Below are 72089 nucleotides of genomic sequence, written 5' to 3'. Positions count from 1 at the left end.
TAATAATTCATACTAATAAATCCTTCAGATTTTTGAAATTGTTTTTCATTAAGCAGCACAGTAATTATTTTTGATGATTATAAATAGAATTACCCCATTGTATACATGAAGAAACTGAGATTCATGAAGCTTAATGACTTGTCCAAGGTCAGATAGCTGGATGGAATAAAAAAGAATTCAAATACAGGGTTTCAGGTTTATTTTATTTTATTTCATTTCATTTCATTTCATTTGAGGATGTAGGAGACATAAGCATCTGTGTATATGGGGTATAGTAGTTAGGGAGAGATTGAAGCAATAAACACCTAGTAGAGAAAGATTAAAGATAAAGTTATCCAGAATATCAGATAATCTGGGGTGGGGGTGGGGGGTGTTTGCCAAATAAGCTGTTACAGGAAGTTTCCTTCCTCAACTTAAACTAGCTTTAAAATTGTTTCAGTTCAAGACCTTCTTCTACTCATGGAGCAACCTTAATTTTTGCCTTCTCAACAATTTCCTTGTTGAAACTATCCTAGAGAATTGTTCTTTACTCTTTCCATTAATTCCCCAAGACTACAAATTTTTGGAATTTTGATGGAAAAGCAGAACGTGATCATAGAATATTTTGCCATAGAAAATATGTATCTAGTACCTATAAACAAACCTACAATGGGCTCAATAAATATAGCAAACACTATGAGGATATAACATACTCTCTTTTTGAGGAGCTTACAATCTTGTTTGGACAATATGACCATATCCCATTAAATCATTAAGATTAAAAGGGCACATCATGTTACGCTTATTTCCCACTTTTCATCCCACACGCTGGTCAAGAAATTTGCCTTATTGATCAACTAGGTGGTACAGAGGATAAAGCACCAGCTCTGGATTCAGGAGGAACTGAGTTCAAATTAGGCCTCAGATGCTTGACACTTACTAGCTGTATGACCTTGGGCAAGTCACTTAACCCTCATTGACCCACAAAAAAAAAAAAAAAGAAGAAAGAAATTTGCCTTATCCTTCCTCAAGCACACTATTTTTATTTTTGCTTCCATCTATTTATGTTTACTTTTGTCATCAGAATATTTGCTTCTTCCCTCTGCCTATCTATATCCTCAGATCCCATAACTATCTTTGTTCATCTCTTTCTCTGTTTTCAACTCCATGTCTACTGTGGATTACACAATGCAAGATGTAATTTTTCACCATTTTTGGACAGCTTGATTCATATGTGGTAGGAAGATTTCCCAAGATAAAGATTAAAAGAGCAATATCTATTTCTTTGATATCTTCTATTGCATTTAGCACAAAGATCAGCAAAAAGAAAATGGATCTATATAGGTTGAAGGGAAAGGATCAATCTGCATGCTACATTAAGAAAACATTTTGTCTGGCATCTGTTCACTCACGATATAACTTGACATATAGATGAGTAGGTCTGTATGCTTCAAAAGTGATTGATGTTTATCAGGAAAGTTTACTGGTGAATAGGGAAAGATTAGAATTCTCTATTGCCTAACTAACCTTATACTATAATTCTTAAAACATTTTAGTTTCTCTATATTATTTTCAACTCTTCAGAGTAGTGTTCCATGACACAGGCCAATTTTTACTACCAGTAAAATATTGGCATTACAAAGATGATCCTTTGTTTTAGGGAAAAGTTGGGGTCACGAAAAGAAAACTTAAACTTTCTAAATATAATATAATATAATATAATATAATATAATATAATATAATATAATATAATATAATATAATATAATATAATATAATATAATATAATATAATATATTCATTATCTTTTCTCATGCAGTCTCTCTCTCCATATTATATACCTATGTATGATTACATATATTCATATGTATATCCATGTGTATATATATATATATATATTTCTTATTAATTGTTTTCTTCTTTTTTTTTTAGTGAGGCCTTTGGGGTTATTTGACTTGCCCAGGGTCACACAGCTAGTAAGTGTTAAGTGTCTGAGGCCGGATTTGAACTCACATACTCCTGACTCCAGGGCTGATGCTCTATCCACTGCACCACCTATCTGTCCCTCTTATTAATTTTGAATCATGGAAATACCACTGGATGAAAGAGAGAGACAGTTCTAGAGATACACAGAGACAGAGAGATTCCTCACCTACTTGAGGTATATGTATGTGAGTGGTTATACCAACGTCTTTTGTGTTATAATAGATCTCATTCAGGAGGCTAAACAAACTACTAAAAATGAATATTACTCAGAGGGCAATGGAGAGATGCATAATATCATATTGAAGATGGAATTATCATCTGGTAGGATCAAATGATAGACACTCTTGGTATCCTTTTGATATCAAGAAAAATCCAAGAAGCCTCCAGCACGTTGGCTAGATAACTGCACATGTATTTATAGGTCAACATGTATGAGTTATTCAGAATGACCAGGGAGGAATATAATCTTCATCTTTGGAATATATGTGCAGACTGATGAGATCAAAAATAATTGGAGTTTAGGATTATACTATTATTAAGAAAATGAGGGATATGTTCCATTATTTGAAAAGGATTTTTTTAAAGTCACAGTGCTAGCAAAGTGGGGATATTCATAGTACCTACCTCACAGGGTTGTAATAAGCATTTAACAAAAAAACAAAAAAAAGATAAGAACCATATAAAACTTAAAGTACTATATAAATGCCAACTAGAATCATCATCATCAATTTTATTATGAGTTGATGATTAAAGCAGCTGTGCATAAATATTCAAAAATTATTATTGATATGAGAACAAGCATCATCAGGCATCAATATGCCTTAATTTCCTTTATGCCCAGAAGAGGAATCATAGGACATCACTGAGATTATCAAGTCCAAAAATCCTCCCCACATTTAAAAATGAGTTTACTTATTCACAGTTAAGGAAATTGATGCTCCAAAAGGCTAAATGATTTGTCATGAGTTACATGGTAGTAAACGGTAATCAGGATTTCATCCTATGTCCAGCAGTCTTTGAAACATACTGCCTAGTGTAAAATGTACTACGTGCTATGAAGCCAAGTTCAGAACTTTGGACAGCACAATGGAGAACATGGGAAAATAGGACCAATTTGGAGCAGAAGCAAAGAGAATAAGATGATGTCTTCTTGTACATAGTTGGATTCATGTCAATGACCTCTAGAAAATGGATCTTCCTCCCACATGTTCACATATAACTGGAACTGGGTCCTTGTCCCAGAATCATTTCTCATCCTACCTTCTATGCTATACAGATTGTTTTGTCAGAGGAGTACCCTATTAGTAAACAGACTGGAGCTTGCTAACATCCTTCTTTTTAAAAATCAACTCTGGCTGAAATCTAACAAAACAGTACTGGATGGAAAAAGGAGGATGCTTTCTGAAGCCAGATGGTTTATCTAATAGGAATGTTTTCTGATTAGAGAAACAGCAGTAGGCTCATGATCCCAGCAGGTGCCAAACTGGTCCCGCAGTTTACACGGATTTGCAACTGAAAGAGGCATGAACCAAAGGGAATCTACTCGGCTGTGTGCTATAGTCTATTCTAAGAGAGGAAGGAGGAGGGGAAAAACATAAAAAAAGGAAAAGGTCCTACAATATCAACTTAGGATTCTCATTGCATTTAACCAATATGGGGCAATTATCCTCTCCCTTGTAGCAAAGTCAGCCCATTAGATCCAGCATCTGCTCTGCTGATGAGATTAATTCAATTTCACAAATAGCCACAAAGTAATATGTATGAATTTCCATGTAAATATGGCTATGTACAACATTTATTTTTAGTAAATTATTGAGTAATATTTTTTATTACTGGGTGTTCTTATTTATAAATTTATTCGCTTTCTTATGAGTGTTCTTACTTATATATTCTAACTCTCTGTTTCAAGAGGCAATTACTTGGAGTACTGGTAATTAGGGAGGCAGAACAATGTTGGTTAAACAGTAAGGGAATTATTTGTTGCTATAGGAAACATATTCCAGTTAGAGATGCATTATCTAGGAGAGACTTAATCCTGTACCTCTCATTTGGGCAGTTCAAAATCTGCTGATTAGAAATTACATTTTTGGAAGGGCAGAAATTTCTAATATTCATCCACATGTGACAGCTTCTCTGTATCTCCTCAGCAAATAGTCACTCACTGAGGGCCAGGAATTTCATAGAAAAATTTTAGGTTAATCTTACTGTCTTATCAAGTACTAGCCCTGTCCCACCTCCACATTCCTGTATTAAAATACATTCCATTTTAGATCAACTTCATGTGCAGCTGATTGTCTTCTTAGCAATAAGAATATGAATGAGTCTCATCATAATTAAGGTGGTACTGCTCAAGATACTCTCCTGCCAGAAATTTATGATCTCTCTTTTTTCTTTTTCTCTATACATATTCACTCAACCAAAGTCAAAACAAAAACCAACCCACACAGTACTCTGATACTTATATCATCATATGTAACTTAGAGAATCTATATGAGACTCAATTTCCGTATCTGGAAATTTAGTGGTTCCAATGAACTGAACAATGAAAGACATTCTGTTTTTCTTAAATCTTTGAATCCATGAACCTTAAACTATACTTCTCATTAAGACTTGGGGGAAATTCCCTCTATTTTGAGTAAGTTCCCAGGTAGCCATTCCTCTCTCATCTTACTTCTTGAGTATCCATATTTTTCCAACACATCCTTCTTTGCAAAGACTACTTTTCAGCTCCTTTTAGTTGTTAACTTCTTTCTTTCAAATTAAATCTTCTTAAGTGTAAGGTCTGAATTTTTGTTCTTATATTTGCATTATTGGTGATTTGAACAGTAAGCACAAAGTAAGCACTTGATAAATGCTTCTTGACTTAACTACGCAAATATTGCTGTTGAAAATTATTATTATAATGAAAACAGTAATCTGTTTTCATTTAATTTCCAGTTTAGTGTGGTATGGCTATGAGAGAAGACATAAGAGAGAAAGAAGAATGGCTAGGACTTGAAATGCATAGTTAGAGTGATATTAAAAAGATAATTTAGGTGCAGCTAGGTGACACAGTGGATAGAGCTTTAGCCCTGGAATCAGGAAGACCTGAGTACAAATCTGGTCTTGGACACTTACTGGCTGTGTGGCTCTGGGCTAGCCACTTAATCCTCATTGCCTCCAATAAGTTATAACTGATATCATAGATCATAATTGGGTGGGAGAAAAATTTGGAGAAATAGATATATATTGAGAAAAATTAAAGTCTAAATTCAATAAAACTTCTATAAAATGAGATAGTAAAGGTACAAGAGGGAAGCAGAAATTTGAATTGAATAGTAAGTGAATAAAACTGTTCAGGTCATTTTGAGGGGGTTGGGCTTGTGAATAAGAAGAGCGAATTTTAATTTTAAAAGTGGAAGAATTTGGAGAAATTTGAGAGATCTTAAAGATAAATTGAAGGATATCAATTTGAGGAGTTTCCAGAAAGGAACAAAAGATTAAGCTAGAGTTCCTTAAATAATAATTGGAAGAAAAGGTAAAAGAAACAGCAATATAAATAAGGAAAAGATAAATAAAACAAATTGACCTAAAAAACCAATATTTGAAAGAAATGAGCTCAGTTAAAAAATGAGTTAAAATTCGCGTTGACTCTAAAGTTGTTGAGGATAAAGGAAAGAAGGTGCATGTGGCTGTCAAATGGATGAGAGCCAATAAAAGGCTATGTACCTTTGAACAAGGTGCTTAGGAAATGAAGTATTAACACTTACTAGTAGTTCAAAAAACAAGGACGAATATCCTTAATTCTGTAGAGAAGAAGATAAATTTTGCAATGACTTGAATTCATTATATATTTGTGCTTGCATTGCAAAGAGCTGGTAAATAACTACTACCTATCTTCCAAGTATAGGCTATTGAGAGAAATTATTATTTTCTATTATATAAATAAGCTATTGTTAATTAGGATATGGCCTTTTATTTCTTTATTCATGGACCAGTTCCTTTAGGTCAGTCAGACAATCTCTGAAGAGCATGGGCGATAGAAAAGAGTACCCTAATCTTCAGGGTACATGCTTCTAAATCTTGGACATAACTCCATCAAACTAGAAGACTTTACTTCTGTTTGAAGGAAAAACAGGATCTAATCTAGGTGAATTCCTGCCCCCAAAGAATTAAGCCCATGTCCCTATATCCATCCATTGAAGTGTAGCGTGACCTACCTCATGAAGGAGAACTCCAACCAGAGTGGTCTGTGTAGATATGGATTCATTTGTCCAGATTGCTGGAGGCAGCTGAATCTCATGATCAAGCCATGTTCTCAGGAGGGGGAGCTGAAGACTTTTATCCAACTCCCTCATTAATTGTTCACTAGTCAGAGTTGATATTTTACCTGCCAGGAGTACCCCCTTTCCCAAAAGTAGATTAAGGCTTCCAGTATCCCCATTAGGTGTCTTTGGTTACTGAGAGAAACCACTGGACATCAATTTATTGATTATTACCTAACCTATTTAATAATTTAATTATTAAATACCCAGATACTCTATCTCTTGGTCTTTTCATTCAGATCACTAGTATCCTTTCTGGAAGAGAAGCTAAAGGGACTGAAGGTACACCTCTAGAAACTCCAAGTTATCAGAGGTACTAAAGCATCCATTTAAACATTGATTGTAGGCATTTTATGAAATTAAATTTATTGGTAGATCAGAGGGAAATGCTTATACTTGTCAGAATATTTGAGAATAGAATAATACCACAAAGATGAGGCAAGGGAAGGAAAAAACCTCATAGGTACATTTAGAGAACTAGAAAAAAATGTCAACCTTCATAAAAAGGAGGGAACTGAAAGTTCTTAGCGGGATCTAATTGTTTGTCTTCTAAGGAATGACAAAGCATAAACAATTGAAACAATCAAGAGATAATAAAATAAAAGTGAAAGGAATACAGGACATATAGTGGTAAGTAGTGGGACACTCCCAACCCAGAAAACCATATTTTCAAACTAATAACAAAAATAAAGCCTCCTGTCTTTCCAGGGCATATACTTAAGTCATAACAAATACCTCCTTCAAATTTGTTTAAAAAACAGCATTTAATTATTACCCATTTTGATGTTTCACTTGGCCATAGATGATAACTGTCAAACAAAACTAGGAAGTAATGTGCAAGATTAGGAAATACTGGGCAATAAAGACTATGAGAACAGATTGTGATTGCCTCACTGTTGTGAATTTTTGAAGGGAAGGAGAGGGCAGAAGTCGGATTTGGAAATAAAAAAGTTAACTATGAAGGTGGTGATAGAGAATGGGATTTATATTTCTTGATGATGGCTTAAAATATAAGAATGGCAGATGTTGGTCAAGGATAAACTATAGCTAACAAAATAACAATATTTGCCGGTCTAAATTTAATTTCTGCCAAATTGATTTCTAATTTTCCCAGTAGTTTTTGTTAAATACCGAATTCGTACCACAGCAGCAGAATACTGGAAACAAGAAGTAAGGGACAGTAAGGGGATGATGGAGAGGAAGAGCAAAATGAAAATTGTTTGGTTTAAGATGAGTGGAGGGAGAAACAGAAAATGTTTTATATCCTATAGACTACATAAGCATAAACAGAAAATAGATTATAAATCAAGTAAACCAGCATTAGTTAAGCATATATAGTGTGTAAGCACTGTGATAAATGCATGGTGTATTTTAGAAGGGGGTGGGTTGTCCCTGATTTCTAGGAACCCAGAATCTAAAGACTTTGGAACATATATCAAAGCCCAGAGGTTTGTCATAGTCGGATGATGTACTTCAATTATAGGAAGTACCAAAATCCTAGAAAAGGACAATTTTGTTCCCATTTCTGAAGGGGGAATATAACAGATTCTACAAACTATAAAATAATGAGAAAATTATTGGGTAGAAAAAGTTTTCATAAAAAAAAGCCAACAAGAATCCATAAAAATGGGCAAGACCTGACTATCCTAGTCTTTTTGTGACAGTGTTACTAAGCAGATAAGTAATGTGAATACTGTAAATAAAGGTAACATAGAAATTAGCAAAACATGTGGTCAAGTGGCTCATATCATTATAGAAAGAGCTGGACTGGATGATAATAAATTTAACTGAATTCAGAAATGATTGAAGTGTGTTCAATATCTCTTTGGCAAGATATCCATTGGAAGGACCTTATGTCATTCTCTCTCTCTCTCTCTTTCTCTCTCTCTCTCTCTCTCTCTCTCTCTCTCTCTCTCTCTCTCTCTCTCTCTCTCTAATTAACAGGTTGGAAAAAGATATGAGTGCGATGCTAATCAGATTTGTAGATGGCTGGGACAACTAGCCAACACTGTGAATGATAGAAGCCAAAAAAAGAATCTGTGCAAGTTATAAAGCATTGAACTGAATGTAATAAGATAATCTTCAATGAGGATAAATGTCAATTCTTTCACTTAGGTTCAGAGCATCAGCCTCACCAAGTACAGGATGGTGGCAGTATGCTTAAGTAGCAGATACAGATCTGGTAGTTTCAGGAATGCATGTATGCATGTATTTGTTTTCTTCTCAAGCAATTGGAATGACCATTAAAAAAGCCCCATAAGAAGAAAAGACAGGATTATTCCTGAGCTTCAGCAACTCTTGTAAGGGTTTCTTTACCCCTTGTAAGGCTTGTAACACAGATGTGCTGGTGGTCATAGTCCCTCTTTGATGTCAATAGTCCTTGCCTAGCTTCTTGGATTTGTGTAATTTAAGATGCTAAATGTGGATTCTAATCTGTTCCCCCAGTTTGGGGGAAACTGACTAAAAATCACTGATAAAATGAGTTTAGGTTTTTAAGGGTTTATTGGAAAATAGAAAGAAAAATATTGAGAACAGAATTCTAACAGCCTGGCATTCCTATCTTTCATCAAATTTCCTGTGAAGTCCTCTGCCACCACCACCATCAAGTCAGGAAGCCAAAAAACCCCAGCGCTCTCTGCACAGGCTACCTTTCCTCCTTCCTGTCTCCTCCCAGACCATAGGAAGCTCCTCAAGTTGATTGGCTGGTAGCCTTGATAGACAGCACCCATGAGCAAACGTCATTTTCTGATGCCAAGGAAAAGCCACAATGCCTCTGAGGCATTTTCCTCATGGTGGAGCTTTCCCACAGCAAGTCTCCAGTAGGTGGCGTCATTCCAATCATTACAGATTTGTTAATTACATCCTGAAATACTTAGCCCATAGTCGTCATTCCATCAATGCCTAACATGCGGGAAGCATGCAATAAACTGATGTTGAAGTTTGTCATTAGATGTCTGTCAGAGATAATACCAAATATATTCTATGTCACATGGTACTGAAAAATAAGCCATTTTCTAGGCTTTCTTATACAAAGGTGCATTCATGTACAGTAAGCATAAACAAAATCTAACTGAACTAACACTGATTAGTTTTGTACTGCTCACTCATCTTTATACAGAAAATAATTAACAACCAAATTAAATATTAAAATAAAGCAATCATCACCACTGTCTAGAACATTCCCTGCATTGTCAACAGCATAATAAGACGTGCCTTTTGAAAAGTTCTGGTTCTAATAATCTCCTCATTCCCACTTTGATGCAAGTTTCAGTGAAGTTTACTGTCAGAGTACAAATTCCCAAAGGCAAAGGGAACCAAAGCAAGCATTTTGCTTTCAGACAATTGTTTCTAGCACATTCAAATTGCTGAATCCCTGGGTATTTGTTGCCATGTTAATGTTTGAAATCTTTTACAAAATTATTTTTTAAAAGGTAATTAAACCCATTAGGTACATTAGTTATTCCATATAGTTTCTGTCCTTTTGCTTCCTTGTCAACCACAAGTTGGTAATGGAAGGCTAGCATATAATAAAGCAATCATGAATCTATCTATATCTATCATCTATCTATCTATCTATCTATCTATCTATCTATCTATCTATCTATCTATCTATCTATCTATCATCTATCAATCTATCATCTATCTATATATCTATCATCCATCTATCTGTGTGTATATAATACCATAATATAGTACTATAAAATAATTGTATATTACAGGCAAATATGCATTTTAAAATTGCATCTGTATCTTAGCTTACAGGGTTTTAAACTGTTTTGTCATAGATACATTTGAGAGTCTGGTAAAGCCTATGAACTCTTTTGCATAATATTTTTTAATATTTAAAATAAAATATATTGGACTATAGAGGATTCCAATCATATTGCAGTAGAACCATCACTTAAAAAAAATAAGTTCATGAATCCTAGGTTAAGAACCCATGCTTTAGCATGGTGAATTGTGTAGAGCACTGTACTTGAGTAAGGAAGACCTGGATTCTTGTTCTACCTCTGACCATAATTTATCTCTGGGAACTACATCAATTTATTTTAATTACTTGGATCTCAGAATAATAGGAACCACATTATAGGACTTTTTGAGGATAAAATTGCATCTATGTATGTATGCATGTATGTGTGTATGTATGTGTGTATGAATATTTAACTTTGAAAACCTTAAAGAACCAAATAATTTTTGCATCATTGATTGTGCCATTGTTATTGTTGATCTCAGAGTTCTAAGGCAAGTGTCTAATAATTTAAATAACAGAACAGTGACAGACCTGTGGTGATGGAAATATTCATGCTTAGAGGCCCTAAACTCATGTAAGCACTGGTCTAGACCAAAATGAAGCAAAATAAAAAAGAAAACAAAAAGGCACCATAAGTGTTATAAACATGAAAACACATGAGAGTACAAAAATATCACAACATGAAAAATATAGTGACAGGGAGGTAGGGAAGTAGATAGAAAATAGAATAGTAGATAGACAGATAGACAGATGGATGGATGGATAGATAGATAAATGATAAGCTAGATCTTTATAATTCTACATACACATCCACAGATATACCATATATACATATATGTATGTATATAAATGGAGTGTAGCCACAATAAATATCACCCATTCATTCGTCTTTGTGAGTATATGATATGCGACTCCTGTGACAGCTTAAGAATTATTCCTTAAGTAGCTACATCAACTGTTGGGCTTGGTTTGATTCCATAAATATTATGACTCCAACAGGACAATCTCATCACCTAAAATCTCAGCATCTTAGAGATTAAATGATCTCTGATATTCAATATCTCCTCAGCCCCCTTAGTTGCCTCTCTCCTCTGATTGGAGGGAGGGAGGGAGGGAGAGAGAGAGAGAGAGAGAGAAAGAGAGAGAGAGGGAGAGAGAGAAAGAGAATAAAAATTAATCAATTCGCTATATGGTTACATATACAGGAGAATAAACCATGAATTTTCTTGGCTGAATCTGAATGTGATAGAATCTGAGAAATCATAGAATGGTTAATGGCTAGAAAACATTTAAATCTGTATTGTATATCATTTGTCCATAAGAAGATATCATAACTATGCCCATTAGTGTCCCAAGGATCCTTAAGATTGGATCTATGAACTTTTTAATATATATATATTTTGATAACTATATACTTCAATAGAATGTGTCCCCTTTGTAACCCTATGAATTTTTTAATCATTTAAAAACATTATTCAGAGAAAGAGTCCATGAGTTTCATCAGACAGACAAAGAATTCCTAGATATATAAAAGTTTAAAAATCTTGGTTATACCAAGTTGAGTTTCACATTATTTAAAGAAATCTGATTGTCACCATAACAGCACCCCTATGCTCTCCCCTCTCTCCCGACCCCAAAAGTAAATAATTAAATAAACAAACAAATACATAAATAGATGGATGGATAGATCAATCAATAAATAAAAGTTCTGTTGGAAAAATATCTCCTCAACAGGATATGGATACAACGGAATATATAGTCATTTTAAACAATTTTTTTTTTTGGTGAGGAAATTGGGGTTAAGTGACTTGCCTAAGGTCACACAGCTAGTAATTGTTAAGTGTCTGAGGCCTGATTTGAACTCAGGTCCTCCTGAATCCAAGGCCAGTGCTCTATCCACTGTGCCACTTAGCTGCCCCTTAAACAACATATTTTTTTTAAAAAATATACATCAATGAATCTGTCCAATAAAATTAATTTTTCTGCTTGATCTAAAATTGACTTCTTAGGAATCTCAAAGCCCTGCTGCTCTTTTTTGAGCACTAGTGTCCTAAACTGAAGCTTCATGGAATTGTAAAATTAAGACACTTTTGTTTTTAATTTGAAAATTGCATTGGTTGCTTTTGGAATAAAGTTAAACCAAAGGAAGAAACATTTCCTTCCCTCAAGGAGGTTATAACATATGCAGGATATATGTGTATAAAAATATATTAAAATCCATAAATTCAAGGAATTTAGAGGAATGCAATAGTAAGGGATAATTAATATTATATTTGGGTACTAGTCAGCATATTCTTATATATCAAAATATTGGAAAGGTACTCTTGTGTTCCCAAAGACCAACAGAACAACATCAAACATTGAGCCTATAACTGGCTGTCCTCTGAGTACAATGCTAGTTTAACTTGTAGAAGTTCACCATCATGTTGGCTAAAGGACAATCATTTTTGTTGCAACAGCAATGCTGAAAGTTTGCCCAAAACATAGAGGGGCTGCCATCTATGTTGGCAGAGTGTTTGCTCAGGTGCACTAAACTACACATGCTTTAACTATATGAGCACTGAAGAATAAATATTATAATATTTAATGTCAAGGGAGATATACATTAAAAATACATAATCTTCTCCCCTATGTTCCCTTCCTCTGATTGGCCAGTTCCTCCAAGAACTTCAAATTGAAGGACAGTGACCAGGCAAGAGTTTCACTCCTTCATTCTATTCTGGGTTCTGCTCCTGACTCCATATTTCTTTCTCGACTACATCCATCATGAGTTTCCCCACTCCTTTCTTTCGTCTCCCTTTTCAGGTTTCTTTTATGTATTACCTGTCATCATTAAAATGTAAGCTCCTCAAAAGTAGGGACTGTCTTTCTTTTTTGCTTAAATTGTATTACCAGTGCTTAGCATATGTTTGGCACACTGTGACCACCTACAGAAAAATGGATATTGAGTTGTTTGTAACTCATGGAAAATTCTCAGATGAAGTGCTAATGGAAGAGGAATTCCCAGTAGATGGTAAGTTCCTCCAGATGTTGTTTTTATAATCATGTTGGTAGGAAGCTCTAAAGATTACCTACAAGAGACCATGGAAAAGCCTCACACAAGATGAGAAAGCACAGATAGGTTGCCATGATGATGGAGAGAATACCTACCAATATTAAATCCCACCTATATTTTATTGTATTTTTTTGGTGGGGCAATATTGGTTAAGTGACTTGCCCAGGGTCACACAGCTAGTTAGTGTCAAGTGTCTGAGGCTGAATTTGAACTCAGGTCCTCCTGAATCCAAGGCCAGTACTTTATCCATTGGGCCACCTAGCTGCCCCCTAAATCCCACATTTATTGAAGTCATGATAAAGCTTTTTATTTTTTTATTTTTAGAAAGGCAGAATGACAAACAATGGAATGGAGGCAAAATATAATGGGATGAGCCTTTGATTTGGAGTCAGAATGGTTGGGTTCACATCCTGACTGTATTTGTGACCTTGGCCAAAATCATCTTTTCAACTCAGTTTTTTTCAACATTATAATGACAGGATTGGTCTGGTTGGTCTTTAAAATGTTATCAAGCTCTAAAATCTAAAACAATGGCATCAGAATCAGAACTAGATACAGGTAAACAGAAAGACTAGATTTGAATTGTGTCTTTGATATTTCTTATCTTTGTGAAATTGGAAGATTATTTAACTTCTCTCTGGCTTAGCTATCAGTCAGACAATAGGTAGAGGGTAGTTAGAGTAAATGATATCTCAATTCCCTTTCTGCTACAACAAACGAACAGTGTTCTATATGGGGAGAAATTATTATTAATAATCAATGATTTGGGGAGATTCAGATTTCCCCCCTTTTTTGCCTGGCAGTGGGGGTTAAGTGACTTGCTCAGGGTCACACAGCCAGTAAGTGTCAAGTTTCTGAGGCCAGATTTGAACTCAGGTCCTCCTGCATCCAGGGCAGATGCTTTATCCACTGTGCCACCTATCTGCCCCTCCCCCTTTTCTTAATCCTCATTTTAAGATCTCAGTCTCTGAAGGTTCACCTTACCTTCTACTCTATCTGGACCCCATTCAGGTCGCGTAGCCTTGTTCTGCTCAGCCTTGGATGGGATATAAATTCTTTGAATAGACTTCCCAAGGTTGGGCGAGAACTTTGAAGTGGATGCCATAATCAAAGTTCAGGTCCAGCCCCTCATTGTAATATTCATTCTTTCGTTAATTGTTAACTAATCAGAGTTGACTGACATCCTTTTGGACATTCCTCTTTCAAAGAGGCATACAAGTCATGAACCCACTACCGTGATTGTCTTTGCTCTAAAAGAGATCACCAAATGACCATCGTTTTATTAAAAAACAAAAAAACAAAAAAACAAAAAAACAACTTGTATTAATAAATTATCCAGACATTATGTCTCTTGAAACTTTTTAATTGCCACATTTTTCTAATAAGAAGAGTTCCTTATCAATATACAAAAGGGAAGGGAAAAGGTATTCAATTGGTATTATGAACAAAACATTAATCAAAGCAGTTTTGTACTGTTATGTTCAAGTTAGTCTTATACTGTATTGATTGCTGATAAACTCAGATTAGATTAACCTTTGCTGAGTTAGAGAGTGAATTATGTGATAGTATTAATATGGTGAAGTTATGGGTTTAAGTAGGATCAAAACGAGTTTATGGATGAGGCTTGACTATTACTATCTGGAAATTCTCCATTACTCCATCTTACTATTGCATTATAGGGCCCAAAGAATTAATGGGTTGTATCTATGTTTTTCTATGTCTCTTGTGTGGTTTATAATTGGGTTCTGCTATTCTTGGAAGAAAGGAAATAGACTCAATCCAAGAAGTGATCTGAGAATTAATATGTCCTGCAAATGTGGCCACAGGACCCTCTCTATGATTTTTTTTTCATCTGGGGAGGCTGTATGATATAATTAATAGACCCCTTGACATATCAGGATAATCTGTACTGAAAAACCTTCAGATGCCTACTAGCTACAATCTGTGCAAGCATTTAACCTCTCTTGGCCTCAATGCCCTCTTCTATAAAATGACAGTGCTAGAAAAAAATAATTATGTCATAGGTCCTTTCCATCTCTAAATCTATGACACTATGAGGTTAATCAATGTTTTATCACTCAGGAAAATTTTCCAGTGTCATTGAAATCTTAACAGACAATTTAATAGAGTCACTTTCTCCAATTCGTTTTTAACTCAGGAACAGCCAATCTAGGAACAGTTATTCATTAACATTTCCCTCTGAGATTTCTTTCCACCTGTTCTGTGCATATCCTTTCTGTACCTAGTTAACTACATGCCTTTACCACTATCAGAATAGGAGGCTCTAGAGGATACGGACTGTTACCCCCAAATTTCTTTGTATCTCCAGCATTTATCACAATATCTGTAACATTAATGTGAATCCAACAGGAATAGATTTTTTGTTTGTTTGTTTGTTTTCTTTTGTTTGCTTTTTGTTTGCTAGGTTCCCCGCCCCCCCCCCCCTCGGTAAAATAAACTATAGCTAGTTCTATTTCTCTTTCTCAGATTGGAATATGCAAAGTTTCTAATTAGTATTTTGGTAGTTTCTGTATCATCTATTTTTGAAGGCATTCCTCTATTTCTTTTGTGTTCTGGTATTTGTAAGCCCATAACTGTGAATAGTAGATTTGGATAATTATTTTATGTGTTCTAGTTTTCTTGTGATGTCACAGTTTCTTTGATATTTTGGTGTGTAACAATTGGAATGGTGCGACCTGCTGGAGACTTACTGTAGGAAAGCTCCAACACGAGGAGAGGGCCTCTGAGGGCAGGACCACGCATCATGTCTTTGGTGTCAGGAAGTGACATTTGCTTCTGGGAGGAAGAAGGGGGAGGCTGGCGCTCTGACTCACTCTCTTCCCTGAGGACTCTGGTGGAGAAGGGAGCTACAAATGCACTCTCCCTTTAATAGATAGAGGAATCTAGGCCTTTCCGTCTCTCTTTACAAAATTCTTATTCTCCTTAATAAGGATTAACAAATGCTTAAAAGTCTAACTCTTGTTAAAGCTTATAATTTATTGGTGACCACTCATTAGATATTTTAGATAGCATAGCTAGAATTTTAGGTAATCTGCCCTCTTAGTTCTAAGTCAGATCAAAAGCATTTTAATTTTGTTAATATTTTAAAGAATTAGCTTTTAGTTTTTTTATAAATAAATTAAGTTCATATTTATTTTCAAACAACTTCCCACAAATTTTCAGTATCAACTTCTTGTACTTACTTTGAATTTCTTTATTTAATGGCTTTCTTAATTTTCTAAATCAAATTGCAGTTTTTATTCCTTTCCATTTTTATTCTCTTAATGTATATTCCAGGGATAGATAGACAGTAGATTGAGAGATGGGTGAATAAATGTAGATAGGCACATATGAACATATTATGCATAATTATATATATATGTTACATAAGTATATGTGCATACACATATACATGCAAGTTATATATTATGTAGCATATGAATATCATATATGATATTTATATTATCTGTGTATGTGTGTATATATTTCCCATGATGCTACTTGAGATGAATCCTAGAAATTTTGTTATACTTTTTCATCATTATCATTTTCTTCCAAATAATTATTCATTGATCCTATGATTTTTTTTTTCCTTCACCTGCACAACTTTGGGGGATTTCATTGTTAAATGTCTTCTTGTGTTTGTGTCTTTTTTTGGTGCTTCACCAACTGAACATTATTTTTATTGTTATGATATATGTAAATTATATTTTTCTACTTTTAAAGAATTACTTGCAATATCTTTGTGGCCTGATAAATTTTTGAAAACAGTTCTAAATATAGTGGTAATAAGCATGTGTAACCATTTAGAAGACAATATCAATGTTTTAGCACAAGTTTTCAAGCATTTTTTTTAAATTTCACATTTTTCTTTTGTTTTTCTCTGTTAGATTTGTCAAAGCTGACAGGACATTATTATTATTATTAATCATCGTCATCATTATTAATTTTAGCATTATTAGCATCTATCACTATAACTTAATTTATTTTTCCTTATGAACTTAGATGCCTTGATATTTGTACAATAATTTAATATTGATTTGTTTACTATCCTTCTTTAGGCATAATGTAATTACCTTCTTTTATCTCTACTTATTTTGTGTATTTTTGGTTTTGTTTTGTCTCATATCATGATCACATGTCCTTAAATTTTTACTTTACATGATGCATAATAAATTTTCTTCCATTCCCCTGAAGTTATTCTGTGCAAGCCTTTGCATTTTAAGCATGTCTTGGAAGCAAGAGACTGTGGAATGTTTACCCTTATCTAATTTGTAGCTATCCTTCATTTAGAAGATTGTTTAATTGATTAATATTTAAAGATATGAAATGTATTTATTTTTATTTAGGTGTCACTAATATTGCTTTTTTACCTATTAGGAATTTTTGCTTTTTGATAATATGTTTCTTGAGTTTTTTGTTTTTTTTTTTTTCCTTCAGCAACATTAAGGCTATCCTATTTCCACAGGCTTTCTTCTCCTCAATCTGCCTCCCCAATTATATTTGTCACTCTTTTTCTTTAATATTAAAGTTTGACTTAATATTGATTTTTTTTTTGGCAGGGCAATAGGGGTTAAGTGACTTACCCAGGGTCACACAGCTAGTAAGTGTCAAGTGTTTGAGGCCAGATTTGAACTCAGGTCCTCCTGAATCTAGGGCCAGTGCTTTAATCCCTGTGCCATACAGCTGCCCCCCTTTTTCTTTTTTTGGGGGGGGCAGGGCAATTAGGGTTAAGTGACTTGCCCAGGGTCATATAACTAGTAAGTTCAAGTGTCTGAGCTGGATTTTTTTTATTATACTTAATTCTTCACCTCTTTAAAAATAAACTCAGTTAAATACTTTAAGTTTTCCCTCTCCAGCTTCCACTTCTTTTGTCTATTGGGTGTTGTTTTTTTTAAATCCTATCTTTCACCCTTTTTCCAAAAAGTGTTTCATGCTTATTTTCTTTCTCTTCACTAATTCACTTTCATTGCTTTTCTCTTTTCATCAATTTAAAATACTCATCATTTGATTCATGGTCCTTATACTCATTGATACCTTTTAAAATTTCTGTGTTCTTCATATAATTAAACCTTCTAAAGAATCTATTTATAACTCCTTCTTTGGAACAATTTTACATTATTCTTCTTGCTCCTCTTTTTTCCAGTGTGCCTCTACTTTAGAAGCAGCAAATATTTTCTGGAGATACAGAGAATATATTTAGTGTCCTATGGTAGAAATTTCCCTGAATTGCTGCTCCTGCAATTCATTTCTACCTTATACACTCCTACTCTGATCATTCTCTTTGAAATCCTCTCCTGGGGCCATGTCCTCCCTTGCTTTTCATCATCAGTTGCTCCTAGGATATGTTGTTCATCTTTTTCTGAGGCAGAATGATAACCATGGAGTCACAACACCCTCTCTGAGGTAGTGGTCTTACTGTGAACTAAATCCCATTTTATTATATCCATGGTCAATATACCTTGACCCAATAGGAGTGCTTTTCAGTAGGACCCCTCATCCTGATGGAATCAAAGTTTTCCCTGTTCTTTTACTGTTTTGATAGCTTACTTTGCCATGTCACCCATTGTCCCATAGCTCCTCTTCTTACTAGTAGACTATAAGACATTTCTTCTTCATTATGTGCTATTGGCTAGATGATGATAAATCACACGTTGAAATCTATCTTACATATCCTCCATCCCCTTTATTTACCCCCCAATCCTTTACATCAGTCCCAATTTAAAAAAAAGTTTCATATGTAAGGGTGAGGTATGAGATCTATTATAAATAATACTATTTAATTATTTTCATTTATATCCTCTTATTTGCTTTCAGAAATATCTTAATGGTCCCTCCATTTTATTCCTTTATTGTTGTTAAGCCCATAGATGGATTTCTAATATAGTTTATTATTATCCTTTTTTTCTGGAGAAATTGATTGGTTGCTGTATTTGCTGTATTTGTATGTGTGTGTGTACACACACACACACACACACACATATATATATATAAGTGTTTGTGTATATATATATATATATATATATATATATATATATATATATATATATATATATACATATGTATTTCTGACATCTTTGGTATTTGCTAAGCAAATCATATTCTCAGGTCTGGTTTACTTTGAAGGAATGTTTCAAATAACTTTTATTAATCATATTATTTTCATTGATGATTAGTCTCAGATTTGCAGACTATTTCACATTAAGGAATTTTACCTATAGCTTTCACTTTTTTTTCCTCTCCCTGGTTTAGGTATTAAAACCATATTTGTTTTATAAAATTAATTTGGTCAGACTCCTTTTTACATTTTTTCAAATTATTTATATAGTATTATTGTGATTAATTTTTTCTTGCATGTTTGGGAGAATTTACTTGTAAATCCATTAGGTCCTGGTGATTTTTTTTCTTAGGGAGCCATTGATGGAGTCTTCAATTTCTATTTCTAAGACAGCGTTAAGTATTGTATTTTCTCCTCTGTTAATCTGAGCAATTTGGATTTTTGCAAATATTCATCTATTAAACTTAGATCACCAGTGTTAATGGCATATATTTAAACAAAATTATTCCTAGTATTTAATTTTATTTCCATTTGGTGGTGCAGCTAACCTCCCTACTTATTGTTGTTGTTGTTGATTTTTTGTTTTTTTTAGTGAGGCAATTGGGGTTAAGTGACTTGCCCAGGGTCACACAGCTAGTAAGTGTTAAGTGTCTAAGGTCGGATTTGAACTCAGGTACTCCTGAATCCAGGGCCGGTGCTATCTATCCACTGCACCACCTAGCTGCCCCTACCCTCCCTATTTTTGATACTTGTTTTTGTCTTTTTAAAAACAAAAGTAATCAATGGTTTACCTATTTTTTTTTCAAAAAGTGGACTATGTTTTTATTAGTTAATTTTTATAACTTTCTTTTTTCTAAAGTAATAAACATTTTTATTTATACTTTTGAATTCCAATTTTTATCTCTCCTTCCCTCCCTCTCCTTTCCCCTCCCTGAGGCAGTGAGCAATCACATATGGGTTATAGCCATATGATTATTTAAAATATTACAACATTAGTCATTTTTACAAGAAAACTTGAATAAAAGAAAAAATGAAAGAAAGTGAAAAATAGCATGCTTTAGTCTGCATGCCATCAATATCAGTTCTTTCTTTGGAGGTGGATAGTATGTTTGATCAATAGTCCTTTGGGGTTGTCTTGGATCATTATATTTTTTGAGAATAATTAAATCATTCACAGTTTTTCATCAAACAATATTGTTGACTGTGCATAATGCTCTCTTGGTTCTGCTCACTTCACTATACATCAGTTCGTAAAAGTCTTTCCAGGCCTTTCTGAAATCATCCGGCTTGTCATTTCTTATAGCACAATAATATCCCATCACCATCATATACCACAGCTTGTTTATCCATTCCCCAGTTGATGGGCATTCCTTTGATTTCTAATTCTTAGCCACCACAAAAAGATCTACTATATATATTTCTGTACAAATAAGTCATTTTTCCCTTTCTAGGGATGTCTTAAGGATATAAACTTAGCAGTGGTATTGCTGGATCAAAAGATATGTATAGTTCTATGGCCCTTTGGGCATAGGTCCAAATTGCTCTCCAAAACGGTTGGATCTTTTCACAACTCCACCAACAGTTGATTAGCATCCTAGCTTTCCTACATCGCCTCCACAACCAATATTTTTCATTTATGTTATATTTGCCCCTCTGTTAGGTATGAAGTGATACTTCAGAATTGTTTCAATTTGCATTACTTTGATCAATAATGATCTACAACATTTTATCTTATGATTATAGATAATTTTGTTTTTTTCTGAAAACTGCCTTTTCATGTCCTTTGATCATTTATCAGTTGGGGAATGACTTGTATTTTTGTAAATTTGACTTAGTTCTCTATAAAATGTATTAATCTCTCCCTTTACTTATTTATGATTTCCATTTTGATGCCTAACTGGGGATTTCTAATTTGTTATTTTTCTTGGGTTTTTATTCATTTATTTGGTTTCCCCCTCTTTTATTGATATGTGCATTTAGATATATAATTTTCCCCTAAGTACTATTTTGAATGCATCCCACAAATTTTGGAATGTTTTCTCATTGTTGTCATTTTCTTAAAGGAAATTGTTGATTCTATTCTTTGTTCTATGACCCACTTGTTCTTTAGGATTAGACTGTTTTCTAATTAATTTTAATCTATGCTTCCACAGCCCTTTATTGAATATAATTTTTATTGATATATGGTCTAAAATGTTACATTAAATATTTCTGCTTTTCCACATTTGGTTGTGATATTTTTATGCCCTAATACATAGTAGATTTTTTTCTACTCCTGCCTTTTTTTACTTCAACTGAAACCTAATAGAGTCTGCTCCATCCCCTTATTTTAATTCTGTGTTTCTGTTTCAAGTGTTTTTTGTAAACAACATATTGTTGGATTCTGGTTTCTAATCCATTTTGCTATCTTCTTCCATTTTATGAGTGTGTTCATCCCACTCATATTCACAGTTATGATTACTAACTGTGCATTTCATTCCATCCTATATTCTTCTGTTTATCCTTGTCTCTCTTTGTATCCTGTCCTTCCTCTAAAGACTGCTTTGCTTCTGATCACTGCCTTATTTTATTTGTCTTCCCTTTTATCATGCCTTCCATTTCTCTTATCCCCTTTCCCTCTTATTTCCCTGTTGCGTAAGACAGATTTCTATTACCAATTAACTATGTTTGTATATTTTCCCTCTTTGAACTAATTTAGATGTGAGTGAGGTTCAAACATTACCTGATAACCACCTCCTCCCCCCCATACACACAGACATTTTCACCACCACTGTAAAAACTTTACCATGTATACATCTTTTATGAGATAATTTCTCCCATTCTTCCTCTCCCTTCTGCCTTTTTCCAGGGCATCCCTATTTCTCATCTATTCATTTCCCCACCCTATTTCCTGATCTAGAGTTTTATGTTAATGTGTGGCTTTGTTTCTGATATATGGGGTGGATCACAGCGGCACTTCCTCAAACTTCAGGCTTTTTAGCACTGCTATTTTCAGAGCCAGTTTTAGTGGCTTGGTGTTTCCAAGGTGGGATGGTCTAGGGAGAGTTATAGTCATTAATCTCTTGATCTGCTTTCTGGTTTTTGACCAAGGAATGGCCCCTGATCTTTTGTGATTGCAGTCACTACTACTACATAGGGTCCATTCACTCTTGTGAACAAAGGAAGTACTGTTCCTTAGGGCCCCTGATTCCTTGGTGGCAGAAGTGATTTTGCCTCTTAGGTTTCCATTACCACTTGACTAAAAGTACTCCTCTCTGCCCCCTGAATTGGATGCAAGTCCAAATACCCATTGGGAGAATAATACCCTTTCCCCCACAAAAAACTCAATCCCATCCTTTCATCCATTGAATAAGGTTAGAATATTTATTGACAAAAATCATCTAACCAGATCAGGGTCATGGACATCATCTACCCATTCCCACATCTTTTCCTCAGGAATATATTGCAATAGTATAAGATGAAAAAAATAAAGAAGAAAACCTCTAATAAAGCCAATTCAAAAAAAAAAAGAAAAAGAAAGGATGGGAATGAGTTGGGGGGGGCAGAGTACTATGTTGCATATTTGTATGTTTGTGAGTGTGTGTTCAAAACTGAGTGTCTGTGTGTGTGACACCAATAGGAACATGGACCTCATACACAGTGAAGATCAAAACCATTGTGATTGGGTAAAGAATGAATAGGGAAACATAAGATATTGCCAGGTGTCATGTAGTAAGTTCTGAGATCATAGTATTTTAGTGTGTGTAGTAATGTGATAGATGATAGTGATGACAATGGTAAAGGTAACCAGGGACAAATACACTGGAGACATGTGTATGTCCATCTCTCTCTCTTGCTCTCTCTCTCTCTCTAATTATATATATATATATATATATATATATATATATATATATATATATATATATATATATATATATATATATATATATATATATATATATATATATATATATATAATGGTCCAATAATTAGCATTCACTAAAGTTAATTCAAGTCAAAATATTTTTATTAAATTAAGAATGTATTATGTGCCAGGCACCATAATAAATACTGGAGATGCAAAGAAAGTTAAAGATTAAATAAAATAGTAGTTATAAATGCAAAAATCTACAATAAAATTCTTAACTCTGGTTCAAAATTTTAAATTATAATGATAGACAAGATCAGAAAAGGAAAAAAAAGTCAAGAATATTTTATTGTTAGAGTGACTAGGCAGAAAACTGAGATAAGTAAGGGAGAAGAATAGGAGGATGTGGAGTAGTCCTAGTCAGGTGAGCAAAGTATGATAACTATGATATGAAAGGGGAGGGAATGAAATAAAATGTTTACTTGGGCTGGTCTGACTTTTTTTTGTGGGAAAATTCTTGGAGGCAATGAGATCTGGTTTCAAATTCTACCCTCTAATACACATCAACTCTTCCAGAGAATTAAGCAACTAAGATTAGATGTGATCAATTTTATATGAAATCATGGGCTGAGAACACCTCCCTTATCTTAATATTGGAAGATCTTAATGTTCAAAGGACTTTGAAACAATGATTACAAAGAATATAGAGAAGTACAGGAAGATATATGAACTGATAAAAAGTGAAGTAAGTAGAACTAGGAAAAGTACATAATGATTACAAGGCAAAAGAAAGTCCAATAATAGCATCCATAAAAACTAAGAAAAATAGTTTGTATATAATTATAACAACTTTGCTTATTTATGAAGAAACATATTTTGGGGAAAAAAACTTTATTCTTTCTTTACAAAGGAGGAAGACTTTGGATATGGAACATTTCACAAAATCTCAGACAGTTGTGTTGGCTCACTTCCTGTAAGTGCCTTTTCTGATTTTCTTTTATTTTTTGTTACAAGGAATGATTCCCTAGGTAAGGAATAAGGGATTTATTTGAAAATTAAGGTGATATAAAAAGAAAAGGTTTTACCTAGTAAGCAAATTAAAGAAATGTTCTTCCATTAGAAATGATAGATACAATTTTGAAAATGAAAAGAATTCTAAAGAGTTTCTAAACTCAGGATTATTTGTAAAGAACTATCTTAGTTCTAGAAAGCAGGTGATGTAACCTAGCTTCTCTTATGTAGCATGCATTTTCAAACTTGGTTGCTGTATGAGTTGGCTTTCTGGTTTCTTTTTCTTTTTATTTTTTAGAAGGGAGGGTGGTCTGAGGGGAGAGGAGGAGGTGGCATATCCAAAAATGACTGTGATACTAAAAACAACACCGAGAAAGAGAGAGAGAGAGAGAGAGAGAGAGAGAGAGAGAGAGAGAGAGAGAGAGAGAGAGAGAGGGAGGAGAGAGAGTTAATGTCATAGTGATGGACAGACCTATGCTGCTGTTTCTTTGTTTCAAAAAAACATCAACATGCTAACAGAAATTTCAGCTAAACATAATCCATTTAAGAAAACAATTTCCAGGGATTTATATAATAGTAAGAGCCCAACAATGAGCTCCTTTTCATGGACATGAAGGCTTGTGTTGCTATTTTGTCTAGCAACTGTCCGGAGTGCCCCTTTGGAGGAGAATCGGAGAAAACAACATGTCTACAAGTTTTTAATAGAATGGGGGCTGTATGTGTCAGCTAGAGCTGCCATTTGAGTCACTGGCACCTTTCATCATCAATTTACTTTAGCTTTGCTCCTGACTCACAAGAATGCTAACGACTTGGGGGACTCTTTGTTGTCTTGTGGGGATTTGGACACAAATAGATGACTTGGTTTAGTAATCAAATTGGATTTGTCTTACAACAGGAAGCTAGCACAATTATGGAAACAAGACACATATAACAAAGGAAGCAGAGTTGCCTGTCAAAACACAGAGCCTGATTTTTAGGAACTAGAGAGTGAGTTCATATCCGTAATGGGTTCATATGAATAAAGTTGGAGAGGAGATCCAAAGCCTGAGACCACACCCACATGCCCTCACACACACATGCACACACATCATTTTTAAACAAGGAATTTCATGAATCAGAATGTCAAAGCCTGATAATGTTCATATTCCCAAACTCTTCTCAAATATGAGGAGAATCTTGTTCTTGATACCTAACAATTACTATGATCATTCTCAACTTAATCAGCAGTTGTATTTTGAATTACCCTTTTACAGAAGCCCAAACATGAGCTTATTCACTTCCAAATTTTAGAGTAATTTACTCAAAAATTGCTGAATGATCCTTTCCCCATGTTAAGGGCTAAAATTCTAGCTAAACTGTCTAAAATATCTAATGAGTGGTCGCCAATAAATTATAAGCTTTAGCAAGAGTTAGACTTTTAAGCATTTATTAAGGAGAATAAGAATTTGGTAAAGAGAGAGAAAAAGGCCTAGATTCCTATCTATTAAAGGGAGAGCACATTTCTAGCTCCCTTCTCCGCCAGAGTCCAGAGGAAAGAGCCCCGAGACTCCGCGCCAGTCTCTTCCTTCCTCCTCCCACTAGTCCGCGTCACTTCCTGACTCCTGGTCTTGCCCTCAAAGACCTTCCCTTCATGGGCAGAACTCCTCTACAGTAAGTATCCAGCAGGTGGCGTTATTCCAATCGTTACAGTCCCCCCTGTTGTTCCTCAAGAAACAAAATGTTTCCTTGACGGAACAGTAAAAACAATATGATAACTATTGCTAACTAATAATATGTGAACAACAATATAGAAAAGGAAGAGAGGAAAGTTTTGTCCAGAGGGGCGATTTTTTTTGTCCTCATGAACCGACGCTTTGACATTGGTCTTGCAAAGGGAGGGCCTCTGCAGAGAGTACATATTACAGATGGTGTATATTATAACCGAAAAAGAAAAGAGAAAAAAACAAAACAAAACTGTTCATTTAAAGTCTCTGAAAGTCTTTTCTCAGATGTCCTCTAGGTGTAGTCGTGGAATGGAAGTCTTTTCAGGGGTTGATGTGTGGATACTGGTAATCAGCCAGGAAATTTCCTACAAAATTGAGCTTAACAGAACTTTAAAATAGCTTTGTCAATAATCAAATCAAACAATGAAAGTTCTCAAAAACATGTCTAAGGGAATTCAGAATCTTAGTTGTTACACATGAAACATATAATAAAACAAAAATTGAAACATTCTTTAAAATTATAATATTACTATTATATATTATATAATATTACTATAGTCCCCCCCTTATGGAGGGTAATTGAGAAGACAATTGCTGTGATATTAATTTTTCAAAATAATTTTTATCTTTGTTTCATCACTTTTTGCATCATCTGCCTAATCATCCTCATGCCATTATGAGAAATTTAAAAAATCTAATATAATTGGTAACAGGTGTCAAGGCCAAATTCAACACTGTATTTATCATGACACCTGAGATAATTATGGGGGTTACCATAAAAGAACAGAGAAATGATGGGATATGAGCATTCCCACACTTGAGCAATATGTACTGCCCATACAGTATGCCAGGCTTAAAATAGGTGGATGGAATATATGTCCATGCCACCGAACATATTGGAGGAAACTGAGTCAGACTTAATCAGATGCATGGGATTGAGATGTCCATGGCATCAGGCATATAGGAGGGAGCATAGAAGCCAGGCGTAGAATAAGATGGGTGGGATGAATACTTCCAGCCATCTGTACAATATTGTGGGGAAAAATAAAATAAAATATTAAACCAAGAGAATCCAACCTCAACATTAGTCAAAAGCCGTTCCCTCGGCCATACCTTGACTTCATGCATGTCTCCCCTCATGTGACAATTCAGTGTCTGCTCTTGCATGTATTCCTCTTGTGATTGGATGGCATCTTGGCCAACTGGCATCTGATAACTCAGAATAAAGGCAATTAATGTCTTAAATGATAAGTTCCCATAATCCAAGTCTCATATGGATTTAAAAATTGAGGATAATAAATGATTGCAAAAAATGTGAATACATCTTGACTCAGAACACAATATATAATTATGCAACAATTTCAAATAATACCCCTTTTTTAAAAACTTAGTATACAATTACTTTTGTGAAAAATCTGAATATATTTAAATACAAGTTAAAGCATAACAGAATCTCAAAGAACTTTTTTTTTTTGAAAAAAGAAAACTTTTACAAATGTTCCCCTCTTTTTTTTTTTTTTTTGGAATATGCTTATCAAAAATAATACTTCTAGAATCAATTTACACTTGCCATGGCAAACAATTTGCTAGGGAAATGCTTTAAAGAGTTTGATCAAATAATCAGTTGAGAAAAAATAACAAAAACAAACAACTCAGAATATGGGAGCACAATACTCCTAGAATTAACATTGTATTATGAAATCAAAACCATGTTTCAAAATTAGATAGATGAATGAATAGAAGAAGATACATGTGGAACAATAAAAGACAATGAAATTCAAACTAGGGAAATCTAAATGAATATGAACTTAATATCAATAAGAGTATTATAAAATATAAACTGGACCACATGACTATAAAAAGCTTTTACAAATATTCTCTTTGTTTTAGAAACTAAGTATAAAACACAATCTCAAATGCATGAAAACCTCTACGAAAATAAACCTATACCATTAATTTCAAAATGTACATATAATAGCATAGAAATCCTATGTAACCTCTGAACTGATACTATTACTCTGAGTGAATTCAGAACACTTTTGATTCCGATATCTAAAATCCCCAATACTCATATCAATACCTTGCTGCTTACTTCTACATTTCTGTAAAATATATACCCTTCCATGGCAAAAGAATCGGAGTCTTGAACTATGTTGATGATTGTCATTCTTATTCGGCTTAAGTTTTTCTTCTTTAACCCCTCTATATTGTCTGTCAGCCTTTTCACCATACAAATGCTTTATAAGATTACTAATTAAAGACAAAAGCAGGTTAGCAAAATTATGAACAAAACGAGCATATCTGGAATTTAAAGGGTTTTCTAAAGTTGTCTCAGAAGCACAGCCAGGCTGGGGAAGGGGTGAGCCTGAAGCTGCAAATGCAGTTAGAGAAAGTTGAGCATGTGCATTAGATCTTTGGACTTCCCGGGCCAGGGAAGCAATGGGCTTGGCCATGGGAGGAGTAGAGGGTGGGGTTTGGAGAGGAGGGGAGGGACCAGAGCAATTAGAATCAGACTTGATTTTGAACTCAGGCCTGGATTCCTCTTCCCCCACTTTGCCTCCAGGTGCTAGGGGATTAAAAGCTTCTAGAGGGTGGGTCATTGCCTCCAGGCATGCAAAATTAAAGCAACAATTAGTGTTAGAACTGAGAAAAGCTGCAGGAATCTCTTCAGGTTTCTCTGAAAAAGCATGGTTGGGAGAGGGAGAGATATTTCCTTGTGTGAGTAAGTTGCTGGCTCTTTTAACAAAAATAAAAAGAAAAATAGAAAATCCACAAAAACAAAGCATTAACATGATCTTATCTCCCATTTGTCTGGTTAAACAGACTAAAATCAAAAATAGGGTAATTAGGGAGTTTAAAAGGTCCATTCAAAAAAATTTAAAGGAAAACACAGCCAGTGCGCCAGTACTTAGCAGTTAAAGGGAGAGGGAGGGGAAATTTCTTACCCAACCAGCAGATCAGAAGACTGAGGGTTAGCTTTCCTCTTCGTGGTCAGCCATCTGTTAAGGGCTAAAATTCTAGCTAAACTGTCTAAAATATCTAATGAGTGGTCGCCAATAAATTATAAGCTTTAGCAAGAGTTAGACTTTTAAGCATTTATTAAGGAGAATAAGAATTTGGTAAAGAGAGAGAAAAAGGCCTAGATTCCTATCTATTAAAGGGAGAGCACATTTCTAGCTCCCTTCTCCGCCAGAGTCCAGAGGAAAGAGCCCCGAGACTCCGCGCCAGTCTCTTCCTTCCTCCTCCCACTAGTCCGCGTCACTTCCTGACTCCTGGTCTTGCCCTCAAAGACCTTCCCTTCATGGGCAGAACTCCTCTACAGTAAGTATCCAGCAGGTGGCGTTATTCCAATCGTTACACCCATCACTCATCTGAGAAAACGTTCTCCAAAGACACCACTGATGTCCTAATTGCCAAATTCAGTTGTCATTTCTCAGTCCTCACTGTCTTTCTTTAAGAAAAATCAGAATAGAGACTCTAGGTTCACTTGATACAATTTATCAGCTGTTTGTTGCTTGTTTGTTTGCTTTGGGTGATATCTTCTCCCTTGCCTCCAATGACACTGCAGAATCCCATCTTCTCATTTCTCTGCTTTTTACTCTCTTTCATTGCCTCCAATTCCTTTGCCCCCTTTTAATGAATGTACTTCACAAAGTATCACCCTTTATTTTCTTTTTTCTTCTCCCTACATTCTCTTGGAAGTCTCATCAGCTCCCACAGAATTAACAAATTGTTTTATGCTGAAGACTCTTCAAATCCACTAAATAGGTCCCCTGTTCATGTGTTCTTTCTTTTTCTTTTTCTCTCTCTCTTCCTTTCTTCCTTTCTTCCTTTCTTCCTTTCTTCCTTTCTTCCTTTCTTCCTTTCTTCCTTTCTTCCTTTCTTCCTTCCTTCCTTTCTTCCTTCCTTCCTTCCTTCCTTCCTTCCTTCCTTCCTTCCTTCCTTCCTTCCTTCCTTCCTTCCTTCCTTTCTTCCTTCCTTTCTTCCTTCCTTTCTTCCTTCCTTTCTTCCTTTCTTCCTTCCTTTCTTCCTTCCTTTCTTCCTTCCTTTCTTCCTTCCTTTCTTCCTTCCTTTCTTTCTTTCTTTCTTTCTTTCTTTCTTTCTTTCTTTCTTTCTTCCTTTCTTCCTTTCTTCCTTTCTTTCTTCCTTTCTTCCTTTCTTCCTTTCCTCTGAATCTGAATTTCTAGTTGCATATTTTATACTTTTACCAACATTCCTGACAACTCTTATGATTACAAAGAGGATGAGTTGATTAAGCTTCAAAACAATCTCCACAAGGGTATAAAGTACTTTAAGGGAAATGTAGAAAGTTGTTCTATTCCTCACTTTGTTAACAGATATAGTTCCATTCTCAGTTTTGTTGATTGTTTATATGAATTGAGCTAGAAAAAGAGAGGAGGAGAAGAGAGGAAGGTGCAAGAGTAGAGATGCCTTTGAGTATTATAGACATGGGGAGAGAGAATAATGTGACATAAAAATAGGGTGCCCTGTGTTCATATCTTAAGAGACATTTGGACTATCCATGTATATAGTAAGTCTATTTCTGAGACTATCAGCTGAAGCTGAAGGCTGAATAAAATTATGGTATTAATTGAGGTTTACTCTAAGCTATTTCAGTGACAGTAGGTCAAAAGAGTAATGCAAGAGTCACAAGTTAATACTAACAGTTCAAACACACTATATCTAAAATTATCTTTCCACAAAAAAACAAAAACAAAAACAAAAAACTACCTCCTCCTTTTGACTTATCTAGCCCTATTAACGGGCACCACTATTTACTTTGTGTATACCATTTACATCTGATCTCATGGATATATTCAATATCATTGTCTTCTTTGACTAGCTTCACTACCCAAGCTTCCACATCCATTGAGATTAAAAATTCTGAAAATACTATATCCACAATATCTCTCAGATCTGCCATCCATTTCCTTTCTCAATATAATCACCCTCATCTCTGTCCTCATCATGACTTGCTTTGACTACTGCAAAAGCCTCCTAACTCTTTTCAATGCCTTTATTCTCTCCCAATGTCAATATCAATTTAACTTTTGTATTGCTACCAGTTTAATCTTCCTAAAACAGAAATCATATCTTGTAGCTCCTATGTTACAAAGACTCTAATGATTCCCTAGCGTCTACAAATAAATTGGAGATATCCTAGCTTTTCTTCAAAGGGTCCTCCACAATATTATATCACCTTATATTACTCTACTTTGTATCCTTAGGACATAGCATAGTGACTGTACATAATTAAAACAAAATAAAACAAAACAAATAAATCTTAATATATGTGTGTATGTATATACAAGCATACACTTGTACAAATACATATATGCATGGACATACACACAAACATATATGTATATGTATGGTATACATGTATATATGTGTGTATATGCATATGTGTAAAAATTTGATATACATTTGAATATATTTAAATGTCTACATGCCCCACCAATTGAAAGTTAGATCTTTGAGGTGAGAGGTATCTATCCCATTTCTATCTGTCTGTCTATCTATTTTCTGTCTTTCTCTATCCTATTATTTTATTCATTTGTGTTTATTTGTTTATTTATTTACTTTTTTGAGACTGAGTCTCTCTATTTCACCCTGGATATAAGCATTAAGAGCCATGCTTTGACTCAGTTGAATATCAACAGGAGTTTTGACCTTTTCTTTTTTTCCTGATTTTCTCCTTTGACAAACAACTGCCCAACTGTCCCCCAGGATCTTACAGGAGCTATGAAAAAATAGTGCAGGGCAGCTAGGTGGTGCTGTGGATAGAGCATGGGACCTGAATTCAGAAGGACCTGAGTTCAAATTCTGCCTCAGACACTTGACACTTCCTAGCTATGTGACCCTGGCAACACTTAACCACAATTGCCTCACCAAAAAAAAAAAAAAAAAATAGTGCAGACAACTGGATCTAGCTTGCCTACTTTAACTCAGAACTCCTGACCTCAAAATATCTAGCTTCAGTTTCCCATGTATCAAGGATCATTAATGGAGACCAGCATGCCCATTCCACTGCCTCTTTATAAAACAGAGTGGGCTATAGAGAATTTTTTTGGGAGGGTGAGGCAATTGGGGTTAAGTGTTGCCCAGGGTCACACAGCTAGTAAGTGTCAAGTGTCTGAGGCTGGATTTGAACTCAGGTCCTCCTGACTCCAGGGCTGGTGCTCTATCCACTGCACCACCTAGCCACCCCTGGTCTATAGAGTATTGCACAGTTATTTAAATCTAGTAAAAATGTCAGTGACAAAGGACCCTAACCTCCAAAATATTTACTAATGGTTTAATATTAACTTTGAATATCAATTAGAATGAACCAGTGACTTGTGTTTGTCTCTACACTATTAAATTATTTAAGCCTTAGACTTAATTGGTAAAATAAAGATGAAAATTATTTCATTAAATATCTCACTGTATTGTTGCAAAGAATAATTCATTGTAAACTTTATAGCATCATGTAAATAAAAGTTATTATCTTAAATACCCATTGACATGAAGTAGATCAAAACACCTAAGCAATGAATTTGTAGGGGGGGGGGAGGGAGGCAATGAGTGTTAAATGACTTGCCGAAGGTCACACAGCTAGTAAATGTCAAGTGTCTATGGCTGGATTTAAACTCAAGTCCTCCTGATTTCAGGGCTGGTGTTTTATCCACTGTACCACCTAGCTGCCTCAATGAATTTTATTCAGTTGAGAATACTAACAGCCTTTCTCAGAATGTTTGTCTCACAGACAAGTGTATTGTTCTTAAATTACATATCTTTTGAATGATTTTATTAGTTATTAAAATAATTTAATTACTGATTTGCTGTTTTAGAATAAATACAAATTGATTATTCTAGCTCCCCACAGCCTGTCCCCATCAAAAAATCTTCATATATCAGGACATAAACAATATTTATCATACTTTACATTTCTTTATAAATTAGAAATAGCCTTAATTTATGTCAATTTATTTTGTTATGTTTCAATTATAGCAATAATTTTGGTGGGAGAAAAAGTTCTAAGCCAGCAGACTTTAACATTCATTCATTCATTCATTCATTCATGTATTTATCTGTTTATTTATCCATTTATTTATTTATTTGTTTGTTTGTTTGTTTATTTGCATCATGAACTCTATGGAACAGCAGGTGAAGCCTATGGGCTTCTTTTATTTAAGACATTTTTCAACGCATAAAATTATATACATAGGCCTGGAGAGAAAAATAATTATACTGAAAGACATTTTGTTAGTCTATCTTCTATTATCTAGCTATGATTTATTAACAAGTTCATGGACCCCAAATTCAGGATAACTGGTTTAATCTAATAGATGAAATTAGAGTTAGAAGTATATATTTTAATTATATCCTCCATGACTAAGAATAGTTAATTACCATTACCAGACTTGTGAGAATTGTGCTATAGTGTATCAAGAGCAAGCTTAGTTACCAAGAATACCTGCTTTCAGACACATATCAGCCTTTGTGTCTGAGTAACCTATTGAAGCTCTCACTGTTTTAAGCTATTCTCTGATACTTTCAGTTGCAGAGAAGGTGCCAACTTGTACTGATAGCGAAAATTTCCTCTTGTACAAATTCACTTTACCAATAGAATGCCTCATAAGTTCCTGTTTTTTATTGCTTCCAGGGATGTGAAGTTCACTGAAAGACTGGCTATTTGGGGAAGGCACCTGACTGACTTAATCTCCTGAAAACAGCAAATAAACAACCAAAAAATTGTGATGCCTACAAAAAATAAAAATTTGTTTTTTTGTGATTTTTAAAAGACATCTTTTTAGGATAAATGGACTTCCAATACCACACTGAAATAGAGTTTGGATGGCAGAGAATGGTCTGGGCAATAACATGAATGAAATACAGTTAGTGTAAGAAAAATTAGCACATTTAAAAAATCAATTTTTCCTATAGTAGAACAGTATATTAAGGACCACATGTATGCCAGCTAGGAATATTTCACATCTCTATTATTGACTAAATTTTTATAGATCAATATCTGCTACTCATATAGAAGGGAAAAATGCTTGAGAGTTACTGATATTCATAGAGAGGCATTTGGCACTGTTAGCAGGCCCCAACAATTTTAATATTAACAGCTCATAGGTAGCATTTGTATAGTGCTTTAAGGTTTGCAAAGAACTTCACTTATGTTATTTCATTTGATCCTGACAACTAATCTCTGATGTAATCACTATTGTTATATGCATTTGAAAGATAAGGAAACTGATGATAAAAGTAAGTAAGTGACTTACCCAGGGTCCAATAGCTAATAAGTGTCTGAGGAAGAATTCAAATTCAGGTTTTCCTCCCTCCAATCCCAGTATTCTTTTCACTGTGTCATCCAACTACCACAGTTACAGTTGAGGAAGGGCAGCAGAGTGGAGTGAAGGATACCATCAGTGAAATGTACACCTGAAAAATAAGATGGAGTCATCATGTTTAAAGCAAAAAGAGTTAACTTATGGACAGCCCTCATGTTTCACTTGTATTTTCTTAGTAATTTTCCCATTATTTCATCACATTTCAAAAGAATTTGAGGAAATCCTCAACACTGTCCACTCTATCTCATTTCGCTCCAGCACACTGGTGCATCAAATTGGGGTGACTTTTGGGGAAATGATAGAGGAACTATAATCTGGGTCACTGGAGGGAATATGAAGATCTACTGAAATATGTGAGGGTAGAATTTTATTGTGATAGAAAAAAGTATCAAAAATGGAATTATTCGGGGGAAAAAACTATTTTGGCAGGAAAACACTGAGTTATTAAAGTGCTATTGTTATCTTTTAGGAATGGTAGTTTAAATTCATTGATTAAGGAAATCTCAGGAAGAAATGAACTATGCTACACATTGAATAAAATATAAGTAGTACTTCTTTTTCTTATTCCATGATTTGTTCATTATGCCCTTTGTCTGATTACTAAATGCTGCCCTCTATGAAGAGAAGCATCTATTTGGTCAAGATTTCTTCTCTTTAATCTTTTTATTTTACCAATTAACAAGAATTATTGGAAATTATTCTTGTAAGGATGGACTTTGAGATAGGATATGCAGGAATGAGCACGTTTAATTAAAAGGTGAGAAAGCAAATAAAAGTATTTGTATCTATCTTTTATATGTGCATTTAAAATTTGAGTCAGAGAAGTGAGATTTAAAAGAGGCTTGAAAGATCCAAACTACTTATTTTATGGATGTGGAAAGCAAAGTCCAGAGAAATAAAGTAATTTTCTCAAGGTCAAACTTCTAGTAATTTGTGAGCCCTCAACTTGAAAACATTCACACACACACACACACACACACACACACACACACACATCCATATCCACTCTAAGTCCCACAATCATTTCATTATACCACTTACTATTATTGAATATAACAAAACAAAAGGTGACTCCCATTATGTTGAATAGATTTTCAATAATTCAGAAAATAGCCAACAAGCAATAGCCTCAAATCATATTTCTCAGGGAAATTATTCTTTTCAGGTCATAGACTAAATTTTAGATTTGATATTCTATGGAAACACAAGAGGAGTTCTGTCCCTGTTGAATTTAGTGAGTCAGAACTCATTACATATACTGGATGGATAATTTTCCTCTAAGAAATAAGGTTAATGAGTTAATGGGATTTATTTACTTATTTATTTATTTGAAGGAAAAAGCCTACTGAAATAACAAGTTCCCTTGAAATACTTTTGGCCTAGATACACAGTTAATTTTGATAACTCCAAAATCATGTCCTTGAATAGCAAATGATTATCAATATATATTCAGTTCTCAAATGTTCTTCCCTGAGGATTATAATTCTCTTCTATTTTATTAACTGGAATAAGCTAATAATAATTTCTAGACAGGTTATATGGTTATTTTTTGTAAATTCAATTGTCATTATAGAGTAAAATATTTGAAAGCCAAGTTCATATATAGCAGGTTTTCCCCATCAATATTGGTGAAGCACCTTAAAAGTTATATTAATTATTTTTTTCCAATCACTGTAAATGCCACTGTCAGAACATTTTTGTTGTTAGCACTCTGTTCTTATATTTTGATGGATCCATAATCACATGGGTGAGAGTATCATATATATCTCATCCATTCCCTCTCATCCTGGACAATTATTAGCATACCTTTTAAAAATAAATCTTCAATAGAGGTTGTGCATGACATGCTAGAGGTCTTCCTCTGATTCTGTTTTCAAGAATACCCATTCAGAACCAGAGTTATCCATCTGTTTTACCTTGCTCTTCCAATATGACAAAAAATTTTTCATCCTATTCTTAATTTTCTTATTGTATTTTATGGTACATTTTACATGTAAATCATTGTTGGTGATATACCCCACTCTACTTAAAACCATCGCTTGATTGATGGGGCCACCTAAAATTTTGATTCCTCTGAGATTGTGGTGTTTCATAAATTATAATAACAGGTTAAAAAGAGGGACTCTAGAATGGGAGCTTCTCCAAACTTTACTATTTTCTATTTGGCCTAATGTCTTAATCCTATTTAATCTTGGTATAAATTCATTGTGTATTTAAAAAAAATATTTCTTTACTAGGGCAGGAAAAGAAATTAATATAGGTTTGCTAAGTACATAATTTTAAATTATTTCCTGTACACCTTGAAGTATTTCTACCTAATTATCTAATATTCTTGGTTATTTGCTCCTTTCCTGTTTCTCTAATTTTCTGCACTGTCATATAAATTAAAACAATTATAGTATTGTTTTGTTACTTCTTGGAAACTTTTTTTCTTTTCTTTCTTTTTTTTTTTGTACTTTTGGGCTTAAAGATGTTGGGAAACTTCTATTCCAGTAGAGTAATTTAGCCAAGACTCTGTCCAGAGTGGTTAATCATTAATTAATAGACATTTTTGTTTAAGCAACTTATTCCAGTAGTTTAGTTCTTGAGGTTAGAGGAACTGAGGAGAATATCAGAAATTATTCACTTAACTATATTTTAAGCATAAAATACCAATTTAATAAAAGTATAAGTAATTTCAGAGTACTACATTAAAATTATAGCCAACTTCTCATCAGAAAAAGGTTAAAACAAAATATGCCTCTTAAATATTTTATAATCTGTTAATAAATAATATTTGACTAATTTCCTTTTTTTAAATTTGGTTTGTCTTCCCATATGCATTATGCCCTGTTAATAATAAGACATTAAATGCAAGCTAATCAACAAAGATCCTCTAGAAAAAGGACTAATTATTTTGTTCCATTTTGAACCTCTATGGGTTTTAATACAATTCTAACCTTTTTGGGTAAACAGAACCACAAACTTCTAGTACATCTGGGTAGCGAACCTAATTCACAAAACAAAGGCATTTACTCTTCCTTCTGTTTGAATTTCTTTTACCAAGCCATGCCCTTATGATAACTCCATCTCTTTATGCAGATGGCTTGAGAATTCATTAGAAAGAGATGTGACAATGGGCAGTAAGTGGTAGTTTAAAGCTAGAAAAGAACTAAGAAGTTCTCATAGACTGACTACCAGGGTCCAAAGGCAACAGAAAATGGCAAGCTTTAGAAAGGTAGATTGGCTAAAGTTAAGTTCTTATTGGGGATGCTTATACCAATGACCCTGAGAAAGTCTATTATCAGAGTGACTCCACCAGAGTGAAAGTGTACCCAGATCCCAGCGAACAAATAACGTAACAAAAACCAACCACTATACTTTGCATATACAAACACTATAACTCTCTTTAATATTCTTTCCAATGGAACATCAAATACCAGACTTCACAAATGTAAGGAAAATGAACATGCCTGGGCCCCAGCCAATGAACTGCAATCAATCAACAATACCTATAAGTCTCATGTGTCTATGGTCCCTTGTTTTATTCTCTTGTATAATCATTTGCCAAACTCTAACAATACAACAGAAATGTCAATTCAAAGATACACTAGTTTTATACACACTTTTGCTTCCTTTGAGTATTATTGCTATAATAAGCATAGGAGAAATCATCAGTTCAATCAGCAAAACCCGTCCAAACTCATTTTCCTGGTTTTAGTAAAGTAATAGTCTTCTAGTCTAGTTTCTACACATAAGACCAAAGTAGTTTTCCATAAACAGGCTTGTGTTTTTTGTTTGTTTGTTTGTTTTTTTGTGGGGCAATGAGGGTTAAGTGACTTGCCCCAGGTCACACAGCTAGTAAGAGTCAAGTGTCTGAGGCCAAATTTGAACTCAGGTCTTCCTGAATCCAAGGCCGGTGCTTTATCCACTGTGCCACCTAGTTGCCCTCTTCATACACATGCTTTTGTCTCTGCAATTACCTGCTATGTTTGGTTTGGTTTAAATTTTTTGTTTTGTTTTGTTTTTTCCCTTCACTTCTACAATAGCGGGATAGCCACATTGTGAAATTCTAGAAAAATTGTAACATAAGAAAAATCCCTATCCTCTGAAAGATCATTTCCCTCCTATTATATGTTGTGAATAAGTCACTTTGGAGCCATATGAGATGAGTTGTTTTAGTCACTTTTCAGTTGTATCCAGCTTTTCATGACTCCATTTGAGATAGTTTGGGCAAAGAAACTGTAGTGGTTTACCATTTTCTTCTCAGGCTCATTTTACAGATGAAGCAAGTGAATCAAAAGGGTTAAGTTATTTGCTCCAAGACCCATAGTTAGTAGTGTCTGAGGATGCATTTAAAGTCAGGAATATGAGCCTTACTCTAGGCCAAGCACATTGTGTCATCTAGCTGCCCCATATCTGATTAAAGATACATCTGAGAGAAGCAGTTTTTCTCAGATATACATATTGTTTGATGAATCATTGGGATTTCCAATTAAGTGTGTGTGTGGGGGGCATATTTCTTCAACTAAAAGAACACATAACTTCCCCATGAGATGGCCTGCAAACTGCTGTATAATCTTGAGATTCTGTGATTATAAGTTCCCAAGGAAATAATGGATGGATCAAATAGGACCTGATAATGGCTGCTTCAGGGTGGGAGAGGTGATAAGGGTTAGAATAATATAAATTAGAATACAAATTGGAAGAGGAACAATAAAAAGGGGTGGGAGGTGGCTTTTTTTTATATTTGTGGTGTTTCTATTTACCTTTAATTAGGAGAGCAGGATGCTGGGAGAAAAAAAAATAGGTAAGTTAGCCACAAGGTCAGGGAAGTGCAGAGGTGTTCATATTAAAAAAAATAAATAAAATAAAATATAACACTTCACTAAAGTATTTCATAGATGCCTTGGCAAGTCATACCAAGCCTGTTAAGTATCTTTCAGCACAGACTTGAGAATAGCCCATGTATGCATTGTCTAAGAATAAACCTAATCATATTTAGAAAAAGCTTATAACTCTGTGGTGAGCCAGTCCCTTCATGAATGGGTTTTAATATAGTGATCCTTCAATCAAGAATTTATTAAGTCTTAGGGAAGCTAGGTGGCACAGTGGATAGAGCACTGGACCTGGATTCTAGGTGACCTGAGTTCAAATCCGATCACAGACACTTGACACTTGCTGTGTGACCCTGGGCAAGTCACTTAACCCTCATTGCTACCTCCCCCCCAAAAAAATAATTTTTTAAGTCTTACACTATGTGCTAGGCAGTGGGCCAGATACCAGGGATATAAAATTAAAAATGAAACTGTCCTCAAGAAGCTTACTTCCAATTGTAGAAGACATCATGTACGTGTTTAAGTAAATTCATAATAAATTCATGTTAGATTAAAAAGTAAACAATCTAGGGGGCAGCTAGGTGGCACAGTGGATAAAATACTAGCCCTGGATCCAGGATGACCTGAGTTCAAATCCAGCCTCAGACACTTGACACTTAGTAGCTGTGTGACCCTGGGAAAGTCACTTAATCCTCATTGCCCCCCCCCCCCAAAAAAGTAAGCAATCCTTGCATATGGAAGCTTCCATTTTATGAGAGGAAACACTACGAATTATAGATAAGTATATTTAGAAGTTTTCATAGCAATTCAATGGTAATTTCATTAGTATCATTAACAGCTAAGGATTAAAAGGATTAGGAAAAGCTTTATAATAGAAAGTGACCCTTCAGCAGAACTTTTGAAGGAAGAGAAATCACATAATTCATCTACTCTGATACCTAAAGGTTTTGATTTGGGTCAGAAGAAATAGCTGTGACAAAGAAAATGTGAATTTTTTTTTGAATTCTTAAAGCGAATAGATTTTGCTTTCAATAAATGTGCTATCCAATATTGCTTTCTTCTTGTCCAGGGAATGAGTCTTATGCATCCCAAAGAGAATAACATTTCTTAACAATTTTTTTAGCTGTTGACTAACATAGAATTCTATGCTGAAACTCCATGATGTTACTTTTGACTCTCTCACACTCTCATCCAGATTGACATCTTTCTTCAACCCCCACCTTTGTTCTTTCTACTATGTCTTTTGGAAACCCCAATCTAGTCTTAGAAAATAATCTCAGCCATTCAAACTGTGGCAAGTAAAACTATATGTGGTCACCTTATTTAAGTCCCAAGTTTGGGGAAAATTAGCTGAGGTTTCTAGTATATTTGTTACTTATAAATTAAAAGCTTTAGCACCAGTTTGGGGAAACTAAGCATTTATTAAAGAATACAAAATCTTAGTAAAAAGAGAAGATATGGCTCAGAAAGTTAAACCTATATAGCCACCACAAATGTGTCTGAGAATCAGTCTGCAAGTGGAAACTTCCTCTGGGTTCCGAAGATAGGCAGTCCTTACATACTGCTTCGAGCTAATTGGCTAGCATCACCGAAATCCATTGGTTCACTGGACTTGAGAGCAGTCCATGAGCAGAACATGCTGAGGTCAAATTTCATAGAACACACTCTCAGGTAGGTGTGGTTTCAATCAAGTCAACTTTGAGTTAATCAGCAAAGTCAATCGAATCAATACCATTATTATCCTCAGCCTCTGAGCATCCTGAAACCCATTATTTTCTCAGAACACCCCCCCCCCCGTTCTATGTTAAGAAACACGGTTTCCTTAAATGAAGCAATAATATTACAAATACTCATAAAGGGTTCTATGATGACTAACAGTATAAAGGGGAATGAAAAGAGAGAAGAGAATTTGAGATATGAATTGACAAAAATAACTAAAGGGGGCAGTTTCCTTTAGGAGGTGGATATTACAAATAGTGTATGCAATAGGAAAAGGAAAACAGGAAAATGTCCATTTAAACCTTTGGAAGTCTTTTGTCAGATGATTCTTGGGATGTTATCTGCATGTAGCTCTGGATTCTGGGCTTGGTCTTGGGTGTGGTTGTAGAGAAGTCTCTCAGGTGTTTAGATTCAGATGATCAGCTAGAAAGTCTCAGGTGTTGTTTCCTACAAAATTGATCTTAGTACAACTTTAAATAGCTTTGCCAATAACCAAATCAAACAATGAGAGTTCTCAAAAACATATGTCTAACATATGAAACAGGTAAAATAAAAAAAGAAACTTTTAAAAAACTTAATATTACTATAATCCCCCTTCACTCCCTGTGAAGAATAAATTGAGAAGATTTAATATAAAAGTTGTCATATCAATTTCAGTTATAATAACTTCTAAGAAAAGTGGATGTCTCCTTAAGTCATTTGCAAGAGATTCCATAAGTTATGCTGGTATGTCCTTCTTTAATACAAGGCTGACAATTGTGATATTAATTAAAAAAAGGATTTATATCTCAGTTTCATCACTTTTTGCATCACGTGCCTAATTATCCTCATGCCATTATGAGAAATTAAAGAATCTAATATAACTGGTAACAGATGTTAAGACCAAATCCAACATTGTATCCATCATGACATCTGAAATAATTTAGGTGGTTACCATAAAAGAACAGAGAAGGAAAAGAAATGAGCATTGCCAAACTTTGTGGCTCTGCAGACAGGTAATGCAATATGTTGAGGGGAAACAGAATCAGGTTTAATCAGAAGCATGGGATTGAGACATCCATGGCATTAGGCATGTAGGAGGGGGGATCAAAGTCAGGAATAGAATGAGATGACATAGCCAGGCCATCTTGTGCTATGTAGAGGGGAAATAAAGCCAAAAGAATCCAACCTCAGCTCTTGCCAATGGCTGTTCTCTTTACCTTTCCCAAGGCAGTGCACTACATGTACTTCATGCGTGCCTCCCATCCTGTGACAGTTTAATGCCTGCTCTTTTATGTATTCCCCTCATGAATGGCTGGCATCTTGGCTGCTCAGGATCTGATAACTCAGAATAAAGGCAATTAATGTCTCAAATGGTAAGTTCCCATAATCCAAGGCTCATATGGATTTAACAACTGAAGATAATGATAACAGCAAAAAATATGAATTAATTGACAAATATAATTACAATCACATAGATAGTAAAAATTTAAATGACTGACAAAATTATTCATTATTACATAATTTCCATGAGCGCATTACTTGTCAAGTGTTGGCACTGATTTTATATGGGAGTATTGGATCCAAGAGTCCTTCTCTCCAATTTTTATGGCTTTTGGAGTTTTCAGCAATAACTGAAAAGAACTTTCCCAAGCTGGGTGGGTCCCACTAGTCCACTGAAATTTTTTGATATATATCCTGTCTCCTGGGTTTAAATTATGTTAGTAGAAGTCCAAGGGGCCAGCCTGTACTGCTGCTTCTCCCTCATGGAGTTCACATAGCCTGTCTTGTAATTCCTATATATAGGAAGCAAGAGAGTTACCCAACCCCCCCCCACACACACACACACACAGACACACACTAATGGTGTATATATGGGGGAAAACGTTTTGCTTGAATAAGAGGCTGGCCAAAAAGCATCTCAAAAGGTGATATATGTAGTTCTCCTCTCAGCCTGCTGTGCAGATAGAACAGTACCAAGGGTAGAACATCAGGTCACTCCAAATGAATTTCAGTGCACAATTTGCCAATCATGCTCTTAAGCTCTTTATTCATATGTTCTAACTTGCCTGAGCTTTGTGGGTGGTAGGGTGTATGGAACTGTGGAGTTACTCCCAGGAAAGATTATAATTGAGATAGAACAGAATAAGTAAAATGTGTGCCTTTGTCAAAATCAATGCAGGCTGTCACACCAAAGCTAGGGACAATCTCTTTAAAGAGAATTTTGGCAACATATGCGACAGTGGCCTAGGAGCTTAGGAAAGCCTCCACCCACTAAGTAAGTTGATCAACAATAACAACACAAAACTTATAAAATCCTGACTTAGGCATTATAATATAATCAATGTGTAAGTGTTTAAAAGGTTTAAATGCTAAAGGATGCCCTCCATAAGCTTTAGCATGGAAGGTATGTTGATTATAAGTCTGACAGGCAGAGCAAGAGGCACTAACTCAAGAAGCTATGTTGATAACCCCTGGGGCAACCCAAGCTCTTTTTACTGAGTCAAAAATTCCTTGTGTGCCAAAGTGTCCATTCCTGTGAATAGATAGGCATACCCAGTGGTAGAAGCTCTGGGGGAGAAGCAGCTTTCCCTCCTCAGTTACCCAGACCCCATTGACCTGTTTAGCCTTGAATTTCTTTTTCTACTTCTCTACTTCAGACTTATCATAAGTGAAATGGAAACAACATCAGAAAATCAGAGGTTAAATACATGTTTAGGGGCTTCCAAGGCAGCAAGCTTAGCCCTAGCAATAGCCCATGCATTCCCTTTTGAGACAGGGTCATTCTTCCCTGTGTGTTCAGGGCAATGAACAACAGCTAGATCACAGGAAAGTTTCAAGGCAGATAGAAGATGCTTAATAAATTCTCCATTAGCAATGACTTTGTCAGAAGAAGTTAAAAATGCTCTCAGAAGCCATAACATTCATACAGCATGGCAGACACTAAATATGTATCTCAAATCAGTGTAAACAGTAACATTTTTTCCTCTGGCTAGGTGACAGGCACAGCAAATTTAAGGAGACCTACATCAGAAAAGAAAGAAGCCCACAGGGACTCAGGAATATCAGAAGGGATTTCAAATGCATCCCTCACTGTTTCCTGAGTGTCTGAGATCAAAATTGGTAGCAAGTGGACAGTGTCTTCTGGCAGATTTCTGAATTAGACCTGGCTTGTATATATCCTCCCTGTCTGTCTGTCTGTCTGTCTGTCTGTCTGTCTGTCTCTCTCTCTCTCTCTCTTTCTCTCTCTCTCTCCCTCCCTCCCTCTCAGAAATGTACTGGGGCATTGCTCCTTTCCCTATTAGTTTGCTTATTGTAGCAAATTTAGTTGTTTCCTTTGTACCTGTGTCTCATTCCTCATTTTTTACTGGTCAACACAAAAAATTATTTCATTTTGGTGGTATAGACTACCCTATTGCCCCACTTTATGGGTAATAGCAAAGTCTCTTATTATTGCCAAGTCTAAAACCTGATGTAAGTATCATCCCTGTGTGGTTTTGGGCCTTGGATCATAGTGCTCATCTTCCTGCATGTCTGATTAATAGGCTTCCACATTGAGCCATTCTCAGTGGGTGGGGAGGCAATCACTTTTACTGTTCTTCATTAGCATCTCCTCTCTTCCAGTGGCTATGATCTTTGCATGGTTGTGTAGCTCTTAAAGAACAGCTGCCCCTTCCCTTTTGTCTGGGAACACCAAATAACAAAGAAACAACAAATAAACAAGCAAAGGAAGGAAGGAACAAATTAACAAACAAATGAATGAATGACTGAATAAATAAATAAATGAACAAATAGATAAATGAATGAATAAATAAATGGATAGATAAATAAATATATGTATGTTTATTGTATATCCATGCATATATTGTATATGTACATGTGCACATGTTTTTGTATACACACACATTTTATCATAAGTATATAAATGTATGTGTATATGTATATGTGCATGCATAAATGCATATCTATGTATATACACATATACAAGTGTGTATACCTATATACACATATATATACATATGCATATATTTGTATGTGTGTATATACATATATTTATAGAAACAGAGCGACTAGAAAAAATTATACATCAGGGATTTTTTTTTTAAGAAGTTGCTATCATGCTATCAGACAATGCAAAAGATTCACATATATATTTAAAAAAAAAAAAAGATTCCCAGTATAAAAGTCACTTAAAAATCACTATACTATACTTAAAAGAATCATATAAGATGAAACAATCAAAGTAAGGGTTTGTGGGGAATACTGGTCTGGATAGATTGGATCAAACTTTAAAATACTCTTAACGCTTATACATTATCAAATATTCTAAAATGGAGAAATAAGAACTTTACCAAAATCTTTTTTAGAGACAAATGCACAATGATTCAAAGGTCCAGGTAAAATTAACACTGCCTTAAGACTTTTGGGACACCCTATATAGTCCTATTGCTTGAGTCCAGGAAGGATAAAGCAAAGAAAAAGAATTCTAGAATAATTTAAGTTATTCATCTTGAGAAAAAAAAGCAATCCTGTAAAAAATATCAGCTCTTAAAAAATCATTCATTATGATAAAGTTAGGTTTATACCAGACTCAGATATTTCAACATTAGAAATACAACTCATATGATAAAATTAGAAACAAACCAAAAATTAAAATGAAAAAACCAGCATAATTAGATCAATAGATGTAGTAAAGGTCTTTGATAAAGTAATTCTAAAAACTGTACAAAAGAGAGACAGAAGGATCATTTTTTTTTACCACAGTAAAAAGTACCTCTCAAAATCCAAAGAAATTATACACAATTGAGAAACACTAGACATTTGCCAATAAATGCAATAATTAGGCAAGAATTCCCTCTTTCCATACTATTATTTGACCATCTTCTGGAAATACTAGCAAAAGGAAATAAGACCAGCTGCCCCCCCCAACTTGTAAAAATAGACAAAGCTAAAATAAAATAATTCTATTAGCTGATGACATGGCAATTTACTTAGAAAATCATATAAAATAACCAAAGGAACAAAGGAATATACTGAGGTATCAGTACATTCATCAAGTTTGTAAGCTTCTAAACAAAATCATAAAAATATATTTCTATATAGTAGTGAAATTTAGGAGACAAAATTGAAAAGGAAATTCTGTTTAAAATATAAAATGCATAAAACATTTGATAGTTTACCTACAAAACTACACTCTATATCTGTATGGATTCATTTGTAAAACATTCTTGAAAGAAATATTTCTTAAATTTTAAATAGCTGGAGAATGATTCATTACTCATGATTGGATCAATCCTATATAATAGAAATAATAGCATTACAAAATTTACAAATTTAGTGCTATACCAATCAAACTTACTATTATCACATAGGTTTGATTGGTATAGCACTAAATTTGCAAATTAAATGTTGTAGTGTTATTTCTATTCTTGGCATAGTTCAGAATAAGCTAATGTGAGTTGATTGATTCCTTACTATCTAAATAGGAAGCCCAGAGGATTACTGGATTATCCTGACCACTCCCATTTACCAAGTATACTGAAAGTCTACTTCTTTTAAGTGAGGCTGAGGGTAACATATAGATCCAAAAGAGCAAAAGCAGACTCTTTTCTAGCAGCCTCTCTCTAATACTCCTCATGACCCTGAATATCCACTGAAGGGCTCTGTCCATTAAAGCCAGGATGAGTAGAGGCTCCGGTAAATACCAAGGGAGACCAAAATAAACACCTAATAAAGTATGGAGCTGCATGTTTCCCCATGTGGCTACTCACTATACCACTTTTGAAATTGTTCAACTACTAATGGGCCCAAGTTGCTAATGACACAGGGTGATCCAGAGTTGTTTACTAGGAATTAAGTGATACAATCTATTGTATCCAATAAGATGGATAGGGAACAAGAGGCTTCCATTGCTCCATGGAAATGATACATTCAAAATCATGCTTGCCGGGATATCTCTAGTTCTATTGCTCTTCTTAGACAGCTACAGCTATGCTAAAGAATAAAGTCTGGAACCCTGCCTCTTCAACTAGTCCAGTGGGAACTCAACTATAAGGATCTGGTCTTTAAGGAAACGTTGTTTTGACTAGTTTAATAATGGTTATATGAAAGAAGCATATATGCCTCAACTTCAGCAGCTACTAATTTAATAACGGGATAACCCAGGAAATGGGGGTCCTGGCAAGTTTCCCTATTCTGAGTTTGGGGGTACATGGCTAGCATGTGAGAGATTTGTAAAGTATGGGATAAATAACATCTTCATCTATACTGGGTGGTGGCCATGGATCTGGTCAAGTATATGGTGCCTAGAGAGAAGAGATCTCCAGGTTCAAAAGAATCAGTGTCCTATTTGGGGTCAGTGTCAATGAAAGGATTTTGCCTATTCCCCCAACTATATAAAGCTATTTTAGCACCAATCAGAGATGAATAAATGTTAAACAAGGGGGCTGAGGCTGGAATCTTTGTAGAAATAGAAACTGTTGAGGTGTGAATACATTGTCATTCTTGACTTTAGAGTGGTGAAGCCACGTTGTTCTGGGAGCAGTTCCATTTGTTCTTCCTAACTTGAGATGAGGCAGATAATCCTGCTGAGTTGAGATCTTTATTATACTTGGAACACTCATCCAATCAAGCAACCCTCAGCTTGTCCTAAACTGGCAATTGTCACACACCCAACTCAAGGCAAGATATTTTATACTAATAATCAATAGCTTGATCAAAATGCACTTGACAGCCAAGGGCCAGTGTCCTACTTCCTAAAGTTTTGTCTGTGAAAAAAAAAGAAAAGAGAAGTGCTTTTCCATCCAGTGGTTTCTTGGTTCCAAGCTCTAGGAAGACTTACCTGATAAGAATAGCTTCTTTATAGATATAAGTTGAAGCCTGAACATCTCTATCTCCACCTATTTCCTTTTCTGACAGACACATTTGACTCAGCCTCAAACTGCTTGCTTTCTAATTCTCCAGAAGTATTTCAAGGCTCTCCCAAATGGAAAGCTAACTTTCCTCTGGAATAGTTTAGACAGCATTTTCTCAGAAAGGGCTTGGGAAGCAAGAGGTTATACAGTTTGGAGATGCCTACTGTGTTGTTTTTTTTTTTAATACGGAGGTGAAACTGTTGCTATATGACTATAAAGGATGAGTATTTATTGGAAAAAGGGGTACCCCAGTTTACTTTGTGATAATTCTATGTCCCTGAAAAAGGTAATGGAGAGTTCTTTGCCCATGTGGGAAAAGGAGGTAGCCCTCCATAGAGATGTAAACAAAGATGTATTTTAATTCCCCCAATTTAAGAAGGTTTTGCAGGATGTCAGGGAATATTCAGTGGCTATTAGTATTGAGAGAGTATCAGCATCAGGTTAGATTGCAAAACTTGTGGCATCTAAGAAACTTGTGATATCTTAGACATCACAACAGATGACATTGTATAATGAAAAATTGTTAACTGTGCTGAAGTATCGCTTTCTGTGTTGTGGTGCTACTCTTCCCCGTATCATTTTGTTCCTGCCTGTAAGGCATTAGTGCCTTACATGAGGAAAAAACAAAACAAACCTGTTAATGTGATGAAGTTATCAATATTTATTCTTTGTCTCTGATATTCAAAGTGCTACCCCAGCTCATCACCAATTTGTATCAGATGACTGACTGAAATGAACAACTTGAGCATGATTTACCACATGGACTAGTTTAGTGACATATGAGAATTGGTCATCAAAAAGCAAAAATGGCGGGGGTGGGAGGGAAGCTAGGTGGCACAGTGGATAAAGTACTGGCCCTTGATTCAGGAGGACCTGAGTTCAAAACCAGCCTCAGACACTTGACACTTACTAGCTGTGTGACCCTGGGCAAGTCACATAACCCCATTGCCACGTTAAAAAAACAAAACAAACAAACAAAAAAAAAACGGAAAGCAGATTTCTGGATTTTGTTTTCCTGAACATTTTCTTTTCCTTTTTAGCTTTTCTTTTTTTTCTTTATGCCTCCCTCTGAGGCTAGAAAGTGCTCTCTTTTTCTCACTACTACTTCCTATATCAGGAAAATTGTCCAGCAAAAATTCTAAAACCATTGAAACAAGGGGAACCTCAAATTTCTTTCAGGCTTTAAATCTGTGATCCTATAGTTGGTTCTACCTCTTTCTATTGACTTACTTTATCTGGGAGGGGGAAAGTGAATCAGAACATTCCTTGGTAGGTAGGACTCATATATCAGGGAAATATCATTTTCCCATGTTATGTGAGAAAGAAATGAAGAGGCTGTATCCAGAGAAATAATCTGTCCCTCACATCTCTAAAAGTTCAGAACGCAAAAACTTAGTTCACAAGCCATTTACTCTGTCCTCCTCTCACTACAACTTCCTATCTTCCCCTTATTTCCTTGACTCTCATTGGTACTTTTCACCTAATCTAGCTCCATAGGAATGGACCCCTATGCTCTTCTTAACTATCTCCGAGCCATACTATCTCCAAGGGGGACCTTCTCATCACATAGGAATTAGGAGAAATTAGTCTAATTATGAAAAGTGCCTGTAATAGTTTGCTTCTTAGTCCTCCTTCACTTTTGAAGAGGACCAATGACATCACTAAGGTGATGCCATATCTTAATATACATGTGAATTGGAATAAAGTGAGGCAGAGCTAGGCAAAATCACAAGGCATAAGTCACCACAGTACTACTTCAGAACTCTGATGAACTCAGTTTCATGTCTTAGAATAGTAGCTGTATATCAAGTTTAGCTCTACTGAATAATATTCCTAAGGGGCTCTGTGTCTCCTAGATTGGACAACTCTCCCATTGAAACAATAAAATAATCATTGATTATTAAAAATATAGTTATATTGATCACTTATGTTTCTACATCACCTAAATTTCTTAATTCTTTTCTTCCTCTTTGCCTCTGTCCTAAAGAGCCTTCTGATAGAAAAAAGATCTTAATAGAAAAAGAGGAATAAAAGTAAAAAAAAAAAAACCTTCAACATATTGAAACAACATGAAACTATTCCACATCCCCAGACTTTTCTTTCTACAGAGGTTTTGGTGTTTATTGTTTTTTGTTTGTTTTTTTTGGGGGGGAGGGGAATGTTGTATCATATATATTCTTTGGAGGGGCAGCTAGGTGCCACAGTGGATAAAGCACTCGCCCTGGATTCAGGAGTACCTGAGTTCAAATCCGGCCTCAGACACTTGACACTTACTGGCTGTGTGACCCTGGGCAAGACACTTAACCCCCACTGCCCCGCAAAAAAAAAAAAATATATATATATATATATATATATATATATATATATATATATATATATATATTTGGAGTTGTATTTGTTTTATGAATGTTTGTAACATTCATTTCCAATTGTGTTGTTTCTGCTTTATTCCCCATTTACATTGTTGTAGTCATTGAATATGCTATTTTCAGCTTTGTTTGCTTCACTTTAGATGAGTTCATGAAAGTATTTCCCTGCTCCTCTTTATATGTCATATCTGTATTTAATTTTTCCTTGGAAAATAGCAATATTCCATAATTAATTTAACCCTTCACCAATATGCAGACATCAATTTGTTTCCAGAGTTTTGCTACCCTAAAAAAGTGTTGCTATAAATATTTTGGTGTACATAAGGCTTTATTCTTATTAATGGCTTCCTTAGAATATATGCCTCATAGTGGAATTATCAGGTCAAAGGCTATGGATATATTAGTCGCTTTATTTACATGATTACAAATTCCTTTCCAAAATGGATATGTTAATGTACAGCTTCATCAATAATACATTAGTGTGACTTTCTTCCCATAGCCACCCCAACATTGACTATTCTCATCCTTCATCATCTTTGCCTATTTCTTATATGTGAAGTGAAACCTCAGGGTTGTTTTGACTTTTGTTTTTCTGATTATGATTGATTTGAATCATTCTTTCATACAGTTATTAATAATGTACAAATATCTTGAGAAATGTCTATTCATCTCCTTTGATAATTTATATATTGTGGAATGGCTTTTGGTTTTGTATAGTTCTATTAGATGCCAATACATCTTGGATATCAAAAACTTATCAAGGGAATTTTATACAAACATTGTTTCCACACTTAGCTGCTTCCCTTATTATCTGCTATGTTTCAGCTTTCTTTGGGCAGCAGCTTATCAATTTTAAATAATCACAGTGTAGGATTTTATCTTTTGAAATTACTTTAATAACTTCTTTGATAACACTACATTCATAGATGTGGTCAATATGACCTATTTTTCTTCCTATACTGATCCTATACTGATTTTGAATTTATTGTGAAATATGATATAAAACATTACTGTAATCCTAATTTCTAACAGATTGTTTTCTTCAGTTTTAATCAAATAAGGAATTCTTTTCTAAGTAATTTATATTTTGTAGGTTTATCAAATATTAGATTATTGACATCTATTTTTTATGATTTTCCCTTTTCTAGTTTGTTCCATTGAGTGACTATCTATTTTTCAAGCAATACTAAATTATTTTGTGGATTGCTGCTTGACAATATAGTTTGAGGTCTATAAGTCTTCTTTTCCCTTCATTCCTTCCTTTAAAAATATTTTCTTGATACATTATGTCTTTTTTGCCCCCCAAACAAATCATACCATTATTTTATTGGATTCTGTAAAGTGTACCTTTGATAGTTTGCTATAGTAGTCAAGTTGGATACAACATTTCAGGGTAGAGAATAGGATAAAGAAATATGGGCCATCTGATTTTCCTCTTTTTTGCTTTTTTTTTTTGCTTTTTTTTTGGTGAGGCAATTGGGGTTAAATGACTTGCCCAGGGTCACACAGCTAGTAAGTGTTAAGTGTCTGAGTCTGAATTTGAACTCAGGTCCTCCTGACTCCAGGGATGATGCTCTATCCATTGCGCCACCTAGCTGCCCCATGGGCCATCTGATTTTAATAGTAGCATTTATTTTTCTGTTCCCTGAATACTTGTAAACTCTGAGGCTGTTGTAATTCTTAATAATCATGACAGTGTAGAAAATTGGAACCCAGATACACAGTAGGGCCCTTAGTGCATAATAACATCTCATTCAAAATATTATCATTTTCAGAAATAGATGATTCAAGGGAACAGTCAGAATCCCCTAAATGTAGGTAATTTAATAAAGCAATAGACCATGAGGGATATTCTTTTACAACTTTGGCTTATTCAATAGTCCCTTGAAACATAATTCTCATTTTATCCTAACCAAAAATATGATACCAGTTCATATAAATGATTACATCTTAAAATATTGTGTCTTAATAAGATTTTGGCACCACTCATGGTTAAAAGAGCTACCTTGGGCTTTCTTGAAAACAGGCTGCTTCCCAAATGGATTTACCTCTAATTTTAAGGAACAAAAAACACAATCCATAAAACAAAAAGTCAAATAAAAACCCATAAATAATGCAGAAATGCTAAGAGGATAAATCCCAATTATAAATAGGTTCAGAGCACTGTATGTAGAACTTAATTTTCATAAAAATCAGCAATATGATTGAAAAGTAAACAATTTGTTTTGTGATATATTCATGTTGATGTCAGAGGTTAAAAAAGGGTTAATAGAAAAACCTAAGGTCCAAGCTCTAATCTAGATATTAGCTCTAGAAGGGATTCAGACTCCACTTAATGGATAACTTCCAAGTCAGGATGCTAAGTCCTCTTACCCACATAAATCAGTACCCATAACAGGAACAAAGTGAAGGAGGCCATGAAGACCTGAAACTATAACAATGAAAAAATCACAGGCTATAGAAATTTAGACTAGAAATAAAAGAAAAATGAAGATGTTTTGAAACTAAGCATGGGAATCAGCAAGAGACATGCACAGAAAAAGGCAAATTTATCCCCAGATTCACCTTACGACGTGTAAACCCCCAAAACACACTTCCACAGAAAAAGGAATCTGCTTGGGGGTTGGTTTAGGACCCCAGGGACTCCAAATTAGGATAAGTCCTCTCTTGTACCTCCCTAAAGTGGATATTATTATAATGAGACTGATAACCAATTTATCCATACTATAAATATAACTGCCTTTTGAGGCAGCTAGGTGGCAAAGTGGATAGAACACTGGCCCCGGATTCAGGAATACCCGAGTTCAAATCCAGCTTCAGACATTTAACACTTACTAGCTGTGTAACCCTGGGCAAGTCACTTAACCCCAATTGCCTCACTAATATATATATATAACTGCCTTTTCTTTCACTATTTGAGAGATACTTTTCCATTTTCCAGGTTCTCTCCCTGTGGTCACTCACCCATAGTATTGCCATAAAACTTGGGAAGCTGAGTCACTGAGTCTTGTAATTCTTTTGGGATGACTCATGATCAATTTGATCCTAATTCCATCCCACATCAGTGTGTTCCTTTATTGTATGAATTGATTCTGGTGAAATACTCTAGATTATAATGATGAAAATATACTATTATGAATGGCCACATAATAATAAAGGCCTTAAAGCACTGGCTTTGGATTCAGGATAACCTGAATTCAAATCCAGCCTCAGACACTTGACACTTAACTAGCTGTGTGACCCTGGGCAAGTCACTTAACCCTCATTGCCCTGAAAAAATAATTAAAAAATAAAGGCCTAAAACAATGTTCAAACTCAGATTTTCCTGACTCCAAATGCAACTCTGTTACCTATGCCACTTTTATAAATATTAAATAAAAAATATTGACAAAAGCATTGCAAGTTTTTAGTTCTGTGTCCTGAGGAAAAAAAAATCACCCTTCAAGTCTTTTTCTCTTTTGAAAATGGATTTCTAATACAAACTGTTTGATAGTAACTTAGGAATCCAAAAGGTCTTGCAAATTTTCCCCACAAAAATTTGGATCCTCATAGTAAATTTCATTGGGTAACAATGAACATCAAAATTATTTCTGCTCTGCTGAATTGGCACAAGATGGAAATTGCACTGTGGAGAAAGAAAATTTAAATGGACTTCTTCACTTCAGACATTTGGAGTATTGTAAAGTCATGGAGAAGGATATAGTACAGTACATGTTTTCAATATCTAATTCGCTTTTCAAATCTTCCTTAACATAATGAAGTGACAACTCATCTAGATTTCACTTCCTGTTTGTTAAAACACTTGAAATATCCACTGTTCTTACTGTATCAAGGAGTTTGACTTTTCCCTAAACAATATTCTTGAGGGAGAAAAAGACATGTTGACTGCTTGTTTCTCTTTAAATAGAAAAATTTATAATTTACCATTTGAAAATGAATAGAAATAGGTAAAGCATCATGACAGGATTTCTTCTCATCCCAAAGCACAAGGCTGGCCTTGTCAGTTAACCTGCTCAAGAAATCCAATAGATCCTTCTTTCCTGTAATATCAAATATAAGCTTCTCTTTGTGGCTTTTAAGTACCTTTAAATACCTTTGCTTATTGCACCAAATCCCCTTAATACCATTTTTGGATCTACCAAGCTGGTCTTCCTGCTCTTTCCCCCCTGGACATTTCTTCTTTATCTCCATGCCTTTGCACTTGCAGTCCCTTATGCCTGGCATGCACTCCCTCCTGACCACCTTCTCCTAGAATCCCTTTCTTCCTACAAGTCTTATTTCAAACATCAACACTTAAAAAGACCTTTTTCCTGAATCCATCCTCCCACTATAGATGTCATCTCCCTCTACCACTACAGTATTATTGTTCATTTTCTTTGCATGCAATTTGCATCCATTTATCTATCTATGCACACATTCTTTACTCCAGTTAGATTGTAAGTTTTCTGAAGTCAGTGATTGCTTCATCTTTTTCATTGTTTCCTTTTGAACTTGCACAATGACAGTATCATGAATTGCTTTATAAATGTTTATTGATTGAATTAGTGATTTGTGTAAAAAAAAGAAGTAATGACATTTATCTAAATTTTCTTCTATATTGAGATGGGGAGGGGTTGTTTTAAAAGATTTATACAGAACTTTTATTTTGAATTCAAATAGAATAGCATACTTTGCAGGGTAATGCACAGGTGAGATGCTTTGGTTATGATTCAGAGTTGTTTTATGGGGTAGAACTATTGAAGTTTGACCTGGCTAGCTCTTTGAGACGCACCTAGAAGCAGGAGAGATAGGCCCTTTGGGCATGGCTGCTGCCTTCGTGGTGTGACTGGGACTGAGATCTGAGCCTCCACTTGCTCAAGTTCCTTCAACCTCCACCTGTGGGGGACGGTCCTCCCTTGGTTGCAACCCCAATAAGAGAACTTTCCACAGTCAGAGGATCAATCCATCGGACCACCATCAATCCTCTATAAAAATATTTGCCTGTCTCCTGCTTGAGGAGATAGTTATCTCAGAGAACCTCATTTCTGTGCCATGCTATCTCCCCTTAGGACTTCTCTCAAGGTTTTCCTTTCTCTAGTGCCCAAATAAAACATTATTTGATTCCAATTGGATTTGTGTGCAAGAATGTGTAATTCTTTAAAGAGGAATTCTTAGAAACCTGAACCCCAAAACTCCCACCATTTCCCCCATAAAAGTTGGATTGAGGATTGGAAGCCAGATCACGTGACTTGGGTGTCCAATGTTCTTTACACTACATGTAACGTGGTCTCCAATTTTTCAAAGGAGCTACTAGTAAAAACAATAAGTTGTCTTCGGTGTCACTTCCCACACATAGGTAGAATAGGAAGAATTTTGCATTAATTTATAAAACAAAATCCTGAAGAAAAAGTCCCCTGGCTGATGGAAACTTCCAGCATGCCCATACTCAAGGCACTGAGTAGTACCCTCTAAGAAATAAGTAAACCAGCCCTATTCTTAAATGAGGACAAGGGGAATGAGGATGCTCTGGAGAAAAGGAAAACCAAGATGAAACTGTAGCAAGCATGTGCTGCCATCATTTCCACTACCTGCATCAAACTGGCAGGGAAGTAAAGCCTAGGGTAGCTAGATGAGGACTCTGGCCCAATGATATAGGAACCATAACAAGCAGTTTTAGAGTGATAATAGTTCTTCCTGTTCCTGAGAACAGAACTAATAGCATGCATGATGCTTCATTTTCATTTTCTTTTTTTCTCACTATTATTCTCTCACTTTCTTAAGAAAGGTGAATTTATTTTCCCAATTAAAAAAAAATGCTTTCTGCTTGCCATGGCTTTAAAAACATTAGCTTCTCTAAGATAAAGTAGCCAACCATATCAAGTCTGATCTGTGTTTGTCCTTATGCAACATTGGCAGATAAGGAGACTATAGATTGTAAAAAGGAGGAGAGAAGTGAAGAGGATTATTTTCCTTTAATACATGGTAGGACCTAAGTGATGTGGTGGCTAGCATCCGGGAAAAAAAGGAGAAAATTGTTGATTCAAAATTTATAACATGTAGAACAGAAAGATACAATTGTAGATTCTGATTCATTCTTAGTCTAATGAGAATAGCAGCCTTTAGTGTGGAGAACATTGAGAGGAATTAGGAAGCTACTGCCAATTAGATGCTTCAGGAACATCCTCTCCCCAACATTTTCTTCCTTGGGGATATTCTAAAGGAAGTTTTTAAATCCCCTAAGGGTAGAGACTGGGGAGTTGACTAGTGAGAAAATAACTTCCAAAGGGAAGAACCCAGAAAAAAAATGACATCTCCCACATCATGGTTAAAACAAGAAAAAGGGAGAAGAGGGAGGAGGAAGAGGGAAAGGAAAAAGGGGAGGAGGAGGAGGAAAAGGAGAAAGAAAAAGAGAAAGAGGAGGAGAAAGAGGAGGGGGAGGAAGAGAACAGGAGTAGGAAAATGGAGAAAATGGAGCATAACAAAAAGGAGTAATAAAAGAGAGTTATCAATTTGAAAGCCAAGAACTCAAATACTTTTTCTCATTTTACTCTCAGTCCAACCTCAAAAACCAGTAAACTAGTAAACTAGTAGTTGTGGTCATTACCTTCATTGTAGAAGTAAGAAAACTGAGACTTGGAAAGATTATATACCTTCTCCACAATCACAGAAATGATAAAAGTTCTGGCAAAATTCAACTTAAAGTCCCATATTAGTCATATTCCAGTAAATTTGAGTTGATTCATATGTCCCCAGTTTGTTGATTCAAGCTCCAAAAATAGAATCATCATTCTAGGGTTCAAAGGACAGCCATTCCTCTTGCCCTGTTTTGGCATATTGGAGGGTGAGGGCAACCATGTACAAACAGGAGCCATCTTCTTAAAATCCAACACAATTATAATCTCATTTCTTTTGAACTCCCTCTGATTCTCAAGAATAGGAAGAGGGTATAATCACATCAGAATCCCACTGCTCAAGGTAAAGATTAAGGAGAGAGTAACTCAAGGCCAGAAAGAAAATGACCAAAAGAGTCTGCTTCAGTTTTCAAGGAATCATGGTCCCACATCATCTTCTAGATTCATGGAAACCAGGGCCTTACTATTTCAGGTCATCCACTTCTCTTTTCCTCTTTCCCAGATTAATTTATGCCAAACACTGGCTCTCTTCTCTCTTTTCCCCATTTGCTTCCCTGTGGTGGGCTATAGAAGTCCAACATTTTAATCCAACCTGCATCCTTTGCTACCTACCAATGAATATAAGCTTCTTGAGGTTCAAAACTATTTCTTTTATCTGCTTGTTTTGGTATCCCTAGGACCTAACAGGATAGCCAGCAGATAAGTTATACACTTCATAAGTTTTTGTTGAGTTTAATATGCAGCCTTGGACATGTCACAGAATTAACAAATCACAGAATTTCAAAATTGGAAGGAGCATCAGATGCCACTTTTTCCAAATCATACCTGAAATCTTCTATACCAAAATCAAGAAGGGGTTATGTAGCCTTTGGTGGAAAACCTTAATTGATGTAAACTCCACTGTCTCCTCATCTATGTCAATATCACGGTAAGGTTCAAATTTAGTTGCAATGCTCTCAGTAACATTGCACATGTGCTCGGTGAGGGGGATAGACTCTCCTACTCCATTATGCCAAAGGTTTCATCCTACATAGATGAGGAGAAAGCCCATGAGATTAAGAGAAAATGCTGAGTAGGCCATCTGCCTGAACTCGGACATTATGTAGTCCCAAAATACTCCAATGAGGAAAAACATGAGGAAAAAAATATTCAGTCATGGTGCCCTTTAAAATGGACTTGCTTTTCTCTTGAGGTAAGGCTTTCAGGTAAGGGAGATTGGTTAAATGAGGGAGACAAAAATGTAAGAGCCAAATTTAATATGGGGATAGTTAATTGGGTGGCTCACAGTAATATTGGGGTTCAGAAATTAATAAGGGACCTGTAGATCCAAAGTTTCCTCCCCTCTAAACTGCCTTTTTTAGTTATTTCTCCCAGGTCATTAAGAAAGGAGATTAACAGCCTCTTTTCCACAAACAAATCAGGTTTTATTAATGGGAATAAAATATGTAACAAAGGTGAAATTAATAAAGCCAAAGACAGTGAAATAGGGAAAGAGAAAAATGGATAACCTCCCTGGCTCTAGCAAAGACTGACTCAATCCCCAAACTAGCTTCCAGCTCAGCTAATTCGAAGAGCTGGTCTCATTTCTATTAACTCACCAATTGGGGTCTGCAGTTTCTATAGGAGTCAGCTGTGCAGCCCCTCTCTCCAGTTCTCTTTTGGAAGCTCACCAGCAAGAAAGGGCAAGCTCCCACCCTCAGCATTCTCTTTTCTACCTTTTCTTTCCCTCCCCCAAAAGGGAGGTCCTTCAAGTTGCAAGGCTGGGATTGGTCCCCCTGGTCATGTCAGTAGTATATGTCACTCAGGGCAGGCCAGGTGTGGACTATATCTAATCATCTCAAGTAGGTACTTAATTGGTTTCTCAACAATACTAGATCAATCAGGTGGAAGCCCTGGGTGTCTGCCAAATGCCATTATTTTATCACACAAGGCAGCATATAACACTATGAGATCACTCTCACTACCATGAACTTTGTCCTGTTATCAAACCAATATTTGTCTCTTTGCAGCATCTACCTTTATTTCTAGTTCTGTCCTCTGGAGCCAAGAATAACAAATCTATGTTCTCATTGTTTCAGCTGTGTCTTCTGTAAAATGAAAGATCCCGGGGCAGCTAGGTGGCACAGTGGATAGAGCATCGGCCCTGGAGTCGGGAGGACCTGAGTTCAAATCCGGCCTCAGACACTTAACACTTACTAGCTCTGTGACCCTGGGCAAGTCATTTAACGCTCATTGTCCCACAAATAAACAAAAACAAACATAAAAAAAAATTGAAAGATCCCAATTCTAAGATCCCATTCAGCTCCAATTTCTATGAACCCTTTGAACAACATGGCCCACATGAACTCTCTGTGTCACAGTGCATCAAGATTTCTTAACACTCTTCCCTGGGGTGGTGGGGTGGGGATGGTGGGGAGAAGAGATTTGAGATATTTATGCTGAGGTAAACCTGATTAATATTGACAGCTGTGCTGAAATAAAAACTGTGGAGTTTGTATCCTCAACCATAAAGTTAGCAACAAACCCAAATCAGCCTATGTCAGAGGACTTAGGGCTTGCCTCTAGCCCCCCATATGTTCTCTTGCTGAAAAGCCATGATCATCATTCGATTGGTTTTTCTATAACTGCATTGTTTTTCTTTCCAGGGAAATAAACCAAGGCTGTTCAAGGAAGGCAGTCATGATGGGCCTAGGGGAGTAGCTTAGTCTCTCAGACTTGGCATATAAGCATGGACTTGTTCTTATACCTTTTTGATACACCTAGAAGGTAATTTTCTAATGATCTTCTCCTGACCTGAAAGAAGTAAAGCAATGAGAAAATATGAGAAGGTGACTTTTTTATTAGCTCAATTTTATACATACATAGAGATAGACATACATGCACACACATGTATCTATATAGAGATACATGCACATGTGCATATGTGTACATGCATACAATATATGTACCCATATGAATATAGATACATCACTTATGTGTCTATGTGGAAAGAGATAAAGATTAAAAAAAAGAGAAGATTACTAGATATTAATAAAACATATGCCTATAAAACATATGCCCATACCCATACACATCATCATCATGATTACAGGCAGCTAGGTGATGCAGTGGATAGAATGCAGTTCCTGAAGTTAAGAAGACCTGAATTCAAATCCAGCCTCAGCAAATACTAATTATATGACCCTAGGGAAGTCACTTAACCTCTGTCTCAGTTTCTTCATCTGTAAAAAGGGGTGTATAATATCACCTACCTCCCAGGGCTATTGTAAAAGCTAAATGTGATAATCTTTGTAAAGAGCTTAGCACAATATCTGGCATGTAGTAGGTACTATATAGATTTAAGGTGTTTATTATTACCATCATCATTATCACCACCATCATTATTAACATCAAACAAGATGCTGTGTGGATCAAATGTTTAATGTGAAATCAGGAAGACTTGAGTTCAAACTGTGCCTTTGACATTTACTAGTTGTGTGATTATAGGTCAGTCACTCAAACTTTCTCAACCTCATCTATAAAAAATGGCCTAGCAATCATAGCTATACAACTAGAAAGGGCCTCAGAAGCCAATTAGTCTCACCTATGCCCCTATTTTAAAGATGAAAAACTGATACCTTATCTCCTTCACAGTTTTATTGAGAGTTTCAAATGAGATGTAATATATACTGTCTCTTTAAGTTCTTTTCAGATTGAAGAATCAGAAAAAGTGCACTAATGTAAAAGACATGTACATTGATTGCCAAATTGTGTAAAAACCTTGCTGCTCTTATAGATAAATATGTTACTGTCTAAATTGAATAGGTAAAGAAATGTGTTTTAATATCAACTGCCAAAATATATATAACAAGAAAAAAAATCAGATGGAATTTATAGTTTTGTATAGAGGGAAAAAAAAAAACCTTACTGTAGATTTTATGTTTCAGATCTCTTTGTTATCAGAGTGGAGTGATGTCTTTCTTCTGTGGGAAGTTTAATGATATAAAGAGCCAGAGAAAGATCTTTTATTTATCAAAAACTTGGGGGAAATGTGTAGAAAGAAATGCAGTTTCCAAGGCACCAAAGAAATGGCAAAACTTTGGAGACTTATGACTAATGAGGGTAAAACTGAGAAAATGAGAAATCAAATAAACATTTGGGATCTGAGGTTCAATCAAAAAGAAATTATTGATTTAATAGGAAAAAATTGGTGAGTTGTATTTTTTAAGTAAAAACTGAGTCACTGAGAGTCAAGAGGCCCTTGTTTCAGTCATGAAAAGTCTGGAAAAGGGTACGCTTTATAGTAGCAGCAGTAGCCATGGCATCAGAGGAGGATAAAGCTGGGGAAAGGAGGTCAATGCAAGGCAGGGGCCTGAAAAGTTCCATTATTGAATCTGTGACAGTTAGAAGCAGTCAGCTGAGAGATGTCTTCAATTCATGATTGGTAAGACAGTGACGCAGTGAGAAAGAGAGAGAGAGAAAGAGAGAGAGAGAGAGAGAGAGAGAGAGAGAGAGAGAGAGAGAGAGAGAGAGAGGATGATGTAATATAATAATAATTATCCTGTGTTAGGTTTTTCTTGGGTCTCTGTATATTTAATGAAAACTAAAAGATTTTCAATTCTTTAGTTATTAATTTTCAAATGCTTCTGAAAACTGTTTCTCCTTTCAAAACTAGTGTGGTATAATAGGGTGAAAATAAAACAAAGTGAAACAGAAATCAGATTTGGAAGCAATGGGCATAGATTTCAGATCCTGATGCTCTTAGTGACTTCTTTTGGTAAGAACTGGTACACCACGATTCATAGGTTAATACCTTACACTTAAGAAAAACAAATCCAAGAAAGATGAACTAAGTTGTTTGAGGTTACATAGGTAGAAAGTGGTAGAACCAGCTATTAAATTGAGGTCTTTTGACCCCGTTCCACAGCACCATGATACCTTCCTTTTGTGAAAAAACAAGGCTGTACTTAACAATTTCAAAGGTAGTGTCCATCTCTAAATTCTATAATCCCATGACCCACCCAACCCCTCCTGAGTCCCATGGAATGGCATAATACAATTTATTTTCAGATATCTCAAGATTTCTGGACTCATTATATTTCAAGGGATCAGAAGGGAGATTTTTAGAGCAAGATGAAATGCATTAAAAGAGTAGGAGATTCATTTTTATATGTTTGAATATGGGATAGCAGTCCACAGGCATCTGCAGAGAATAATCTGTTTTATTATTATATTTGCACAGGTTCTATAGTACAAAGTAAAATATTTTTATTAAGCTAAACATCCAAGAGACTTTTTTAACTCCAGCTACCTACAAAGAACAAAATTATACATGTGTATACTCTGTAAACAAAAATCATATACCAGCATATCTTTCAGGCATATATAAATAATTAGTCAGAATTATGGATCCTAGCATTCTGTACACTTTGTAACAATTGGAATGATGCCACCTGCTGGAGACTTACTGTAGAAGAGTTCCGCCCATGAAGCGAAGGTCTTTGAGGGCAAGACCAGGAGTCTTTTCTTTGGCATCAGGAAGTGACACGGGCTAGTGGGAGGAGGAAGGAAGAGACTGGAGCTCAGTCTCGGGCTTTTCCTTTGGACTCTGGTGGAGAGCGGAGCTAGAAATGCGCTCTCCCTTTAATAGATAGAAATCTAGGCCTTTCTCTCTCTCTTTACCAAATTCTTATTCTCCTTAATAAATGCTTAAAAGTCTAACTCTTGCTAAAGCTTATAATTTATTGGCGACCACTCATTAGATATTTTAGACAGTTTAGCTAGAATTTTAGCCCTTAACAACTTAGATTTCTTCCTATTCACAATTCAATAATTATTCATAATTTTACCAACTTTTATTTAGATTATCACAGCAACATTCTAATAAAATCTGCACAGTTATTATTATTCCCATTTGATAGATCAAGAAACTAAGGGTGATACCAATAAAGTGACTTGATTTGGATCAAGGACAGCTATAGACAAATGTTTATCTAATATATGGTTGATGAAAAGTGGGGAGGGCTAACAAATATACTAGTTATCAGAATCTGGATACAAAAAAATATGTGGACTGACGCACAAATTGCAATCTTATACTTGGACTCAATCTTTTTGCTTCACAAGTGCAAGATTAAGGAGAAATGCTTAGACATAGATTGGCTAGAAAAAACTAGGAGTTTACTAGATTTCAAACTCAAATTAAGCCAACAAGGTGTTGTGGCAACCAACTTGATTTAGGAGTGTGTTAAAAGTGAGGTAGATTCCAGGATAAAGGAAGTGATGGTAACAATAAATTTGACCTATTAAAGTTCCATCTACAATATTATGTTCAGTTCTTACTATCACATTTTAGGAAGATCACAGTTAAACCAGAGATCAAAGCAATCCAAGAGGTGAGGATAGTGGAGATCATGCCACAGGAGAACTGGTTAAAGGAAATTGTGAATATTTAGGCTAGACAATAGAATACTCATTGAGAATATGTTAGCTGAGTCCAATACTTCAAATACAAAGCGAATAATTTTTCTTCTCTTCAACCCTAGAAGGCAGAATCAGAATTTTAGGTGACAGTGGCAAAGATTATCATTTAGCCTAGATGTAAAAAGGAAAGACTTCCTTACAGCCTGAATCGCCCCAGAAGAGACTAGGTTGATTGTAGGAAGTTGGCTATGGCTTGCCTCTCACTAGGAATCTTCAAAGACTGGAGGACTACTCTCAGATATGTTTTAGTTGTCATCATTTTTTCAGAACTGGGAATGTCTAGATGCTCCTTGACGGTCCTGTCAAACGCAGAAAATCATTCATTTGAATCCAGTGACTTACTCAGGGCCAGACAGTTAACAAGTATCTGAGGCAGTATCTAATGCTTGATGTTCTAGATTGCAAATCCAATGATTTCACCCCATGCTATACTGCCTTCTCACAAATGCATTCTGCATAACATTCTTTAGTTTTCAAAGGATACTGGGACATAGCCATATAGCATACATAACAAAAAGTATGTTGTGATGCTTAAAATCTAATGCATATCCTTGCCTGCCCCCACCCCCAGTTTGGCAGGGCGGGGGGTGCAAGCTAAGATTTACTGATAAATCTGGCAACAGTTTAGGCTTTTAAATATTTATTAAAGTGTATTAGAAGTTAGTGAAGAGAAAGACAGTGATCACAGGTATCTAGAATTAATGGAAAAACCTAGCTCAGATCTGTGCACGATAGAGAGAAAACCCACCTTCACCTAGTAGCTCATGCTTCCAAAGAGAGAGAGTCCCAGTCCATTCTCCCAGAAGCCCCCTGTGGAACAGAAAGCAGGGCAGTCCCCACACACAGCTCCAAGCTAATTGGCTGGTCTATTGATTGACATGACTTACAGGCGGTTCTATGAATAGAGGTAACTTCCAGACACCAGACAGCTTCTGGGCACCAGGATAAGACCTTTAAAAAAGGTGGTCTCACAATGTCTTTCTCGGCAGGCAGGTGGTATCCTGGTTCTCACACTCCCCACTGTGCTTCATGAAGAAACATAATTTCCTTACATGAAGCAATAACATTACAGATACTTGTGACTAACACAGTAAAGGGAATGAAAAGAGAGAAAAGAAAATGAGAGATACATTGACAGAAGCTAAAGGGGGCACTCCGCTTTAGCAGGTACTCGTTACAAACAAAGAAAAACTAAAGGGGACACTCCCCTTTAGTAGCTGAATATTACAAATAGTGTATGCAATGGGGAAAAGGAAAACAGGAAAATGTCCATTTAAGTCTTTGAAAGTCTTATCTCAGATGATTCTTGGGATGTCCTCTGGGTGTAGTTGTAGAGTGAAAGTCTTTCAGGTGTTTCAGATACTGGTAATCAGCTGGAAAGTTTCCTACACAATTGATCTTAACACAACTTTAAATAGCTTTGCCAATAACCAACTCAAACAATGAGACTTCTCAAAAACATGTCTAAGGAAATTCAAAATCTTTTAGAGATTTTACAATTATTGTAGAGTTGTTACACATGAAACATCATAAAAACAAAAATTGAAGCATTCTCTAAAACTTAGTATTACTACAATATGTATATATACATGCATATATATGTACATGTTTTTCTACCTAGAGGTAAATACAAATATGTGTATATCCACATGCACATATATGCATGCAAATACATACTTCCATATTATATATACAAATAAATTACCATTCCCTCCACCAGTGGCTTCCTTGGGAAGTATACATTATTTAATAGTAGTTAATATTTTTGTTCTTATAGTTATTGTAACTATCAACCAGAAAATTTTTAACAAAAATGAACATTTCATGTTTAAAGAAAGCCAGAATATTAAGATTATATGTGAAGTCATAAATCTATTAGATATGCCTTAGTATTTTTAAATGCAGAACAAATGTTGTTAGCTACTAGAACATCATCATGCTCTTGTTTTTCCCACCTCCTTTGACCTTCTGCTCTTTTCTATGCATTTTGAAATTTCATTGACACTTTGTTGTTACATCTCTATTACCATAACATACTGAGGTTGAGATGCCTGCTTGACATCTAATTTTAAATATCTTATTATGTAATTGAAAATGAATATAGCCCCCCATCTAAAAGGAAAGAAATATAGAAAGAAAAGAAAAGAAATGCACAGTGACAGAATTAAAAACTGCAAATCATCATAGTTCCCCATGATTTCATGGGTCATTCTTATAGGAAGCTGTGACCTTAAGTGGAACTTTATGTTTCCATAGAAAAAAACTACATACAAGATATGAGTCAACCACACGGTTGTAACTTTGGGTTACAAGAAGATCCAGGATGGTTATGAAAACATTCTATTTGGTACCACCCAATAATCCTGTCTGCTTCAGTTAATGGCTACAGTCTTAAGTCCTAAAAAGTTGGGTTTTTCCCCCCTTTGGGAGTGGTAAATGTATAGTCTAATGAATTCTTCAGTTTTCATCACTTTTTAGCTAATCTTATAAAACATTGTAAATAATTATCTCAGGAAAGCCAAATCATTGAGTTGCTCCTGGATATGGTCAATGATTCAAAGTAGACTGGCAGAAACAAAAACAAAAGAATCCAGAAGCACAGAAGATATGCCATAACCATTCATGCAGGGGCAGAACAAAGGGGTACTCACAAAACAGTGACCTATGACTCTGACAAGAGAGAAATCTGCAAGTGGGCATTTCTTTTGTTGGTGGGCCACATTATCTTCATTTTATAGATGAGGAAAGATGTTGGAATAAGAAGATTTTGGCAAAAACACACAGCTTAGAAGAGAATTCTATGTCCTGCCATACATTGTGTAATGATTGGAATGACACCACCTGCTGGAGACTTACTGTAGAAGAGTTCTGTCCATGAAGTGAAGGTCTTTGAGGACAAGACCAGGAGTCTTTTCTTTGGCATCAGGAAGTTATGTTGGCTAGTGGGAGGAAGAAGGAAGAGACTGACGCTCTGTCTCGCTTTTTTTCCTGAGGACTCCAGTGGAGAAGGGAGCTAGAAATGTTCTCTCCCTTTAATAGATAGATGAATGTAGGCCTTTCTCTCTCGCTCTAGGCACACACACGCTGGCTCAAGTTTGACAGCGTGTTTGGGTGATTGGCCCTGGTCCTTGATGGCAGCATGTGCTTGATGCTATTCTCAGCCTGAGAGGTAGCTTTGGGATTCGGTGAGTTTTATAAAAGTATATGGACTAAGCTTATATATAAGACTATATATTTGTATTTCTACTTTCCTATTTCTCTAATAAGTATCACCCATTTGTTGGCTAATTAATTCCTAAACAATAAAAGCTAAGTAATCCGTCTCTAATTAAAGCTCAGAGATTTCTTTCTCTTACTGGTCTGGGAGATATATAAGGGAAAGGTTAAAGGGGAGTTTAATGCTCTTATATCCACTTTTAAATCTCACAATTCTTTGGCACTTTTGACTAGACCAATGATATTAATTTATGTGATTGACCAGAGATGGAGGTATGGTGTATGGGAAAATAAAATATTCCTTTGGTAAACTAAGTTTTGCTGGTGGATTTTGAACTATGTACTCGTCTCTAGGATTCTAAATTTACAGAATATTTGCTCTAAAAGTGACTTTTCAACCATTGCATGCTTTGAATCCTGGAGGCAGTAGTAGTTCTGTACTGAAAACAAAAACGAACAAACAAAAAACATTGTAAGACAGTTCTGAATTTAGCTTCTCTTGGAGGAAGGTCAGCAGAGTTATTGCCCCAAGGGTTCACTGAGGCTAAATTATTGTATTTAAATTATTGTGGGGGGCTTTTGCTTTGGGACTGAGAAACTATGGGAGGCAGAGAGAATTCATGCCTTTGCCATTCTCCCTACCAGACATACTGTATTTCTTCATTGTTCTGCATCTCTCACTAATTTAAGATAAGATTTCCAGACAAGAGTAGCTCTGCAGGACATAATCCCTAACTCAAACACAGGGTTCTCTGAGGTCCTGTCCTGGGAAAGATAATAAGTGAGGGCTATCACCATGACCTCTTGCTCAGTGATGTACACATCCTAGAGATCAGGTTCCCTTCATCAAATGGACATACTCCAACCAATAGTGGGAATATTCCCAACTTCAATTCTCCTTATTTTCTGCTTAAAAGTGAACATCTAAGGCAGCTAGGTGGTGCAGTGGATAGAGCACGGGCCCTGGAGTCAGAGTTCAAATCCCGCCTCAGATACTTAACACTTACTAGCTGTGTGACCCTGGGCAAGTCACTTAACCCCAGTTGACTCACTAAAAAAAAAAAAATTCTTAAAAAAAAAAAGTGAACATCTAAAGATGTGACATATCTCTCTATACAACCTCATTTTCTCCTACCTCAATCCTACCCCTCCATAGTCATGATTCCCTACCCTCCTACTCCACTCATTTGACTGCATGACTCTCTTCCTTAATCAAACTAGTGGCTTTGTACTACTTTAAAATAAAATATATCTCTTGTTTAACTTTTAAAGTCTTAATGATTTGACTCTAAACTCTTTTGAAAGCCTCATTATATATTTCCCCTTCTCTTCTACTCTGTGATCTAGCCAAGCCTACCCTCTCTTTGTCCCTCCCAAATGGCACTCCATATCCATTCTTCATAACCATTCTCCATGCCTGGAATGCACTTTCCCTTTACCCTCATAATGCCCCTCTCTTCCTTTAGGTGAAATTCAGAAACCATCCTCTGCCTAAACTCTTTCTTGTTTCACTAGCTATTACCTCAAACCTCACAAACTAACTTATATTTAAGTATATTGCATTTTTGCATTGAGAGGTTAAGGGATTTTCTCAGGGTTCACAAGTATTTGGGAGCTCGAATATTCAAACCCAACTTTTGCCAGATTCTCAGACTAGCTATCTATTCAATTATTCGATTAATCAATAAACATTCATGAAGTACCATTTATGTGCCAGACACTATGCTAAGTGCTAGAGATATAAAAAGAGGCATGAGAGTCTTTGCCCAATAGATGGAGCATATAATAAACAAATATATATTAAAAAGCTATATGCAGAATAAATAGAAAATAATAGAAGGAAAGCACTAGTATTAAGAGGGATCAGGAAAGGCTTCCAGGAAAAGATGGAACTTTAGATGGAAGTTAAAGGAAGGCAGGAATGTTAGTAGGTAGAATTGAGGAAGGATACTATTCTCATTAGTTATGGGGCACAGCCATAGGAAATGCCTGGAGCTAAGTGATGGAGTGTTATATTCTTTTTTTTAGGGCAATGAGGGTTAAGTGACTTGCCTAGGGTCACACAGCTACTAAGTGTCAAGTGTCTGAGGCCAGATTTGAACTCATGTCCTACTGAATCCAGGGCTGGTGCTTTATCCACTGAGCCACCTAGCCACCCCCTGGATTGTGATATTCTTGGTATAAACCAGAAGACTAGTGTCACTGGATTGAAGAGTACACACAAGGGATGAGGGTATAAGAAGACTGGAAAAGTAGGAGGGAACTAGGTTCTAAAGCACTTTGAATGCCAAAGAGCATTTTATATTTGATCTCTGAGGCAACACAGAACCACTGGAATTTATTGAGTTGGAGGGGAGGATGACATGATCAGAATTTCACTTTAGGAAAATTACTTTTGTGGTTATTTGGAGGATGGATTTAAGTAGTCAGTCACTTGAGGCAGGTGGATCCACCAACAGCTATAGCAGTAGTCCAGGCATGAGGTGAGGAAGAGCTATACTATAGCAATGGCAGTGTCAGAGTAGAGAAGGGAGCATATTCAAGAGATGCTGCAAAGGTGAAATTGACAGGACTTGGAAATGGATTGGATATGGAGGGTGAGAGATAATGAGAAATCCAGATTACTCCTAGATTCTGAGGCTAAGGGCCTGGGAGGAAGGCATTTGCCACTACAGTAAGAGGGAGTATAAGATGGGAGGTTGGTTTAGGGAAAGAGATAATGAGTTCTGGTGACTATGCCACATCACTTCTCACTGGGTAACTTAATTAAATTTCATCTCCGATACTTACTGTCCGTATGACTTAAACACTTCAACTCCTTGAACCTCAGTTTCCTTAGGCATAATATGAAGAGATTGGGCACAGTGACTTCTGAGTCCTTTTAAGTTTTAGATTCATGAGGCTTCACTCATTTCTGGGAAAGTGTTTTCCTTAAGTTTAGTCTTTAATTTGAAAAAAACGTTGGTACAATACCATTTGTAAAGCTGGTCCAAATTCATTACAAGTTATCAAAAGACACTGTAACACAATGTTCCATTCTCTTCCTGTCTATAATATTGTGCTCTGCATCAAGATAAAGCCATGATGGTGACTGCAATTGTCAATGTCATTCCTGAAAGCATTGCCATTGGTGCTAATGGATTATAAGAAGATTTGGGCTGCTTCTTACCTCGACAGACTGTCAGTGTTGGTGCGGCTATTTAAGATGCAATTAAAGTTTCTATGCTGCAGATAATAACAAATAGGATGTTCTCTGTTTGTCTCTCCAACAAAAAGATACTACAAACAGATTCAAGGATTCAGAAGTTTAAAAGAAAACCTTATTACTGTGTGAGCTATGACTTGGCCATATTAATATAGATTTTATCTAAATCACCATAGTTTAGATGTAAAGTATGCTGACAAAAATAGCTGTGATCATTTACACTCCTGTAGATACTGAGTTACCTGAAAACCAAAGTGCTATATGGGAAAGTGATTATTTTAAGGTTAGTAAAGATCTCTCTCTCTCTCTCTCTCTCTCTCTCTCTCTCTCTCTCTCTCTCTCTCTCTCACACACACACACACACACACACACACACACACACACACACACACACACACACAAATACGCGCACATTATGTCCTCCTATTTCTCTTATTCTGCAACTGATTTCTCTAGAAATTATTTGTCACATCCATAGTCTTAATGTCTCTAGAGAATGCTCAGATATTGGGCTTCTTCAAATGGCTAAGCTGCCATTGTGTGATCTCTTCTTGTTTATATCAACAGTTATAACTCTTCAACACATGAAAGCTACAGTTTGGTGATACTGATACCAGAAAGCATATGGTTTACTTCAACAACAGAACATCTCCTTCTGAAGTTGTCCCAGTATAAAAAATGGTAGATTTTGTTCATTTTTATATCTCAATGAAAAGAGAAAAAAGAAAGAAAAAATAAAAGTTCTGATTTCAATTTGTAAACTGTAATTATTCAAACAATGTCTGAGAGAGTCTGGAAGGCATAATACCCATGAGTGTTTAGATTACTCTTAAGGTCATGTATCTTACCCAAGGCTTTGGTACCACTATTCTGGATCCTCAGTTCCATTTATAATAAAATAGAGGGTGGAGGGTTTTTAAAAATTATTATTTTAAATGGAATTGAGGAGATAACATTGTCATATTAATACAGAGGGTGGGCTGAAGGCAACTGGGTAGCACAGTGAATAGAGTGCCAGGTATGAGGTCATGAAGACTCATCTTTGTCAGTTCAAATCTTGTCTTAAACACTTAGTAACTGTATGACCCCAGGCAGCTTACTTAATCCTGTTTGCCTCAATTCCTCATCTGTAAAATTAGCTGGAGAAGGAAATGGCAAAACGCTTCAATATCTTTACAACAAAAATGACTAAACATCAACAAAAACAAAAGAAGTTGCATGACTATACATAACCAATTTCAAATTATGCATAATTCAAAACAAGTCACTTTGGTCTGGGGGAATCATTGATAAGTCAATTGACAAGCATTTAAGTGTTTACCATATACCAAGCACTATGCCAAGTATTGAAGTTTTTTTAAAAAGCGGGGGGGAGGGATTCACAAATATATGAGATGACATGCAGAGAACCATGTTCAATGAAGATAAAGTATAGTCTGACAACCTTTAAGTTTCACAAGACCCTTTCAGAGAGTTCTAGAGGTCCAAAGTATTTTTATAATAATACTAAGATATTATTTGCACTTTTTCACATTCTCTTGTGAGTACACACTAAGGTTTTTGAGAGCCTACATAATCTGTGAATTGAGATTGATCTGGAAGATTGAGGTACTATCTTGTCTGCAGACTTGTAGTTTTGCCTTATCACTAGATGAATCTTTGGCCACAGCTGGACTTGCTATTTCGGTTGTATTTGTCTGGCAATAGCACCAAGTAATTGTCAAAGATCTTTGATGTGAATCTTTGGCAACAAACACAAGTGATACTGAAATATTCAAAGTGCTGAATAACTTTTTCACATCTCAGCATTTATCTTGGAACAACTGTGTTGACATATGATTGATGGTGCAAAAGCAATGGCAGCAAAAACGGCTGCCATTTTGCACCAATCAGGACAGTGTCATCAAACTGTTCTAGTAGTCATTGCATTTGTTTCCCTTCAATAGACTCAGAAAAAAAGCAGTTTCATTTTAAGGGTGCCCTTTATGAAGAAATACAAAATAGTAATTTTATAAAATCTAAAATCTAGACCCTTGGGTTGATTGACTTTTAATATTTTGAATGATGAAATGTGAAGTACCCATGAAGTATTTCTGCTGCTCCATACAAAAGCATAATGATTTTTCAAGGAAAAACTTTTGCAAGATGGTTTGAGATAACAAGCTGAACTAGCCATTCTTTTCCATAGGACATCAGTTTTACCTGAAAGGATAACTGAAAAACAAACTATGGTTCTTCAGGATTGGATATTTGGCAGACATTTTCTTGAAAATGAATTAAGTGAGCCTGTCATTTCAAAGAAAAAAAAACAACAAGAATTTTGTGAACAATCTGTTACTGTGTGTTAAAGCTTCCTAAACCTTAAAGACTTTTCTATTATATTAGCAATTATATCAACCAATGTAATTTTTTGATATTGTATGATGGAATGTGTGACCATTTGGATATCTGTATAAGTCAGTAAAGCAATATTTTCCAAATTACTAACAGAAGATTTTATGGAATTGTGTATGTATAAAAGATCAATTGAAATTGCACAATAGATTTTAACGTAAAAGATCATAAAAAGTTCATCAATAATGTTTTAAGCTCCACATTACAACTAACCTTTAAGATACTACTACTTTTCAATTTTTGTTGTATGACCTCAGTAGAATATTCACAACTGTATACAGTTTATTAAAATTGTCTTTCCTTTTCCAAAATTATATATGTATGAGACTGGATTTTCATCATATATTATAACCAAAACAATGTATTACAGC

This window comes from Dromiciops gliroides, chromosome 3, assembly GCF_019393635.1.
Source record: "Dromiciops gliroides isolate mDroGli1 chromosome 3, mDroGli1.pri, whole genome shotgun sequence".
Classification (NCBI taxonomy): Eukaryota; Metazoa; Chordata; class Mammalia; order Microbiotheria; family Microbiotheriidae; genus Dromiciops; species Dromiciops gliroides.
Note: the sequence above shows the minus strand (reverse complement) of the source record.